Source organism: Manihot esculenta, chromosome 9 (assembly GCF_001659605.2).
Source record: "Manihot esculenta cultivar AM560-2 chromosome 9, M.esculenta_v8, whole genome shotgun sequence".
Lineage (NCBI taxonomy): Eukaryota > Viridiplantae > Streptophyta > Magnoliopsida > Malpighiales > Euphorbiaceae > Manihot > Manihot esculenta.
Genome location: NC_035169.2, coordinates 11356087 through 11408262, shown reverse-complemented (window position 1 = coordinate 11408262; position 52176 = coordinate 11356087). Strand labels below are relative to the sequence as shown.

General features: G+C 33.1%; 4 protein-coding genes and 1 pseudogene across 5 annotated transcripts; 3 read left to right on the top strand and 2 right to left on the bottom strand.

Annotated features, from left to right (window-relative positions):
- Positions 1 to 3936: 3936 nt before the first annotated feature.
- On the bottom strand, positions 3937 to 6662 carry LOC110622105 (CASP-like protein 5A1). Its single transcript, XM_021766492.2, has 3 exons — positions 6250 to 6662; positions 6013 to 6145; positions 3937 to 4885 (listed from the first exon to the last, which is right to left on the bottom strand). The coding sequence occupies exons 1-3, from the start codon at positions 6462 to 6464 to the stop codon at positions 4694 to 4696; spliced, it is 540 nt and encodes a 179-aa protein (XP_021622184.2). The 5' UTR covers positions 6465 to 6662; the 3' UTR covers positions 3937 to 4693.
- A 1107-nt stretch (positions 6663 to 7769) lies between these two features.
- Positions 7770 to 10188, top strand: LOC110623717 (ubiquitin-like protein 5). The gene is made up of 2 exons (XM_043959457.1): positions 7770 to 8104; positions 9913 to 10188. The coding sequence occupies exon 1, from the start codon at positions 7880 to 7882 to the stop codon at positions 8099 to 8101; it is 222 nt and encodes a 73-aa protein (XP_043815392.1). The 5' UTR covers positions 7770 to 7879; the 3' UTR covers positions 8102 to 8104; positions 9913 to 10188.
- A 1023-nt stretch (positions 10189 to 11211) lies between these two features.
- LOC110622311 lies at positions 11212 to 15717 on the top strand (annotated as a pseudogene).
- Positions 15718 to 16776: 1059 nt separating this feature from the next.
- LOC110622326 (cytokinin riboside 5'-monophosphate phosphoribohydrolase LOG3) lies at positions 16777 to 21435 on the bottom strand. 2 transcript variants are annotated; one of them, XM_021766794.2, is made up of 7 exons: positions 21131 to 21435; positions 20509 to 20606; positions 20344 to 20374; positions 19491 to 19590; positions 17610 to 17680; positions 17340 to 17483; positions 16777 to 17104 (listed from the first exon to the last, which is right to left on the bottom strand). In XM_021766794.2, the coding sequence occupies exons 1-7, from the start codon at positions 21254 to 21256 to the stop codon at positions 17012 to 17014; spliced, it is 663 nt and encodes a 220-aa protein (XP_021622486.1). In that variant the 5' UTR covers positions 21257 to 21435; the 3' UTR covers positions 16777 to 17011. The 2 variants fall into 2 exon arrangements, with proteins under 2 accessions (XP_021622486.1, XP_043815441.1); XM_043959506.1 differs by lacking the exon at positions 21131 to 21435 and adding an exon at positions 20947 to 21092.
- Positions 21436 to 41260: 19825 nt separating this feature from the next.
- Positions 41261 to 43747, top strand: LOC110623213. Its single transcript, XM_021768141.2, has 2 exons — positions 41261 to 42047; positions 43581 to 43747. The coding sequence occupies exons 1-2, from the start codon at positions 41261 to 41263 to the stop codon at positions 43745 to 43747; spliced, it is 954 nt and encodes a 317-aa protein (XP_021623833.2).
- Positions 43748 to 52176: the final 8429 nt, after the last annotated feature.

Here is a 52176-nt window from a genome sequence, read left to right as displayed (position 1 = left end):
ATTATATAGCATATTAAATATTTATTTAAAAAATAGTAATATTGACTATAATCATAATAAAAATAATTGTTTATGAAGAATAACTCTCATCTTTAATGGTTAAAAATAAAAGAGAAAAGCTATAATGAAATTATAAAGTTTTGCTTTCTTTAGGAGATTGTTTAATTCAAACAAATGTTAATCAAAGAATAAATGCATTTATGTAATTAATTTATTTACCTACTGTAAAGGGGATTCAATTTAAATGGCTCTAGATATTTTTTAAATATTGTTCAAGGAGAGAGATAGAATTCTCCTTAATTCCTTCTCCTTAATGTTTGCCCTTTCCCTTGTAAAGACTTTTAAAAAATTATATATAGGGATGACAACGGATCAAATATTTTTAAGTATTTAATTCGATTGAGCTCTAAATAAATTTGGATAGTTATAATCAGATTTGAGATAATTTAAATTTAACAAAATAATACTCATTCCGATCGAGTTGATCTGGTATCATTGTCTTCACCATCTTCTTCTTCTTCTTCTTTATCACATCTCACATTTGACTCTTTGACCAAACGGTTTAAATGGACGGAAGGACTATGAATTTGGACGGAAGAGAAAGTGAGGGACTTAAGTGTTGGATCGCCAAAATAGAGGGACAGTCGCCAAAATAGAGGGACAGAAGTATTAATTACGTTAAACCTCTAGGACTAAAAAATAATTTTTCCATATAAAAATGTTAAAGAAAAAAAAATCTCCCATATAATCAACTTATTATAGTTTTCATTTTAATTATATTTTTCATAATTCTTAAAAAAATCATTAAAACTTAAATCTTGAATAGTATATCCTATTATATAAGCATTTTTTTTATTATAGTAATAATATCTATTTAATATTCTTATCCTCCAATTATTTTTGTTTATTCTTTTAATTAGTTTAAAAATATTTTTATTTTTATTTTTATATTATAATCACATATAAATTAATTATTATAACTCTATTTTATTTTATTTTTAAAATATTTATTAATATTTAATAAATTTAATATTTTTAAGATTTATATAATTTAAAATTAATAAAAAATTACTATAAAAAAATAAAATGAATAAAAATAGTGATTTATCTTGTATATATTTGGTAAATTTATGAATAGTTAATAGATAATTAATCTAATCCCAGTCAACTATTGATTTCATTAATTTTCTTTAGTTGTATTTTTTATTTAAATAATACTTCCATTTTAAATTTTATCACTAATAAACATTTTATATCTATATATCAATAAATTATTTATAAGTATAAAAATAATAAATGAATATAAAAATATATAAATAATAATGAAAACATACACACGTAGAAATAACTATATTTTATCAATTATTAATTATATTAAATATGTCAGGTACTAATTAAAAAAATTAAAGCATAATTTAGTCTTGAAGATTTGGTCAAACATATAACTTACTCATTAAAATTATAATAATCCAACAAACTAGATACTACCCATAGTAATGAAGTTGCCATTAATGAAAGATATATAAAAAATTAAAATACCTTTTTATTATATGCTCTCTTTTCATTGTTTTATATTATTTAAAAAAATTTATAATACAACTATTATATACGCAAGAACAAAACCTTTTGAATAGAAAGAGAACTAATCCGGATATGTGGTGCTTGTAGAGAAATCAACATCTGTTTTGGCTCTCAAGTCATGGAGAAATTTTGTTATAGTATGCACAAACACTTCTTTGTTTTCAGCTTCAATTGGAGATGCAGGCCTTGGGGCTTTCCAGCTCCCTTTAGAACTCTGTATTCAAAAAAAACTATTAATAGTTGGAATCCAGTGAACCTATGGCCATAGAATTTTAACTTGAAAAGCAACTTAGGACATGAAGCATGCATATCTCCATTAGAAGGAAGTGAAAATGCATATATAGTGAAGAGAACTCACAGAAGATGGTCGTCTTCGTCGCTTTAGTGGTCTGCTTCTATCATTCATTATCTCCATTAGCTCATCAAACTGTTATAACAATATCCACATTTCAAAATTAGTTACTTCTCCACCAATGCAAACACATCGTTGAAATACATTGCTGTTGTATTTGGCATGATTTAAAATTCAAAATTATTTTAATCCGTTCGATTTAAATCAGTTTGTGGCTTTGATATGGAATTAATAAACTAGCTTAACCCTAAATGATACATTTTGAGTGTTTAGACATAAAATTAAATACCTGTTTTACAATTTTTTCATACTTCTTGGCACATTGATACAGCCTCTTCTCATCTTCGTCTTCTTGCTTTGACATAACTAAACCCTCTCCCTCTCTCTCTCTCTCAGTCTCACACAAGTTTACAGGTATGGTGAATAGATAGATGTAATAGGAATCATGTTCAACATGAGAGAAGAAGACTTGGCACTAAGAAATCTAAGATTGGCCGTTAACAATAAAAAAGAGAAAAAAGCTGTTATTTTGCTTCCTTCTATATCTCTTCTCTTCTCTTTTCTCTTTTACGCGTAGAAACACAATTCTTGTGATTTCAAACTAATTTATAGACTGCAGCTGGGGGCTAGCCTAATGGTAACTGCATGCTATTAAACCTGCTATTCATATCAGCCTACCCCTATAATATAGAAAAAAGAAACCCTAATCCATAAGCTCTCTAGTCTTTCTTTCTTTAAAAATAAATGTATAAATTATTAAAAAAAAAAAAAACCCCAATGAGAATAGAGTAAAACTATTTCCAAATAAAGCCACAAAATAGTTTTTAACGGCCGTAACTACTAATTGCCAAAAGAAGAAGAAATAGCTGATTGCCATATATGCATGCAAACAATCAACAGAAATATCAACTTTATATCCCATTTGCTGGGGTAAGGGAGTTGGATTATAGAAATCCAAAGTAGATATGAAATTTTTTTAATTCATCCATCAATTCAATTAGAGTTTGTTTAATTTAAAATGACTCTTAATCAATTTTAACATGAAAGAATTATTGATAGTAATATGACACAATATGCACCTAAAGTATATCATGCATTGACACCATACGACTGAGTCATGTGACAAAATTTTAATAACTCGTGATACTTAATCATTCAAGTCTCACCCATAAAAAAGAAAACCGGCCATCATAATAATCAGTACTCGGGACAGTAAAAAACTCGTCCCATGTGTTTGGTCAAGCCTCTCATGACATTATAATATCTAAGATACCGTTAAATGATATTATATTATAGGTCCTCATTATGACTATAATCACAAGATCTCTTGTCAACTAGCTGGTACTAGTTGGACTTCCATAAAAGTCACTAACTAGTCTTATCTCCTTACAGTATAAAAATAAAACATGCACAGAGTTCAAGATACACATTCTTATATACTCTTGACACTTTTCTTAAACTCAAGCAATCTATTTACACTCACAGCGTCAGAGTGGCGGCCCATAGACACTAATCACCTTACTTTCTCTTTTTGCAGAGTGATAGGTTATTTTCAGCTCTTTTTCAGCCACATCAAATAGCATGCAACTCATCCAATGAGGCAAAAGAAGAAAATCATTACCTTTCTTCTGGGTCTGTAATTTGTAGGCTTTGAAGTTTCCCTACGATTTTTACCATTAATATAGCTCCACTAAATTGGCTATGTTCACTATCAATGGCAATGGATGTCTAGCAAGTAAGAACCTTAAATCAAGCAAAATCTAGCAAACTCCGATTAAGATAGTATTGAAGTCGAGCAGAATTAAATGCCCAACAATGGTGAATATTTGAGGGATCGATTTCTGTAAAGAACTCTATGAGCACACATCATGTTCTCTGGTGAATCAATGTCAAGTCATCAGTATTCAAAAGACAAACAACTCCAAAGATAAGAGATGCTTTGTCAAGAATGCTCCAACAATCAGATTTCTAAAACATGCAACCAAGCAACCAACACAGTCATTGCTTATATAGGAAAATTTGCAATGATAAGTTTTTGTTATTATAGAATAATAACATGTCTGAATTCCCTTGAAAAAGAGACAAAAAATTATTTACAACTGACCGTGAAAAATTATACAACATACAATTGTATACGACTCAGTGTCCACTATCATGAAACTGCAACTGATAACAGAATTGCATCTCAGTTTTATCACAGAATGTATTATGCAATCTCATGCCTGTTGACCCTGGAATTCCTAGTCTATGTAATGCATGTAAACTTTGCTCGAAGCCTCGGATGCAATGACATTCTCAAAGCCACAGTTGACTGCGCTGGCAAGGCTCAAGTGAAAAGCAATTTTGTATTCTCCCAAATACTCCAAGCTCTAAGCTCCAAGCTTATGTATTCAATTCTCCATTATATACCAATTGGGAAGGGTAAGAAACCTCACCAAAGCACTCACCCCCCCTCCCATTTGATCGTCATGGCACACTCATGGTGTGGGTTTTCACAGTATAACAAAAGCATTGGGAGTGAGGCCATGGTGAAGTGTCGCAAAAGGGGGAAAATGGTGTCATGGTAATTGCTAACCAAATTCTACATATTTCTCGCAATTAGAAACACCAAAGTTTAATTGCTGAACTCAAAATTGAAACTCCGCTAACCAAACTGTAAGAAAACTTATCCATATACTAGTTACAAACAGATCTCCATGGAAGACCATTGATAAGAAAGATAAAAATAAAATATAGTCTTCTACGACTAAAGATTCTATCTTACTGGGAAGCCAGTGACCAGAAATTCATGAGAAAGGATGGTGTCATGGCAAACCAGCTGATAAAAGCCATGGCTGTAGCAGTTTCAAACCTAGTGCAGTGGTTCATAGAACACTTGTTGAGATCATTGCCAATTAGGACAGTGATGCCAGCAGACGCACTGGCAGCTGCAAATATAAGGGATGATGTAATCTGTACAAAGGCAAACGAGCATTTCAATAACCTTGGGATGAATGTAAATCTTAAACTCATGCAGATTAGATGCCCGTGATTGCATGGTCAAAACACAGCAAAGATTATATTAGCAGATGGGCACAGATACATTTGCAAAATCAACATCAAGGCAGCTTGTTTCCTATTCAAAGAAAAGCTTATAGTCAATAAAATTCCATGGTGGAAATTTTCTGTCATTCAGCACAACGACAGAGATTTTATGACAGCACTGGAATAGAAGATAAATCTTGAAAAACCAGACAGAAGAAACAAATATATTCAGCGCACAAAGAAAATTGCAAGATATTTAGACAAACTTTGTAATTAGATACAATTTGTCAATGGCTACGTGTTAAATACCAGAGAGATTTTTTTTTTCACCAAGTAAAAAATCTAAATCCCAGATGATTTGTGTCAAACTTTTTTCTCAAAATAATCTATTAAGTTTGTCCTTTTGTTAGAACATAAACCATTCAAACGCTAAGATGCCTATTCTTCCAAAAAAAATCATTCCAGACAGAAAAAGGCATGGAATATTGGTTATGAAATGTAAAAAAATATCATGACAAATGCACTTCTTCCTCTTATATTAAAACTCTCAACTTTGGTTCAGGCAATCAAGAAAAAGTATTAACAATGAGAGGTTTGACTTCCTGTAAACATTCAGTTGTATAAATATCATTTTGAAATATTGATCATACATGTCAAAAATATCTGCAACCCATTCCCCCCTCAAGTTTTATGATAAACTGGGACTTGACTTCATTAAACAAAACAAAAAAAAAAAACTGAAAATCATAACAAAACAATTGAAGCAAGAGCTACAATTAAAATTTCACCTGAATAACATGCCCTTAGAGACGATGAGGAATGATAACAACAATTCTTAGCATATGACTCGGTTTCTTTGGCATTGAATTTGGTATTTGGTTGCATAACATATTCTAATATCAAATTACACAAAACACCAGGTCTAATCATAACATAAGTTGAGAAAATTCATATATCTAAGCTGAACCTGAAGAGCGACAGGAATATGAATTTAGTACTGAATTATCAACTCTTGATCATTCATTAAAGAAAAGGAATTAAAAGAAGACAATTACCCCATCACCGATGGCAAAAAGGCGAATAATTACTCGTTTCCTGAGACTTCTTCTCACCAAAAGGGCATATGCATCCACAATAGCCAAAGACAAGCTCCACAATATTTGCAAGCTAACAGCAATGACCAGGTAGCTGAAGATACAGTATAAATAGAAAAGCACAACCCATTTCAATAAAATTAAAAAGCATCAAACTTTAATCTAAAATCTCAATTCTTAGCTCCAATTCCAACATACCAAAAAGCTGAGACAGAGCGGAAGTCACTGGTGGTGGCCATGACGCAGACAGACACGAGACCGAACGAGAACTGAAGAAGACGAAGAATGAGGCCACCATGAGTCCCTGGCATGCCTTGAACGTCCTTCATACTCATTCTCGGCCTGTTCAGAGGCCCATCGGTCAAAGGCGGCGCCTCAACCGGATGCACCGTTGGCCTACTCCCATTCATCATCTACGATTACCGGTATTTATACAAACGATCATAGACATAAAACAAGAAGAAATACAAAAGCGTGGGAATTGGGTTTCTTGAGAAGGGAAAGCGAATTGGATTAAATTCTCATCCTGAGCTTTTTATGAAATGATGATCGATCAATGCATTTAGGATTTTTTTTTTCCCCTTCTTTAGTGGAGTGAGGAGTATAGTGTACTGTTCCTCTTTTTTTCCTTTTAATCTTCAATGCCTTTGCCGCGTCACTTGTGATTAGGATGCGTCAGCCAATTAAAATTAAACACATAAATAAAATATATTTTTTATAAATAAATAAACAACTGTATTTAAAAAATATCATTTTTTTTTAAAAAAATATAAAGTAAATTATATTTTACACGTTTTTCTTTATCCTATTGCCACTTTATTATGCCTTTTGCCTCCCAGAAATATTTGCTTACTTTCTATTAAAAAAAAAAACAAATGCGTAGTCTATTTTCTCATTCACACTAAATTATAATTACTTTCTCTTTTAAATAATAATTTATTTATTATTTTTTATATATTTTAATTAACATTTATAATAAAATTTAAAAATTCTAAAAATGATATAATAATAAAATAATATATAAAAAATAGAATTTTCAATTATGTTTTTTTAATTCATATAAAATAAACATGATATAAGTTATGTTTTCATATGAAGAAAATTGAGAATGACTATTTTTATATAACTAAAAAATTAGGGGAGAGCATATATGGGTTTGAACTGGAAAATTAAACTCAACTGATCAATTTCAATTTAATGGTTCGGTTAATTGAAATATTCAGTTTGATTTGATTAGTATTTTTTAATTTATTTAATTTTTAATTCTGTTCGATTTAAATATGTTAAATAATTAAAAAATTAAATAATTAATTTTATATATATTTTTATTATTTAAAAAATAGATATTTTTAAATTTTATATGTATTTATATGAATTTTTTAAAATATTATCATTATATATTCACATAATATTTATTAATAAATTTATGTGAAATGTTTATTAAATTATTCTACTGAAATTAAAAATAAAAAATTAAAAAAATTTACAAATTTCGATATAAAATAATCAAATCAAATTAAATTAATTTTTATCAATTCAATTTAAGTCGGTTATATTTTCATAATTAAATTTTACAGTTTTTAATATTTTTATAATTTAAATTTTAATTTTTCAATTCAGCCTATTCAAAATCAAATCGACCGATTTCACGGTCTTACTAAAAAATACAATATGGCCAATTAATTTTAAGAATAAAGTTAGAGGATTAGTTTGAACTTTTGCTCATGAACGCGGGTCGGTCAAACGCTCCCTTATATGCCAGAAACCCAAAAAGGCAAGATATATCGGTGGATTTGGGATTAGGGTTTCCTGATTTTTTGATCGCAAGATGTTGGAAGTGGTGTTGAATGATAGGCTAGGGAAGAAGGTGAGAGTGAAGTGTAATGACGACGACACCATCGGAGACCTGAAGAAGCTGGTGGCGGCGCAGACCGGCACTAGAGCCGAGAAGATAAGGATACAGAAGTGGTACACCGTATACAAGGATCATATCACTCTTAAGGATTATGAGATTCACGATGGCATGGGCCTCGAGCTCTATTACAACTAAAAGGTTCTTCCTTTATTGTTTTTCTCTATCTATATATTCTATGACTATCAGGACCTTAAATTTAGCTGAATTGATTGGTGGCTCTGTAATTAGTTCGATGTGGAGTCTTTGATTGACTCAGTTATGTGAATTGTTATAATTTTGATTACTTCCTTTGTTTGTAAGTACTAAGTTGGTCATTGGCAGAATTGATTGTGGTCTCCTTATCTTTTTCGGGTCAAAATTCATTTTGGTTCAACTGTTGGCGGTTGCTAGAGTAATCTTCTGAATGAAATCCTTTGGATTTCTATTGGGCAGGTTGTTTTTGTCCTTAGTTTTTTGATGTTGAAGAGTTGGATGTTTAAAGTAACATCTGAATGACATATCAGATTTATAACTGGAGATTACCAGTCTATAGAGAGATAGAGAGTGGTGATTATCTTATTTAGTGCTTTGTGAAGTATTTGCCAAATTTAGTGCTTGTAACGATGATAGAAAGTCTTTTTTTAATTAAATAATAATGAGGAATATGATGTTTGTCGCTTCATGCTGCTGAGTTTTGTTGAGGTTTTTTGGATCTCTTCTAAAGTTTCAATGCCTATGTTTGCTTCTAATAGCATCTATGCCTGATTGTTTTTTCGCTTGTTTCTTCCACTAGATGTGACATGGAGGTCCATTCCATTTACTTGTTTTGCTTTAAGATGTAAATTGATATCTAAATATGCATGTTTACAAATTACAATTTTATTTGTTGCATTGCCTATTCATGAATGTCCATTAATATAGTGGTTAATTATGGAAGAACTGTTTTCTCTTTTTTTCTTTAATTAAAAAAAATAAAAGTGAATAGTCCACGTTAAGCTGTTCCTTGATTTGATTCAAACGCACAAGCTCTCATTGCAGTCAGCAACCTATTCTGGTGTCCCTGTGCCAGAGTTTGGAATTCATGGTCCTCCAAGGAGCTAAGCTTTTCTCTAGCTCATATAGCATAACTTCATTTTCTTAATTAGAAAGTTATGGGATACAGAATATCCATATTCAGGTAAAAAAGTAAAAAGGTTAAAGGAGCTACAAGATATTTCATTTTGTTTTAGATGCTACCTTCTCTATGTCTTGTCAATACTCATGTCCTACGGATATTATGAGGACAATAAAGGTAACCTTGGGAATGCATGAGGGTAAGGGGTTGGCTATTGAATTTGGGATCTTGCTGAGACAAAAGTGCAAATTTTTAATAACGTTTAGGTTACTGTTATTTTTATAGGAATTAAGTTGAAGATGGACAAAAAATCTCTTGCAATTTAAATCTTTATTACAGATGGTCAAATATCATCTTTTTTAGTTTTTCTCCCAAAAACAGAAAAAAAAGGTGTTAGTGTTGAGTTTAAGAAGATTTCGCCTATTGGATTCTCAGATCTGGACAAGTTTTGAGTTAGAGATTATGTTGAAGTGCTCAACGGTGAGCATGGGATCTCATTGTTTTTTTTTTGGGGGGGGTGGGGGGGGGGTACATCTTTAACCTCTTTGTCAGTCTTAAGGAATTGGAACAGGGGCAATCAAGTAGGAGCTTAGAATGTGTCTGTACTCTATCGTCATTATTTTTATGCATATTTTCAGTAGCTTTAGGAGTAACGCATCTTGTACAGAGCTATATAGTATTGCTCTTTATCTCCAAGTCATTAATGCTTTGTTTTATGGTGTGAATCCTTTTTATTTTTCCTGAAAAAAAAAAAAGAAAAGGAATAGAAGAGACGGGTATTTCAGATTGTGCCTGCACAGATGCACCCGAGTATTTGAGATTGTGTGGCTTAACAATAATGCTTTGTGTGCAGGTGCAGTAGCCATGTAAATCCATTGGAACCAAGATGACTTGGGATCTTGGAGGGATGCTGTTGTTTCATTTTACTTTTCACAGTTGGCTTGTGAATCCAATGTGGTGTGAAAACATAATGTTTTATCCATAAGAACTGTTATGACTTTGTTGAATTGGCAGTAGTACTACTTGTTTTATGCTGGCATGTAGCCAGTTACTCCTTCCTTTTAGCAGTTGAAATGCTGGTATACTATTATATGATTATGAATTGAAATGTTCTGTAAATTTAGTTCAACTCCCTGAAAACTTTCGACGATGCAATAGGATATTTGGTTTATATTCCAAACTAGCGAATGATCGTAGCCAGTGTATTCTAAAATTTTTCCCTGTCTCATTGATTATGATTATGATAGGATTTACATAAAATGCAACATGATCCATATCAGTAATTTCTTGTGCATTACTATTCTAATTTTTTTCCCAAATGGTGTTCTTAAAACATGTAGGGCATGTGATAACTATTCATTGGTCAAGTATAAAACTCAGCTAAGTCCTTTTCCTTTAACTGAAAGAAAAGGCGAAGAAAATTTCAAGAAATTTGTACCGAGTCTGCACCCATAATTTTGGTTTCAAAGCAAAACTAAGGGATTCGTTGTATGAAATTGTAAGCCCTAAATCATAGTAGTAGAGTTTGATTGATGCTGCATCTAATTTTAGTTTTGATTGTTCATTTATTTTTTAAATTTTAATCATTTTTTTCAAAAACACAATTTGAATCATTTTAATAATTAAGTGTTGTCTTTTTAAGATTATTTTAAAGAAAAGTGTTAATCCAAATCCAATTGAATTGAATTGTTTTATCCAATTTTAATGAGGATCAAATCTTTCAAGTCTTTGATCTGAATCATGACACATAAGAAGTTGGACTTTTTTTATTTAAATTAAATTATTTGATTAAATAATAATAAAAAATAACTAAAAAAATAGATAAAATTTATGAGAAAGAGTGGTTATAATAAAAGATAATTTTAATAAATTTATTTTAAAAATAATAAATCTTTTACTTAATAAATAAACTATTTGAATTTAAAATCTCTTTTCAGATTATTTATAATTATAATAATTAATTAAAAATACAAACAAAATTCTTTTACTGCTAAGTATAGTAAAAATTATGATAAATTAATGGTGAAATAAAAAATATTATGCAAATATGTAATTTAATAAACAAATGTTTTAAATTTTAGAATATTTTAAACATTTAAATATTAAATAACAAATTATATTTTGCCAACTTCGACAAAAAAATAACTATAAATATTTTGCATTGATTTGTTTATGATATTTATTTATTTTCCTCTATTATTATTGTTATTATTATAAAAAACAACATGACAGTAACTGAACCAAAGACGGAGAAAAAAAGGAGGAGATTACGGTCTAAAACTCCACAGAGCCAAAAGAGCCGCTTCTTTCTCTCCACTCACTTCTTGCTTCAGATTCGCTACCTCTCTCTCTCTCTCTCTCTCACACACACACACACACACACACACACACACACACAATAACTGCTACAATGGAAGCCCATGCCTGGTTCTGTGTTACTTCTATTTTCACAATCTCTCCTCCGTCTCCATTCCTGCTCTTTTTACTCCATGTTTTTAAGCTGCCCCATTTCACTATTACACTCATTACATGGCGCTTAAGAGGTTGGGCTCTAAATCTGAGGCCTTTCATCGTCAAGGCCACACCTGGTAACCATTGCTTTTACCTTTTTAACTCTTTTTTCAGTTTTTAACAATAAATGATATATGGGTCATGGCTGTTGCATGCATTTATTTGCCATTTAATGTGATCGGTTTGCTTCCTTGGCAATCTGTTTAATTTCTTGGTGATGCTTTCAATATTTCCAAGAACAATGTTCTGTGGTATAATTGATCTTTTCTTTTGCTATATCTAATTTCAGATCCTGTATTTGGTAAGATTGAAAGCATTTTAATAGAGGACAATGCAGTGATCAAATTGTTTTTTCATTTTGTATATTTTGGTTGCTGTTAAGACATGGTGAAATCTTAACCTATGACATACCTTTTAAAGCAGTGTTATGAAGATCAGTTTTGAATTGGCTAGTGCATTTGTTCAAAGTCCTGAGTATCTAATCTCCTCTTCAATAACTCCACTGAGTTTTTATCTATGATTTTCTGAACCATTTGGGATAAGCTGATGAGATTTCTAAACGTGTCTTTGATGCATAATCAAGAGCACTCAAAAGGGATAAAATTCTCAAAGTTCTTTTCGTTGTCAACAATAATTACAATAAGCTCTCTTGAAAAATACCTAAGAACATTTTACCCCTTGTTTTGAATCAAAGATTTCACAAGAATTTAATTCAATTCTTTTCTATCAATTTTTCTCTTTTGGAATGAAAAAATTCATTTCTTTTTAACTTACAAATTTATCATTTTCAAATTTCAAAGGAAATGAGATCATGCATGATTTTGAAAGAATCCATTTGAATTCTTTTCTTACAAAATGAATAATGCCAAATGGAGGGTTATGGATTAATATTAATCATCCTCCTCCTCCTGCCACTACTAGGATTAGCAATCCAAGTTAGAAAAACACTAGACTAATACTAACTAGAAATATACTAAACCTAATAGCACTCTTAAATCATTCCTAAATAGAAATACTACTTCCTACTTAAGAACTCAATGAAAAATTAAATGAAAATAAATTCGTAAATGTATTTTTTCCTTCATTGCACGAGTCTTTTGGCCAGATTTCCTTTTTAACTTGGAGTATTTTAATCATTCTTTATCTGCAGGCTTCGCACAACTGGGCTTCAAAGTGATGTTACCATTGAGATCGGAGAAATGTCTTTCAATCTCCACAAGGTGCATTTATTTGGTTCTGCTCAACCTCTAAATAGTTAGTATATGAACTTTTCTGTTGAATGTTTATGTCCCTTTCCCACCAATCTATCCCAAAACCAAAATGAAAAGGAAAGCTGCTAATTATGTGGTGGATGCAGTTTCCACAGCTTTCAAAAAGTGGGCTATTGGAGAAGCTTATCGAAGAAATTTCTAGTGAGAATGGTTCAATTTGTGCCTTGAGACTTGATGACATACCTGGTGGTGCTAAAGCATTTGAACTCATAAGCAAATTCTGCTATGGTGTGAAATTAGAACTCACTGCTTTGAATGTAGTCTCCCTTAGATGTGCAGCAGAGTACCTGCGCATGACTGAAGAATACGGAGAAGGAAATCTTATTGCTCAGACAGAGGCCTTTTTTAATGAAGTCTTCAGCAATTGGGAAGACTCACTAAAAGCTCTAGAAACTTGTGAAGAAGTTTTACCTTCTGCAGAAGAACTTCACATTGTCTCAAGGTGCATTGATTCTTTGGCAATGAAAGCTTGTATGGATCCAAAAGTATTTAATTTGCCTTTGTCAGGACAAACAAAATCTCAGAATGAGGGAAGTGTAATAGTATGTAATGGTATATCTGTTGCAACTAAACCAGAGCCTATGGGTGATAATTGGTGGTTTCCAGATGTCTCATTCCTCAACTTACCCTTTTACAGACGATTGATTATAGCTATTGAATCAAGGGGAATGAAGCCTGAGACTATTGCTGCATCTCTTATACACTATGCTAAGAAGTATCTTCCCTTGATGAATAAGCAATCAAGCTTCAACAACATCAATCATGTCAACCCTGGAACAACTGCTTCATTTTCTCCTGAGGCAGACCAAAGAATTATTCTTGAAGAGATTGTGACCTTACTCCCTATTAACAAGGGAGTCACTTCCACCAAGTTTCTGCTCAGGCTGCTTCGCACAGCTATGGTGTTGCATGCTAGTCCATGATGCCAAGAAAATTTGGAGAAAAGGGTGGGAGCACAATTGGACCAAGCTGTACTTGTAGATCTCATACCAAATATGGGTTACTCAGTGGAGACCCTTTATGATGTAGATTGTTTTCAGAGGATTCTTGATCATTTTGTCTCATTACATCAAGAAAAAGCCTTATCAACTTCCCCTTGCATAGTTGTGGAGGGCCAGGTTCGTGATGGCGATGATGTGCTGACACCAATAACAATGGTGGCCAATCTGGTGGATGATTTACTTGCTGAGGTAGCAGCAGATGTTAATTTGAAACTCCCAAAATTTGAGGTGCTTGCTGCTACCATCCCTGATTATGCCAGGCCACTTGATGATGGAGTTTATCATGCTATTGATGTATTTCTGAAGGTAATAGACCTAAAGTAACTCTCTTCTCTTGTCCACAGAAACATGGTGAAGTGCTAACCTTTGGAATATGTATATATTTATCCATTAATTGTATGCAAGGGGATGTTTGTACCCTTCCCCATGCCTGCAATATGGAATGCTTCATAGACTGAGGCAATGAGCAATTCAATGAGAGATCTCGGATTGAATCAATATTTTCTAATTATTTCTTCAATTAATTATCCTATTCATTGGTTATATATTATCAATATTGAAGTGCCAGTGATATTTTACTTGAGCAATTTTATTTTTCACTACCCCAGGCACATCCTTGGCTTACAGATACAGAGAGGGAGCAACTTTGTAGACTGATGAACTGCCAGAAGCTCTCAATAGAAGCAAGCACCCATGCAGCACAGAATGAGAGGTTACCTCTTAGAGCTCCGTACATCAGTTTCTGGCTTGTTCTTTGTCTCAGAGAATTTGTAGAACTCGCAAAATCCTAGTGGAAAGCTTGGGATCCCCAAAAAGGATGGCTCCTGTCCAATAGACGCTGCACAAGACCATGATGTGAATCTTGATTTGAGGGATCGTGTTTCTGAACTTGAAAAAGATTGTTCAAACATGAAGGAGGAGCTTCAGAAGCTTGTAAATATGAAGAGAAAATGGAAAATATTTTCTAAGAAATTTAGTTTTGTACAGAGACTACATCCCTGCAATTCCAAAGAATCATGTGATTTAAGGGAACCAGAGTCAGCTACAAATGGGCAACCAAATCATGAGAAAGGTTATATGGCGCAATAACTTTTTCAAATTCAAACTAACTAGACAATACAACAGTCTCACTCTAAATTTGTTTTTGTTTATTTGAAAGCCTAATAGATGTGATTCTTTTCCTGTGGATTATAGAAAGATCATATTCCTGTATTGTTTTAGGAGTTAGGATTTAGTTCAACTCTTTTGTTAGTTCATTAACTTGCAAAGAAGTGCATACTTTTGAGGTTGAATTTGTTTCCTCTGTAGCTGGTGCTCGTGAAAGGAATAAACACTTGGATTCATCTTTCTGTAGAAGCATGGTATGCTATCTATGTTCCTGGCTCTTTGGATCATTTTTAGCCTTTTATTTTCCTGCAATAGGTACACAATGAAAGTCTTTTTCTTTATTCTAAATTATAACTTGATATGGTCCAAAATGCCAATTTTTCTAATGATGCCTTGAATATGGTCTACATTTAAGGATCCTTCAAAAGGAGAATTAGTCATTGTCTTTCTTAATTAGTAAAGCAAATAAATAAAAGAAATTGATGAGGGCCTTATGATGGGAAGGCAATGGACCAGGAGCCAGGGTGGCCTGGGTATAGTGTCTTAGCCCATTAGTTTTGTGGCTTAATATGTCTCCAGTTCCTCAAATTGGGTCACAAATGACAAGGCTCCAAGACCACATAACACTGGGCCAGCTTCTAATCTAAGGGCCCACCAACTGGGAGTTTCATCTATGGCCATTCAAGGCTGGCAATGGCATTGGCAAGAAGAATATGTGATCCAGAAATAGCTTTTCTTGCTTTATTAATGGAAAGGCTCCTTCTTACCAATTATGTCACTTTAAAATAATATAAAAATGGACTATAAAATACAAGAAATAATTTGAATTTGAATCCACAAAAAAATGGAGAAAAGAAGTTAAATTTGTTGATGGGTTCAGCCAAAAAAAATCTATTTTTGTGGGGACCCAAGGGAAAGACATAGTAGCCTACATCACATGCATGAGGATGTGTTGAAAGAGATGCTTTGGACTTTAAATATACGAATTTTTAAAATTTAATAAAATGAATATTTTTAAATTTAAATTTAATTCATTTATTAAAAGAAAACAAAAAGGGGAAAGAAAAAAAAAAAAAAAGGAGAAAAGGGTTGAATGATTTTGACAAGATTAGTCTAATCGATTCATTTTATTTCAATATCATTTCATGTTTTACAAATTCCTTTTTTTAATGTTTAGCTTTTACATTAAACCCTAAAGAGGACCACTCCAACCACCACCACCAAATGCTTTTGATCTGCAAACTGCATATTGATGAAGACCAGATGTTATAAATCAGTCCTATCAACCACAGACATTTGTTATTCAATTGAACTTGGTCGACCAACTTATCTGGAGCCATTACCATACTGTCTTAAAGCTTCTATGGCATCTCCCATGTTGTCTTCCTCATGTTTTCTGGGACCCATGACCACATGTCATTGTCTCATTGGATTGACGGCATGTGGGTACCTGACTTTATTTTTATTCATTACATTCTTCACAGTTTCAGACACAATTCCATTCCAACAAACACCAACTGTCCCCACCACCTTCGGTTATTTACCGTTGGTTGAGTTAGGCCTCCACAAAACCTTCATAACAGCAAACAAGAATTTGCACTGCGTGGTCCCATTTCTCTTCTTTCAATTAATGACACTTAGCTACTTCTCATTGGATTCTTAATGCTGTTTTATTGGATGATTTTGCTGCTTCCACTAGTGTCACATTGACCTTTATGTTCTTGCTTTGATTTTGTAATTAAGCAATTAAAAAGAAGATGAACAGAGGAAATAAGAAATGGGAAGTGAAAGATTGTCAATGTATAAATTAGTTATGTAAAATGGGGATGTTCATAACACTCTACTACTTACAACTTAAAAGGAAAATCCAGATTTTTAACTGGAAGTGAATGTTGAGAAGCTTAACATATTGAGGTTAATTGCAATAATTTACAAAAAAAAAAAAAAAAAAAAAAAAAAAAAAAAAAAAATCCCCACAAATGGATATGTCAAGACAAATCAAAATTAGCTCCTTCCACTTCCAAATTCCAACTATTCAATCCTTTAGTGCAGTCATCTCTTGTCATCTTGAGATATCATAGCTCTGAGAGTATTCAAGTTGATTGATTTCCCAGCTCAGTTTTGAAGCAACCCTCTCATGACAGGGAACATACTCCTATGATTTTTTTAGCCAGTGGACAAAACAAACAAAATATCAGTACCATCACTTTTTCCTATGAATGGACTTAAGAAACAGGGCAACCACAAATTTCTTTCATTTTTACACATAATAGAAAGCTCCCATTATGAAAGTAAACTTAGCTTTAATTTTTCCTACAAATCTTGGCTTTAATCTTGGCTTTATGCATTTAATGCAAATGAAAGTAAATGCCATGCAGTTTCCAGCTTACCTCCAATTTCATTACCAACTCCTTAGCTGTTGGAGCGGATACTATGATGTTGCGAGCGCTGGGGTTTATAAATCCCTCTTCCACAGCTTTGTCAATAAATGAGAGCAAGGAATTGTAGTATCCATCAACATTCAACAATCCCACCTTCAAAATGTGGAAATAGAATGCATCATTAGTTCTATGAATGCACCCATGGTTAAACAAAACCTCTTGCAGACACTAAGTAAGCATTCAACCACAAGGTATCAGAAAAGAAAACATGACAGTTACCGGTTTGTCGTGAATTCCAAGCTGAGCCCAGGTTATCACTTCAAGTAACTCCTCAAGAGTCCCATAACCACCTACATTTATTCAAATTCCCAAGTTTAAAAACAAGTGATAATACAAGTGCCAGCTATCTTTGCCTGGAGATGCACAGAGCATGTGAGAATAGTATCCACCATTAACTTCTCATCAGAGAAGAATTGGTCAGTTTGCTTAGTCAGTAGCACAAATCAGCAAGAAACTTAGGTATAACAAGTGTCTTTTCAATCTGCATACTAGATGGTTGCAATTTAAGTATGGAATTTTTTTCCCACTTATAATAAGTTCAAAGATCATGTAGATACTGTTCCACAACTTCATGTTTGGTGGTCATGGTTCCTTTGACTCGCATCTTCGGTTCCTTATCGACTCCTATTGGTTCCCTCAACCTTTACCCATTTTATTATTGATATGCTACAAAAAATATGTTTACCAAAAAAGTCCTAAACTAGGGGAAAAGACAAAATACCATGTTGCCCTACTCCTATAAATAAATAGTAACATCAACGTATGAATCTTTTTATGTCCTCTCTAGCTCTCTTATACTCTGAAACAGTCATTGGCTATACTGTTGGAGTGGACACTCTGGGACCATCTCAGAATTGAGCTACCAGATGGGATCGGATATTATATGTATATATATTTATCAATTATTATTATCTTATGGAGAAAAGGAAGAAAGGTTGGATGGATTTTTCCTTGACATAAACATGGTCTTCCTTTGTCAAAATAAAGGCATAATCCTCTGCCAACCCGTTCAGGTCATAATAGCTCTCATCTTATCATGTTACAGTAAGGATGTCTTTCCTCTTTTTTTTTTCTTTTTTTTTTTCTTTACTGTGGATGTGGGGATTCGATGACAAGATGAGGAGTTCACATGAAGTGAAATTTGGCACTTTTGTCCATGCATGTCCTCCTGTTCCCCAAGCTTTTAAACTCCATGATGATTAGTGGCTTGTGAAAGAGGTGGGCATCATTACCTGTTAGGTGCAGGTACTAGTTGGCAAAACAATTTTCTTAAAAGTGTGTCTCTGTGTCTCTTGCCCTTACTATACAAAAGAAATAAATGAATTTGCTGATATACAAAGCTAACAACTACATATAAAGAAAAAGAGCATATATTAACCACACAAGCTCATCTCCTTAGCAGCTCTAATTTTCAGTGTAAGATGTTGACGGGTCAAGAACTAGGATCTGAGTTGTTTCACTGTAACATGTTATGTAATAGGTATTGTTGGGCTGATGAGAGAAGGCTCAAAAGTTTGTCTTCATTTAAACTTCATATGTTCTTGTCATACATTATCAGATGCCACTTATGTCATTAAAGTCTAAACCAAACAGCTATAATAGCTAAATATGGAGATATATTTTTGTAAAAATTGTCATCCTACACTTTATCACTGCTCTTCTTAAGCTGAAGCTTATTGTGGCTATACAGCAACCAGAGTATAAGAAAAATATATATGTATAAATTGAAAATTGAAAAGTAGAAACAGACACTTCTTCTTTCGTAGCACTACTTCCAGTAACCACTAAATAAAGCAAAGAAGTCAAAACTTCAAATCCTTTTTTTTTATGGTTTATCTCAAGGAACTTTTACCTCTCAGCATTATTTTATTTTCTCTTTCAAGGTGGGGCTGGGGGGATTAGTTTGAGTGGTAATCAGTAAATGAGATCAATCAAAACAAAGAAAAGTAGTCAGCCATCCTCAGAAAAATCAAAATATGAGATATGGCCAATCTCGGATGCTGTGCTTGGTAAAATAAAAGCATCTGATGATCTACATGATTCCTTCATTTGGCATTGGAATTTTTGTATGGGTGAGAATTTTTCAGGGATTATACTAACCCGGTAAAGCAATAAAAGCATCTGAATGCTTAGCCATCTCTGCCTTCCTTTGATGCATATCTGCTACTGCCTTCACTTCCCCCACTGTTACACCAGTTAACTGCAAAGAGGTACCACAGGCACAGAAAAACAAAAAATGAAGGATTGAATAGAGAGAGAAGTTTGGAGGGTTGTGCAGTGAAGCAATGATGAGTGCTGCAGGAGTAGTGGGCTTTAATCCAATGAGTTTAACTCCGCAACTTCCTAGCCAGTAATTTATTTATCTCACACAAGGGAAAAGGGAGGAAAAACAAAAAAGAAAAGAGAAGAAATTCGAATCTTGAAAGAAGCCAAGAAAGAAAAACGCAGAACAAAACAATGGTATAGAACTAAACAGAGAAGACAGCAGAAGGTAGAAACCCATAAATATGTATGGAAAAGGTGTAGCGCCCAGTTGCCAACTACTCAACTAGCATTGTGGATAAGGCTATCTAGTATTTGCCACAGGAGTAGAGATCTTGAGTAACAGCTTATTTCTTATTCTGATTTTCTTATATAGTAAATGAGTTATTTATCCCAATGACAGATAGAAATCTTGAGAAACAAACAGAAAATGGCAGAACCGAGAGAGAGAGAGAGAGGAGTAATCAAAGTAAATAAAGAAAAGGAGAAAAAAAGTATAAGAAAGTAGCCAAAAGCAGAGAAATAATCAATATATTTGAAAGAAATAGAGGTAGAAATTGACAAACAAAAATCTGTACCCAATCCATTCTTATAGAAGGATAATAGAAGTTATAGCCTTTCTATGCAAAAAGAAAGAGAAAAAGAACTATTGTAAAAGATATAAGACTTTTTCTGGTTCTTGCAGACATACCTCTCGAGGCATGAGCGTCTTGGGAATAACTCTGCAGGGAGACAATAACATGACAAAAATAAGTTGTAATGGAGAAGAAAAACAACAATCACAAGCACAACTCATCTCACTTATATTTCTTTATTTCATTTGGATGATTACAAATTCTTAAAAAAATGAACTTGCCCAATAACATGGCGACCGCCATCATGAACAGCTTGAGAAACCAAACCCATCAAACCAATGCTACCCCCTCCGTAGACCAGATCAATGTTTCTTGAGACCTGCAAGAAACCCACATTCGTATCAGTTGGTAGAAACCATATGAGCCTTTCAGAAGGCAGAGAATGGAAGTTTCCGATGTGGGTATGGGCTCAATAAAACTCTCTTCCTCATGGTATATTTAACCATTGTGAAATGACTCAATTGGCAAACCAAGCAGTACTTGTCCGTTCTCAAAAAGGTCTCAGCTTTTCAGGTTTCACATGAATGGGGGGAGCAAGTTTAAATAACAGAGAGAAAACCAAGAAAAAAGATCATTTTGAAGAAACCATTCAAGATTATAAAAATGCTAGAGCCCATGTGAGCCAAGTTACAAACAGGTTATAAACAGACACAGCTTACCCAAAGCTCAACATAAAGAATTGAACTTGGAGCAACTTGAAATATAGATTTCTATCAAAATCCCTTCTCATGCTCCCACAAAGGAAAAGAACTTGTAGCAACCAAAGTCTTGCAAATGCAGCCGGACACCAAAAGAAACAAATAAAAGCAAAAGTGAGAATCATTAAAATAGTAAAAACAATACCAATTCCTTGCCAAGCTCAATAGCAGCATCTTGATAGCTACTCTTCCTGCCTTGACTACTCCCACAGAAGACACAAATCCTCTTGAACTTTGATGCCTGCCTCATTTCAGTGCCATTAAATTCCATTTTCACTTTCTTTGATATAGCCACTCCACTTGAAATTCTTTTTTTTCAAGAAAAAAAAATACAAAATACAATAAGAATCTCTTTCCCTTCTCAGTTGGCCCTGTCTCTACTATACTACATGTGTCAAAGAAGAGCACAAGTATCAGCTTGACTCTTTCTCTTTTCTTTTCCTTGCTTGACCACTGTATTTTTATTTAGTGCATTTCTCTCTATGCGTATATATAAACCTCAACGCACGTGAGTACCCTCCATAGCACGCTTTGCTCCACCCTTCCCACACATACAGCTAATCTTGGCACGCGTGGACCACTTATTTATATATATTTTTTTTAAAAAAATTAATTATAATTAAGAATTTTATATTTCATAAATCTAGAAATGATTTTAAAATTTGATAAAAATGGCAACCAAGATATCATAAAATTGATTAAATAAATTTCCTATACTTAGTTTTATCTTTGCAGGATAAAACAAGCATGCATCCTTTTTTTCTTTTTTTTTTTCCTTTCTGAGGCAGAAATAATGCTATCTATGGACAATATGATATGGGTATAATGCAAAATATATATAATTTTTATTTTATTTTAAAAAAAATATATAAATAAATTATCTGAGAGGAAGTATGGGTAGCAATTCAGGAGCATCAGAAAATGGTGATATATAGCATTGTGCATTGATGATTGAAATAAGAACATAAGTGGAGTGGTGGAATATCACCTTGTAGCCTCATCCGCACTCCCCCTCCTACACACTCTTGGTCTATGTTTACCAAACATTTCACTTTTATTTATTTACGGTTTGAATATAAACTTAGATGGAGAGTAGAAGAGGAAGACGTTACTTTCTTTTTATTCCTTTTCTTTTTATTTAATAATGACATCTAATAGTGTCTCTGTTATAATATTATGTCTTTATCACTTAAATTTATAGCGTCAGACCTCTCTCCATGTCATGTACCCATTTAATTCTCTCGGCGTGCATACTGATTTGCACGCTGATAAAGCTGCAAAATGATTGGATCCACTATTTTTTCTCATATCATATCATCGGGCTAAATTACCTTCTGCTGAATTTCGCTCGCGGTAGATCCGATTTGCCTCAAGTGTTTGGGTCGAAACTTGAGATATTAGATGGGTTCCATGGGTCAGTGCTGTTTTCTTGAATCCAATTTTATCCAGAGCAATGAGGTCCGGCATTCATCAGTCTATTATAATATCTCCCCATTAGGAGATTATTTTAAAATTGTAAATGTATCATGTTTATGTGAAAGAGAATGTGATTAAGGAAAAATTTCAAAATAAGCAAGTAAATAAAAAATCAAAATTTAAAGCATTTGCTCAGTAACCCACTTGCTAATTTGTAATGAGATAGTTAATTAATGTTGCCAGGATTACAGGAACATGGTATTAAACAAATGTGTTGTAAGAAGAGTATCACTAATCCCCTGTACAACTCTTGCTTGGCATACTTAATATTTCTTAATAGTGCATAAATCAGCTGCCCACTCCCTAAGTATAGAGATTATAAACTCATAATTACAATTCTTAATAGGGGACTCAGTATTTAAGTAATTGTGTAGCTTCTGCATGCGCACAATTGACCCATTTCTTTTTGTGTGTTTGCTTGCTGATGTCGCTTCTTGTTTACATATGTGACTGTCCTCTATGCTCCATCGTATTCGTACGTACATTTATATAATATTTTTAAATTTTCTTATATTATATGTATAGAGAGAAATTATAATTAATTATAAGAATTTGTGGGTTTTGCAGGAGGCTAGCTGGTGAGCAGATGAAGACTGCATGTAAGAGCTGTCATGACCACCTTGTAGTCCTACCACCACCCGACCTATCCTTCATTTCCCAATGTATAGTCCCATAACTTGTTAGATTTTATGTGTTGCAAATTTTGAATTATACTTTTGTCAAAAACTCAATTATATTGCAAATTTGTCATGTGATTTTCAATAAAATTTTTGAGGAAATAAGGAATTGCAAAAGAGAGATAGCAGAAATGTTTGTCCCAAGTGGGGAAGTGATGCATATACATACATAATCCATTGATAAGAAATGGGAGAGAAAGCAAGCATAATCAGATGCACTCATGTCTGAGCCAAACAGAGCCTGGCAAATTCATTCAATATTTGTTCTCCGGTACCATTTTGTCCAGTGATATAATTTGCATCACATCCCTCTCATGACACGTGGCTCCAAGACAGTGGATGCTGCAGTAGCATTCACTAATTATTGGTGGGCTTTTCTTGGCTTTCCTCTGCATACCAACAACATAAAAGACACATATATTTCACATTATGTACATACTCACTTGGGCTATCTTCTCCAATTTTCCAAAATTCCTAATTCCTAATTCCTTACCCTTTCTCTTTCATGTGCTCTTCCAAAGTTGCTGCACACTAATGAATGCAAACCCTCTTTCATTTCTTTCTCCATGTATATTATTAATTAAAAAAAATCAACGTGAATTTATTAATTTTTCATTTCAAAATCTATAATTTAATTTATATTAAAATAATATTTATATATTAAAATAATAAATTTATTGACTTTTTATTTTAAAATTTATAATTTAATTTATATTAAAATAATATTTATAGTATTATGTGGTTTGCGTTTAACTGCATAAATATTAATATGAAAATTATATAAAATTTTAAAATGAAAATAAGTAAAATCTCGTTACATATTGTTATATTTTTTTAATTATCAATTATATTTTATTTCTTACATTAATATTTTTTTATAGTATTAAAAAATTATCGTTATTTACTAATGGCACGATACTGCAGATATTATTTTAACACAAATTAAACTATAAATTTTAAGATAAAAATGAGTAAAATTATATAATATTTATTTACAATTTTTTATTAATAAACAAAGTTATCGTTTACTTTGTAATGAATATATAGTTCGACATCCTTCTATCTTAAATAAAATTAAAAATTTAATTATTATAAATGAAAAATTATTCGCAAAAAATATTAAAAGGATCAGATTTAGTACAAACATAAATTAATCACAGTATACTTATAGTTATAAAAACAAAATTAATTATATCTAGTAAACGAATAGATTTTCAATGAGTGGACTTGCATATTTTATCCTAGTTATTTTCTCTTATGATTTTAAAATTTAACGATGGCTATGAGAAGCTCTTGTTAAATTGTGATATTAGTTGAATAATTAAATTGGATTTATATTATTAAGATGATATAAAAATCTTCTTCCTTGCATAAATATTATATGATCTAGTGTTTGACACGTGGAGTGAGATATATATACAGGGGTATAGGTAGCCATTAATGTTATAGCCTACGAAACAAATGGAAGACAAAAATGGAAAAGAGTCATATCCTTGATCAATTATTGTAAGAAAAAAAAACTAAAATTATACATTCCCCCATTAGCAAATGTTCCCCATGTGTATAGCAACCATGTTTTGACATTTTTCATCTACGTAATTTATCTATTTATACTTGTAAATATATGTATATTAAAGGTGAAGAAAAAATAATAATAATTCTAAACTTGGAAAATAAAACAGGCTCTTGGATGGATGCGAATTGTCGTTTTGTTGTGTTTGATTCCTTACCATCACCAGAGAGATCAGTTACAGTTAGTCCAAAACTAAAATGGAATAAAACTGCCAACACAAATTAGTACTATCTGTCTGTGAAAAGGAAGAAATTTATACATTATAATTTAAAAATTATTATATTTTCTATTTAAAATTTGATGATCATGTATACTCTCATTTTCACGCTTCTTGATGGTGGCATTATGGACTAGTACGAGGACACTTACCATGTTTTGTCCCCTTACACCTTATTAGCTATATATATTTATTATTAACATTATTTTTTATATGTGTATTTAAAATACCAAATCTTTCAATTTTAGAGATTATTGTAATATTGATGAGTTAAAATAAATTAATTACTTAGTGATGACCGCTGGATTTCTTCACTCCGGTCTAAGGCCAGACCCATGAAAACAGTCCATAATCTGAAGACTTCTAAGTCTCCTACAAGAATCAGGTCCAGCCCGCTCAGCTGTAGGACCGGACTCCACCTAGATTCCTTAAAACGGTCGGCCCAGCCTTTTTGGTCCAATGATTAGGCCTACTCTAGACTCAGCCTTAACCCATCTTCCAGCCCGGCCCGGAAGAAGGAAAGTGGACAGCCCGTCCGACTGATAGGTCCACCCGCATGCGTACCAGAGGAGAATTAAGTGGTCGTTTTGCATGTAGCAGGAATATGATATTCTCGTACGTCCAGATCTGTATGGCAGAGACACGTGGTCCAATGACGGGAACTTCGTTATACGTCACTAGCAGACAAAAGGAAAGGAATAAAAGGAGAAACACTCTCCTCACGGAATAAGCTTTTTCTAAGTTCATAAAAAACCATTGTAAAACCCTACTTTCTGGATCTCAGATCATCACTTAGCATTTTGGTGTATACTTTAGAGAAGCTCTCCTTCTCTTCATTTGTTTTTACAATGGAGACTCACTCCCTTCTTTTATAATTTTATTTGCTCCTCTCTGTTCCCTCACATTTGAGCAGAGGAGAGTCTCTTTTTTATTCTATTGAAAGTGGGTTTCCTCTCTCGTTACTGTGCAGTTCTTTTTTTTCTTTAGTCTTTTCCTTTTTGATTCTTGACAAATAGATCCAGTAAATTATTTAGAGGATTTCTTGTAAATATGCTTTCGTCGTCTGTTGACTTTTTTATTAAGTATTTTGATTTTATATATAGGTTGGAAGAGCTTAAAAGAGTGCTTAATTTTATGGGTTCCACCTACTTGTGAAGAAGGAATAAGGCGGCTCTCCCCGTGGATGCACGCACATCTTTTATTCACCGTGTGGAGGGTTGAAAGTTTTAGTTTTGAAGTTGCTCATTTATTGGTTTGTATGCCTATTTTTAAATAGGATGGTTGATACATAAGTCAGAATAAACATATAATTAAAAACGTCACACAACTTAATAAAAAATTAAATAAAAATATATTTCAAAAAATTATTATATTACACTTCTAATCGATCAATATGATTAGAAAAGTGATAAATGCATTAAAAACGCCATAAAAAAAATTTTGATAAATTTGCTAAACATGGTAATACACAAAAAAATATTCATTTTTATATTAATCAAACCAAAATATTATTCATAATATCATCTCTATTCATTATCCAATCGTGACTGCCACCTTAAAGGATATTTTTATAGTCTCCAAATCTTAATTATAATGTAGGAAAATGTAATTATAATATAAGAAAGGTATCTGGTCAAATAGTCAAATTAAAATTACATTAAAAATTATTTTTCTAAATTGTCTTGAAGAAATTTTCTTTTTAAATGGACTCCATGAATCTGCCTTATAATATAAACTAAATTAATTTAAAATTGTTATAAGTTATAGAAAGTAAATATGTTAATATAGGAAGTAAATATTGATAGATGAGTTAGTTGCTTAATCTTAGGGATTGTATAATCATAGACTTGATTTTCCTTCCTATTTAAATACCCTCTCTGATGTATAAATAGATTGTAATATCTATTGTGAAATATAACAAATATTATCCTTCTACATGGTATCAGAGCCTTTCTCGTAGAGATTTAATTTTTCTCTCCCGTCAAAGTTTTTTTTAAGAAAAAAAAAAAAAAAATTTTTTTGGAGACTTAGGTCTCTGTTTATTTGGGTTACCCATAACGGGTAATATTTGGATCTCACCATCGCTGGAGTCGCCACATCATTCCCTTGTCAGATCTGAGGTTTATTTGCCGTTCGGGTTTTGGGGGAGGTGTTTTTATCGGTACTGTTCATCGGACTGTTCATGGGTACTGTTCACGAGTACTGTTCATCGACACTGTTCACGAGTACTGTTCACGTGGTACTGTTCATCGGTACTGTTTACGTGGTACTGTTCACGCCGGGTACTGTTTTCTGATTCTGTGTTTCTTTTGTTGCTGTCGTTTTGGGTTTGTTGTCATGGTTGAAGTGAAAACCACCACCGTAACTGATGTGATTCCTATGATGACTAAAATCACGGAACACAAATTGAATGAATCTTCCAATCAAAGAATTTTGATTTCTGCAGATGAGTATGCACAATTCGTCCAATACCAGGCATCTCTAAAATCCTCTAATTCCTCCTCTATCACTGCAATTGCCGAGTCAGGTAACTCTACTACATGTCTTGTGTCTTCATCCTCAAAATGGGTTATTGATTCTGGTGCTACCGATCATATGTCAGGTAATTCTACCCTTTTGTCCAATCTTGAGTCTCGTACATCGCCTTCTTATGTTACTCTTGCTGATGGCACTAAATCTTCTGTCATTGGTTCTGGTCATGTCAACTTAACCCCTTCTCTTTCTGTATCCTCTGTGTTATGTCTCCCTAAGTTCGCATTTAATTTGCTTTCCGTTAGTAAACTCACTCGTGCATTGAATTGTTGTGTCTCATTCTTTCCTGATCACTGTGTTTTTCAGGATCTTTCGACGAAGCAGATTATTGGTAGAGGGAGTGAGTCAGAGGGTCTTTACGTCTTGGATCAGCAACTACCTCGATCTCCTCGATCTCTGGTATGCTCCACGCGTTTAACACCTTTTGATGTTCATTGTCGTTTGGGGCATCCTTCTCTCTCAGTTTTAAAGAAGTTATATCCACAGTTTCATTCTTTGTCTACTCTAGATTGTGAGTCTTGTCAATTTTCCAAACATCATCGTTTACCTACACTGCCTCAAGTCAATAAACGGGCTTCGTCCCCCTTTGAGTTAGTACATTCAGATGTTTGGGGTCCTTGTCCTGTTGTGTCTAAGTCTGGCTTTAAGTATTTTGTTACTTTTGTTGATGATTTCTCTCGTACTACTTGGTTATTTTTAATGAAGAGTCGTTCAGAATTATTTTCTGTTTTTTGTGCATTTTATGCTGAAATCCAAACCCAATTCAATACTTCCATCCGTATATTGCAAAGTGATAATGCTAAAGAGTATCTCTCTGGGGAATTTCAATCTTATTTGTTACAAAAAGGGATTCTTCATCAGTCATCTTGTGTTGCCACTCCTTCACAAAATGGAGTTGCTGAAAGAAAAAATCGACATCTTCTTGAAGTAGCCAGAGCTCTCTTATTCCAAATGAAGGTACCTAAATGTTTTTGGGCTGATGCTGTATCCACTGCTTGTTTTTTGATCAATCGCATGCCTTCCTCCATCCTTCATGGTGATATCCCTTATAACATTTTGTTTCCCACTAAATCTTTGTTTCCTATTGAGCCACGTATGTTTGGTTGTACATGTTTTGTTCGTGATGTTCGTCCACAGGTTACTAAATTGGATCCTAAATCACTCAAATGTGTCTTCCTTGGCTACTCTCGACGTCAGAAAGGGTATCGTTGTTTTTCTCCTGATCTGAATCGGTATCTTGTGTCTACGGATGTAACATTCTTTGAGTCCACTCCATTTTTTCCGCCATCATCTGTTTATAACACCGAGGGGGAGGAAGATGACCTCTTGTTATACACTGTTCGCTCTTTGTCTCCTCAAACTACTCCTACACCTTTCGCTCATGTGCCAGGTCGCCCTCCCATCTTTCATGTGTATTCCAGACGCTTAGAGGACTCTGACTCCGTTCCGCTACCTGCTTCTTCGTCGACAGATCCTGCTCCCACTGATCCTTCACCGTCTGATTTGGATTTGCCCATTGCTCTTCGCAAAGGTAAACGTACTTGCACTTATCCTATTTCATCTTGTGTCTCTTATGATCAATTATCCTCCTCTTCTCGTTGTTTTGTCACTGCTTTAGATTCTATTTCAATTCCCAAAACTGTTATTGAGGCTTTGTCCCATCCTGGTTGGCGTGCTGCAATGGAAGAGGAAATGATGGCCCTTGACACTAATGGTACTTGGGAGTTGATGTCCTTGCCCCCAGGAAAGCGGGCTATTGGGTGCAAATGGGTGTTTGCAGTAAAAGTAAACCCTGATGGATCTATTGCTCGCCTCAAGGCCCGTTTAGTGGCCAAAGGTTATGCACAAACTTATGGAGTTGACTATTCTGATACATTCTCTCCAGTTGCCAAGCTCGCATCTGTCCGATTGTTTATTTCCTTGGCGGCTACTCATGATTGGCCCTTGCATCAACTGGATATTAAAAATGCTTTTCTTCATGGTGATCTTCAGGAGGAGGTTTATATTGAGCAACCACCTGGTTTTGTTGCTCAGGGGGAGTCAGGTAAGGTTTGTAGACTTCGAAAATTCCTTTATGGCTTGAAACAGAGTCCTCGAGCATGGTTTGGCAGGTTTAGTGAGGTGGTCCAACAGTTTGGAATGAAGATGAGTAAGTGTGATCACTCAGTGTTTTATAGAAATTCTGATAGTGGAGTAATTCTGCTTGTAGTATATGTGGATGATATCGTTATTACAGGAAGTGATATTGCTGGCATCACATCCCTAAAAGAATTTCTTAAAACACAGTTTCATACAAAGGATTTGGGTTCCTTGAAATATTTCTTGGGAATTGAAGTTATGCGGTGTAAGAAAGGCATCTTCTTATCTCAAAGAAAATATGTTCTTGATTTGTTGGCAGAAACAGGAAAATTGGGTGCTAAGCCTTGTAGTACCCCAATGACCCCTAACCTTCAACTTACCACAGAAGACAGTGAGCCATTTGCATATCCTGGAAGGTACAGAAGATTAGTTGGTAAGCTGAATTATTTGACTGTGACTCGTCCTGATATTGCATATTCAGTGAGTGTGGTAAGTCAGTTTATGTCCTCTCCTACTGTTGCCCAGTGGGATGCTCTGGGACAGATTCTTTGTTACCTTAAAGGGGCCCCAGGACGAGGCCTATTCTATGGTAACCATGGGCACTCAAATATTGAATGCTTTTCTGATGCTGATTGGGCAGGCTCGAAAGTTGATAGGAGGTCAACTACTGGGTATTGTGTTTTTGTGGGAGGTAACTTGGTCTCATGGAAAAGTAAGAAGCAAAATGTGGTCTCCCGTTCTAGTGCTGAATCTGAATATCGAGCCATGGCACAAGCCGTTTGTGAAATCTTGTGGGTACGTCAACTGTTGGAAGAAGTTGGGTTTTCAAATTCGGTGCCTGCTAAGTTGTGGTGTGATAATCAAGCAGCTATCCACATTGCCTCCAATCCAGTATTTCACGAGAGAACCAAACACATCGAGATTGATTGTCATTTTGTTCATGAAAAGGTTCAACAAAAGATAATATCAACAGAACATATCCGAACTGGAGAACAATTAGGAGATATTTTCACTAAAGCTCTAAATGGGACTCGAGTCGATTATATATGTAACAAGTTGGGCATGATTAACATTTATGATCCAACTTGAGGGGGAGTGTTATAAGTTATAGAAAGTAAATATGTTAATATAGGAAGTAAATATTGATAGATGGGTTAGTTGCTTAATCTTAGGGATTGTATAATCATAGACTTGATTTTCCTTCCTATTTAAATACCCTCTCTGATGTATAAATAGATTGTAATCTCTATTGTGAAATATAACAAATATTATCCTTCTACAAAAATAAATCCCACAAAATACTAAAATACCAAAATAACAAAATTGGTCTAAATGCAATATAGCCATATATACATTACGCGATCTGAAATTGTATTATGCATCCATATATGTTGAAAATAGTATTGATTATTTTTTTATTCTCGCATACTTTTCAAATATAATTTTTATCTCATACATCTTGAATTAAGTGATGATAATTTAACTTGTCATGATTAAAAATTTTCTATATTAAATTTTTAAAAAATATAAATATTTAAATTTATAACTTATTATTAAAAATCGTGTCATTTCCATGCGCGTATCAATAGTTGAATCTCATGGTATTCCATTTTCACTGCTGAGCTCTAGCCAGCATTCCTTCTAGCGATTCATAAGTTGTCTTGATTGCTCTCAATGTTCTTTGACTCCATATTTCAAATATGTTTTGTGTTTTGATGATTTCTTAATTAGTTGCTTGTACTTACATTTGACTTTGATTTCTAAGTCCAACAACCACTAGGTTTCCATCTCAAGTGACGCTAACAAAATTTATCACAATGAACTATCAAAATTAACTTATTATTATGTTTACAACATATATTCACCTGAACGAGTTATCAAATTAGACATTCAAAACATCGTGGAAATTCAAAACTCGAAATCTAAAGCATAACATATCTCGATCTTTAAGACATAGCAAAAACATCGTGGAAATTCAAAACTCGAAATCTAAAGCATAACATATCTCGATCTTTAAGAATATGCTATGTCTTTTTAATTTTAGATATCTAGCATATTCTTTTATTTTAACTTTTTCCTTTGCTCTTCGTCAGAAACTATTATTAACTTAAATATTAAAGATTTTACTCACACACTCATCTAATACTCTTTTTCTAATTTAAAAACTCATACCTTGAAAGCACATCAAGCATTCTCTAAATAGCTTGGACTCTAATTAATAATTAAAGTTGAGTACTGCATTCCCAAAATCCAAAAACATTCTATAAGTGATGGGCGTCGAAACAATCAAAAATAAATTCCTACTTTAAAATAAAACTTGTAATAATAGTAAGTATGGTCGATCCGACAGAGACTAGTAAATAGATTAATTCTATTTAATGAACTAAAATAAAATATAATATAATGGAGAGATTTTGAACGTAGAGAAATAAATAAAATCAATCTAAAAGAAGAAACAATTTAAATTTAAGAGAGAGAATCAAGATGAGACACCTTCAGTTAAAACAATAATTTTAGTTTCAGTTTTTGTGGATTGACAACAGATACAAAATAATCTCAATTTAATTATTGATAAATCAGTTATAGATATCGAAAACGTTTCAGGTATTCAATCCTCTCTTAGATTTTAAAATAATCAAGAGACGCTCATTAACTAACTCTAACTCTTGGATAACCGTAGGAGACACTCTTAGAATTTAATCTAATTATTGCATTAAAAAATAAAAGGACATGATTCTAACTAACAAACGCGAAACGCTCAGTTTATTTAAGTTAGATTATATTATTTCTTAGAAAGGTCTTACGTAATCTAATTCACTACTTATTTCAGTTTAATTAAATAATTACAGATTTAATTAATCTAAATAGCAATATTTCATTCTATCAATTAAGCAATGGCGCTTTAATGCAACAATACACAAATGATATTAAGCAATGAACACATGAATAATATAAATATCAAGAATAATTGAAAAAATAATAGAATCACATAAATCTCACAACCAATTGAATTGAAACTTTAATTATCCTTTAACTAAAAAAAAAGAAATTTAGTCACACATGTTCATGACTAAGAATAGGAGATGAAAGATGAGATAAGATATCAGATACATCAGAATGTCCCTTTTTATAGTGCTAAGAGTCCTAAATACAAGTAACTAAAATCAAAATCGAGTACAGTTTGACAGATGAGAGCTATCTGTTTGATTCCTGAATTTAAAACTGGGCTCTGTTCATTAAGTATGTTTATACTCATAACATAATTTATAACACAGCTTGTCTGGAAATTAAAGTTCAAATATGACTTTGTTTCTTATCGTTCTATAAATTTAATTGTGACCACGTTTAATCTTAAAATATGGAATTCAAATTGAATTTTTCTATTATTATTCTCTAATCTTACCAAGATAATAAAATTTAAACAAATCAATCTGTTTTGAACGAAATCAAACTGAATATCTAAATATTTTGTAATACTAAAAATGCATAATTGTGCATATTATCAATAAGTTTTGCTATTAATTTCATGAAGTTGTCTCTTAAGCTTCTTTTGACTTGATGGCATTGGCAATCATGCGTCTAGTTTCCATGAACGTAAAGAAAATATGTATGTGTGCATGCACCAAATTTAAAAATCATGTTAGGGCTATAATCTAGTCCTAACCCTAGCTACCAATATATACTTATAAATAATAAACCTTCGACGTAATCACTTCCTTTCATTTTTTTATCAAAAAAAAAAAAAATATCCCTTTTCGGTGCAAAAGGGAAGTATAGCTAGATTAAGACAAATCTACATTACTATTGAAAAGTTATTTTTAATTACATATTTTAATAATATTAATAACTTTTGTTCTCCTTGATTGTAACTGCAAAACCAGTACTCAGAATAATTGAATAAAGCCAATTATTTAGAAGAAGAAAAATGGTAGGATTGGAGGACAATAGAGAAAACAATGTGGTTTCCTTAAATCCCAGTGTCTCCTGTTCTTGGGACACATTTATGACTCCAAAGGACTACTACCCATAATCAACTACCCTACAGGTTCCCTTCTCACATCATCATACCCTCAATTCATTGAAATCTATTACTGTATAATTTTTCAAAGTCTCGTCTTAATTCACTTGGTGGTATGAATTATCCGATGGGTTTGTAGTTGGCTTTGCAAAGAAGCAAATAAAAGAAAAGAAAAGAATATTAATGGTGTATAAGAATCAATTTGTCTCTATTCATAGATTTGCAGTGTCTAAATCATCAACATGTTCTTCCCATTTTCCAAAACTACTGCGGTATGGCTGTGGTCCCTCGCCATGTAAAACTTTTAATATTGATAAATTAAAATCTTAAGAGGGAAAAGGGAATAGAGCTAGAAAGGAAATGGACATTAGTTAAGGTGGGGCCAATTTCTGCTGACTAATTGAGAAGGTCCACAAAAGGCATGCTTCAAATATGACATGGTCAGTAAGACCATAACTTAGACTAGTAATAACTTTATTATAAAAATATAAAATTATAATTAATAATAATAATAATAATAATAAAAAGAAATTGGGAATTGCAGAGAGCGTGGAAGTCTTAGGCCAAGGTATAATAAATCTTCCAAAGCAAAGAAAAGAAACATTGCATAGACCAATTAAATCTGCCAAAGAGTGATGAATGGCCTACAACCCAACAACAAAGAGAGACTCAGTAAAGACAAAAGAAATATTATCCAATTTATTAATATAATACTTAATTATTATTAATCAAACAACACTATTTAATACAAAAATAAATAAAAATTACTTCTGTTTGGCTTCAAGTCAAAGGTTATGAACTTCAAAAGTTGAAGCAGAATCATTGAGTATACATAAAATTTATTTTTTTTTTTTTCATTCAGCTACTTTCCAAAAAGCTTGATGCTCCATTACTAAATCACCTTTAAAATTGTTAGAGAATGCAACAATATCAACATGAGCTGCTGAAGTTTCCTTCGCTTCATTAAAAACATGAAGAAAAAGGGGTGTTTGCTTGGCCCCTGCCAAGAATCTTGTCTATTTGGTCTTGACTTGGACCTGAGTGGATGAGCCCAATTTTGAATCCAGATTCCTAAAATTGGTGATGTGGGTTTGGCCTGAGGAAATAGTTAAGATATTTTGGTTAAGTTGTTTTCTTTTTTCAATTCAAATTAATTAGTCTTTAAAACAATTCTAGTTCCATTAAGCTAGGAGTAATGTAATATATATATAGACAAATGACTCAGTGAGAGCAAAGAATAACTAGTCAGGTAAGAATAAATCTGATTTATGTAATTAAAATTGATCTCTAGCACAGTTGAAAAAATAGAATAAAATAATAAAATCTGAGTCGAGTTGGATATTGTTTTTAAAAATTTATTTTATAATCTCTTGTGTTAGAAAAATAGGATAAAATAATAAAATCTGAGTGGAGTTGGACATTATTTTTAAAAATTTATTTTGTAATCTCTTAGAATTAAACAGGTCTTTTTAGAATTTAAATTTTAGGATAAGAATAATAAAAATTTATCTCTAATTCATAATTCTGCAGAAAATATAGAAAAGAGAAAGAATAAAATAAAAAAATAAAGGCTATTTATAATGGAATTTATAAAAATGGAAGCTATTTATAATGAAAAAAAATTACTATTGTAAGCTGTTATAAAAATCTTGAGATAATATAATAAAATCATAATGATTAAATTTAATATTAAATTTAAATATCAAACCTACAACAGCCAAGAAACCTCATAAATAAAATCTTTAATGACCATAAAATTTTCAATAACCATAAAATCTTCAACGACCATAAAATCTTCAACGACCACAAAATTTTTGAAATCTAAACTAATTTTACAACAATCTCCCACATATTTCAAAAGATTTTTCATTGCTGGGTTTAAAATTTTAGTGTATATGTTTCGAATCTAGTGTTTTTTGGACTATGAACTAGACCTAGATTAATAAGATTTAACATAATGAACCAAAAACTCTTTTTTGTATGCTAATATCCCATCAATCTCATAACACTCTATAGACCTTATTTTCAATGCTGTTTTGCTCTAATAGGTCATGTGCATGCCTGATAGTTCATAAGTGCTCTAGAGATTATGTCACAATCTCATAGAAACGGCTCCACTCCATACTTATATAGATGATATCATCAAGTGTAACTGTAATTTATACACCTCCTATAAGGGATATGAATATCACTAAGAGCTTTCATATCATCATCTTATTAATGCAGTCTAGCACTTCTCTCACCATAGGAAGAGACAACGACAACGACAAATAGTGCTAGCAGAACTAACAAGTGACTTGTTATTACCCATATGAACCTTTTTCATGGGATCTTCAATCACAAAGATTGAGTTTCTATCACTGTTAATTTCAAATTGGCTCAAGTCCCATCCCCTCAATGTTTCATCTATTAGTTTTCTCCCTAAAGGTTTAGTAAGAGGATCGGCCAAATTCACTTCTGACTTCATATAATCAATGGAAATAGTTCCATCTTTCAACAGATACTTAATAACATTATGTCTCAGACGAATATGTCTATTCTTACTATTGAAAGTTTTATTCTTTGCAATGGTCGTTGCTGCTTGGCAATCACAACGCATGGCTACAGATGGTGTTGGTTTTATTCCTAACAGAATATTTGCTAAGAGGTTTCTTAGCCACTCAGCTTCAGTTCCAGCTAATTTCAGAGCAATAAACTCTGACTCCATAGTGGATTTAGCAATGATATTTTGTTTGGTTGATTTCCATGTAATTGCACCACCTTCTAGAGTGAATACATAATCACTAGTGGATTTTATCTCATCTGAATCTGAAATCCAGTTAGCATCACTGTATCCTTCTAATTCAGTGGAAATCCACTATATAAAATACCATAGTTCATGGTACCTCTCAAATATTTTATTAGTCTAAATAATGCAGCCCAATAATTATCATTTGAATTATGTGTATACCTACTCAATCTATATACAACATAAGTTATATCAGGTCGTGAAAAAATTATTAAATGTAACGGACTCTCAATAATCTGTGCATATTCAAATTGAGCAACAGAGTTTCCTCTATTTTTCTTTAATTGACAGTTAGGATCATAAGGGGTACTCACTAGTTTGACATTGCAATGTCCAAACTTCCTTAGAAACTTCTCAACATAATGCTCTTGTGATAGCATTAGACTATCATTCTTCCTTATAATTCTAACTCCCAAAATCACATTTGCCTCTCCCATATTTTTCATATCAAATTTAGAGTCAAGAAAAGTTTTTGATTTACAAACTATATCGTAACTCGTACAAAAAAATAAGCATATCATCCACATATAAACAAATAATCACATATTCATCATTTATACGTTTTGTATACACACACCTATCAACTTCAAACAGAGGTAATAAAACCATCATTCAATAAAACTTGATCAAATTTGTTATGTCACTGTTAGGGCTTGCTTTAAACCATATAATGATTTAAGAAATTTACAAACTTTGTTTTCTTAACTAGAAATAATATAACCATTAGGTTGTATCATATAAATTTCTTCTTCCAAGTATCCATTTAAAAAGGCTATTTTAACATCCATTTGATGAATAACAAGTTTATGTATAAAAGCTAAAGCAATCAATACTCTAATAGAAGAAATTCTAGCTACAGGAGCAAAGGTGTCAAATAATCTATATTTTATTTTTGAGAAATACCTTTTGCTACTAGTCTCACTTTATATTTTTCAATTGACCCATATGAGTTATATTTCCTTTTGAAAATCTATTAACAACCAATAGGTTTAGCTCCCAGAGACAAGTCTACTAAAATTCAGGTACCATTTTAAGTAATAGAATTAATTTCAGCTTTAATTGATTCTTTCCAAAAAGGAGTTTCGTAAGACTTAATAGTTTCAGAAAAATTTAAAAGTTTATTTTCAACAGGATAAGTGTATAAGTCATTTCTAAAAGAAGTCTCTTTTCTTTGTCTTTTACTTCTTCTTAAATTTTCATTATTATTTCCAAAATCATTTTTATAAATATCTTCATTGGGTGCATGGGAAATTTTCTCAACTTTTAAAGGAAAAATATGTTCAAAAAACTTAGCATTTTTTGTCTTAATTATAGTATTACAATCAAACACATCACTTTTCAAAACAAGAAATCTATATGTAGCACTATATTCAGCATAACCTATAAACATGCAATCAGAAGAACTCAGCATTTTTTGTCTCAATTATAGTGTTACAATCAAGCACATCACTTTTCAAAACAAGAAATCTATATGCAACACTATGTTCAGCATAACCTATAAACATACAATCAGAAGTTTTTGAACCTATTTTTCGTTTCTTAGGATCAGCAAGAATTACTTTAGCAAGACACCCCCACACTTTTAAATATTTTAAGTTAAGTGTATAACATTTCCAAAGTTCATAGGGCATTTTATCAGTTTTCTTATAGGGTATCCTATTTTGTAGATGACAAGCAGATAATAAAATTTTCCCCCCAAAGGTTATTAGGTGAAGAAGAACTTATTAATAAAACATTCATCATTTTTTTTAATGTTCTATTTTTTCTTTTCGCCACTCCATTAGATTCAGGTGAATAAGGTGGAGTAAATTCATGAATTATTCCTTCTTTTTCACAAAAGTCATTAAATAAGATATATTCGCCACCTCTATCTGATCTAATCCTTATTATTTTTCTATTTAATTGATTTTCTACTTCAGCTTTATATAATTGAAACGTATCAAATGCTTCATCTTTGTTTCTAAGCAAATATATTTTAGTATATCTACAATAGTCATCAATAAAATTTAATATTTTTTACCACCTCTAGTCATAGTTTGTTTTAAATCCCTTAAGTCTATGTGTATTAAACTAAGTAATTCAGATTCTCTATGTGTAGTTGAACATGATTTTTTGGTTGACTTAGATTCTACACAAATCTTACATTTATTTAAATATGTATTACCAGTGCCAGATATTATACCAAGATATTGCATTTTTTTAATATAAGAAGCACTAACATGTCCTAATCTAGCATGTCATAAATCAAAAGAATCAAGCAAGTAAGTAGAAGAAGATGCATTTTCATTTGTTATTGCAGAAATATTGAGAATAAAGAGTCCCTAATTACAATAACTTTTTCCAATAAAAATGTCATTTTTAGTCAGTACAATTTTGTCTAACTCAAGAGACACTTTAATTCCAACTTTTTCCAATAAAGCTACAGAAATTAAATTAGCTTTTATATTAGGTACATAAAGTACTTCATTAAGTGCTAAGGTCTTGCTAGATGTGAGTTTGAGAAGAACTTTCCCTTTACCAAGGACACTTGCAGTCCTAGAATCACCTAAATACACATATTCTTCTCCTTCTCTAATTGTAGTGTAGGAGGTAAATGCATTTCTGTTTGTATAGATATGCCTAATAACACCAGAGTCTACTACCCATTCTTGCACATTAGCTACAAGAAATGTTTGAGAAATGACCGCAGCAATAATGTCATCTCTTTCGACTAAATTCACTTTTAGTTTAGGAGGATTGTCATTTATCACTCTTTTCCTGCACTGGGGTGCATGATGACCCGGCCTACCACATACAAAATAATGTCCTTTCTTTTTAAAGGTGGGATTATTAAACATATATTTGTAATCAGGTTTCTTATTTCATATCTGTTATTTGATTTGTGCACTTTTCATTGTACAAGATTTGCTCTTATAGTCCGCTCTTTACCTTTTGCAGCTTTAAGTTTCCTCCTGTTTGTATCTTCTATCTTTGAGATGTCAAGAAAAGGTTTGGTGTAAGGAACAGCAGGCAGAAGAGGCCCACCATTTGCAGCAATAGAAAGTGTGGTGATAGGAAGCATAGGAAGCAGAGACAGTGATAATGTCATTGGAAGCAGGCAGTGCAGAAGTAGAGACAATGACAACATTTGGTTCCATTTGTGTAAAGTTTCTTAAATTCTTAAGATTGTTGGAAAAATATGATAAAATAATAAAACCTGAGTCGCGTTGGACACTGTCCTTAAAGATTTATTTTGTAATCCCTCAAGATTAAACAGGTTTTTTTGAAATTTAATTTTCAAGATCAGAACAATAAGAATTTATCTCTAATTTATCTTTAATTTATAACCTAACAGGAAACATAAAGAAGAGAGAATAAAGTAGAAAAATAAGAGTGTTTTTCTTTATAAAAATGGAGACTATTTATAATGGAAAAAATGGCCATTGTAAGCGATTATAAAAATCTTGAGATAATATAATAAAATCATAACGGTCAGATTTAATATTAGATTTAAATATCAAACTTGTAACAGCAAAAAAATCTCATAAATAAAATTTTCAACGACCATAAAATTTTCAAATAAATTTTAACTGAGATCACAACCCAATTTAACATATAAAGAAGAAAATATATATTTTCTCTTTTTAATTTGATCAAAACGAGAAAAAAAAATTTTTTTTTAATTTTTTCTTCTGAGGAACCAATTCTCTTTTTATTATCGACAAGCAGCTTCTCCTGTTCTTTTCAGGAAAATAAGCTCTCTTTCTCTCGTTTAGTTTGTTATTTTCATTTGGTTAATTTGTTATTTTCATTTGGTTAATCTCTTATTTTAATTTCAAAAAATACTTTATCGAAAAGGGATAAATTTTAACTGAGATCACAACCCAATTCAACATATAAAGAAGAAAATATATATTTTCTCTTTTTAATTTGATCAAAGCGAGAAAAAAGATTTTTTTTTTAAAATTTTTTCTTTTGAGGAGCCAATTCTCTTTTTATTATCGACAAGCAGCTTCTCATGTTCTTTTCAGGAAAATAAGCTCTCTTTCTCTCCTTTAGTTTGTTATTTTCATTTGGTTAATCTCTTATTTTAATTTCAAAAAATACTTTATCGTGAAGGGTCGCTGAAACTCCCATGTGATTTTATTAAAAAGGAGTGGGAGGGCTTAATTTTTGGAAGTAGGCACCTCCTAAAGTCGATATCAAGTGTGATACTTCATTAGTTTTTTGCTTTTGTTACTTTAAACTCACGTGCTTGTCATGTGTTTTTTTAATTTATTTTTCCTAATTATTTTAATTTTAGTCTAAATAATATTGGATTGAGTCTTTAGGAATCTGCAGATTTTTCTTTCGTGCTATCAAACACTACTTCAGTTGTTGATATTGTGGCGTTGTTTTTGCGTCAATTTCTGCTTTCAGTTCAGTTCATCACTATAAATGTAAAGGATTCTCATGAATGAAAAATAGTGCCTTTACAGCAATTTTCTCTTCTTTCACTTTCAGTATTCTCTATTTATATAAAATTTTAGCCTTTGTTCTGTGTTTTCCATTATTAAACCTTCAACTGGTATCAGAGCCCTTTTCTTAAGGGACTTGTGAGATGGAATCTGAGGGAAATTTTTCTCCAAATGCTCCAATCATCTTTGATGGAGAAAATTATGAAATTTGGGCAATCAGAATGGAAGCCAACTTGGATGTCCATGACCTTTGGGAAGCCGTGGAGGAGGATTATGAAGTTGTTCCGCTGCCTGCAAATCTCACCATGGCCTAAATAAAAAACCATAAGGAGAGGAAAACTAGAAAATCAAAGGCAAAAAATTATTTATTTTCTGATGTTTCAAACACTATTTTCACCAGAATTATGTCTCTCAAAACAGCTAAGCAAGTCTAGGATTATCTAAAGGAGGAGTACGCTGGCAATGATAGGATTCGAGGCATGAAAGCTCTCAATTACATAAGAGAGTTTGAGCTGCAAAGGATGAAGGAATTAGAGACAGTCAAAGAATACTCTGAAAGGCTGCTTGATATTGTCAATAAAATAAGGTTACTTGGCACTTCCTTTGACGATTCTAGAATTGTCCAAAAAATGTTAGTGACTGCTCCTGAAAAATATGAAGCATCAATCACCACTTTGGAGAATACAAGGGATTTGTCCACAATCACCTTGGCAAAATTATTAAACTCTTTTCAGGCTCAAGAACAGAGAAGGTCTATGAGACAGAATGGTTTTGTCGAAGGAGCTCTTCCCTTCAGGCATCATGAAGATAACGAGTTTCAAAAGAAACAAGCTGTTTCAAGTGATGAGCACATTACTATTGACCACAATCGTAGCAAAGGTGGAAACTCAAAAGAATATCCTCCTTGCAAGCATTATAACAAATCAGGTGATTCACCATTCAAATGTTGGAGGAGGCTAGATGCAAAATGTAAGAAGTGCAATCAACTTGGACGTGAAGCTATAATTTGCAAAAACAAGAAGCAAGTGGCAGATGCACAAGTTGCTGATCAAGATGAAGAAGATCATATTTTTGTGGCAACATGTTTTTCTTCTAAGTGCAGTTCAGAATGTTGGTTGATCGATATCGGTTGTACAAACCACATGACTTATGACATAACTCTCTTTAAATACTTGAATCCTACTGAGATCACTAAAGTTAAAGTTGGTAATGGTGTCTACATCCCAACAAAAGGAAAGGGGACTGTTGCAATTACAACAACGTCAAGTATAAAAACAATGTCTGATGTTCTTTTTCTGCCTGACATCGATCAAAATTTTTTAAGTGCAGGATAGTTAGTTGAAAAAGGATTCAAATTAGTTTGTGAAGATCGGAATTGCGACATTTATCATGCAAATAAAGAGCATGTTCTGCGAGTTAAAATGAGAGGTAAAAGCTTCTTATCTGATCCAATAGAGGAGGAGCAAGCTACATTTTTTATGGAAACCAACATCACTAAAATATGGCACAAGAGACTTGGCCATTGGCATATTCAACGTATGCTGGAGATGAAGAAAAAATATATAATAAGAGACTTGCCAAAACTTACTGAACAATTGCCAAACTATGATGCTTGTCAATTTGGTAAACAAACCAGATTACCCTTTCCAAAGTCATCTTAAAGAACTTCACAGAAGTTACAGTTAATTCATACAGATGTTGCTGGACCATAAAGAACTCCATCTCTCCAAGGTAGCCTCTACTTTATTCTATTTATTGATGATTTTACAAGAATGAATTGGATTTTCTTCTTGAGATACAAGTTAGAAGTGGCTGAAGTTTTTTGAAAGTTCAAAAATATGGTGGAGAACCAGAGTGGCTGCAGAATTCAAGCTATGAGGTCTGATAATGGGACCGAATACACCTCATCTCGATTCAACTCCTTGTGTGAAGAAGTTGGCATTGAACATCAATTCACAACTCCTTACATGCATAACAAAACGAAGTCAGTGAGAGGAGGAACATATATATTTGATGGAGATAGTGAGATATATATTGCATGAGAAGAATTTACCTAAAGGTTTTTGGGCAAAGGCTGCCAACACTGTTGTATTTCTTCAAAATCAACTTCAAGCAAGGCATTGAAGGATCAAACACCATTTGAGGCCTAATATGATTTTAAGCCTTCGTTGAAATTTCTTAAAGTGTTTGGAAGTATTTGTTTTGTTCATGTTCCACAGAATAAACATGATAAGCTAGACAAGAAAGTCATTCCTGGTATTTTTTTCGGTTACAGCTTAGTTTCCAAAGCTTACAAAGTCTATCATCCACAAACTGGAAAGATGACTATTACCAAAGATGTTCACTTTAATGAAGAGGAGCAATGGGATTGGAATGACTCACCAAAACTTTTACAAGAGCTTAGTCTTCCCGAAGAGCAATCGAAAGACAAATAGCTGGAAGAAATATTGAAGATTCACCAGTTAGAGGAGCCAGATCACTTTCTGAAATCTATCAAAGGTGTAATATGGTAGTCTATGAACCAGCTGGACATGAAGAAACTCTTAGAGATCCAAAATGGAAAAAAGTAATAGAGGAGGAGATGTCGATGATTCAAAAGAACAAAACATGGGAGTTAGTCGACAAACTTGCTCATAGAAAAATCATAGGGGTGAAATGGGTGTTCAGAACAAAATTAAATGTTGATAGCTCCATCAACAAACATAAGGCTAGACTTGTTAAGGGTTATGCCTAGATTTTTGGTGTTGATTACTCAGACACATTTGTTGCGGAAAAAAAAAATCTTTATTTCCTTTTCAGGATCCGAGTGCTTCGTTTATTTTGAAAGGACGGATAAGAGATTAACCTTTAGACTTGATAAGAAGATACAGTTCCGGACTGATGGTGCTGCTTCTGAAACGAACACCATCAATGGTATCCAACGAATGTTTCCGTCTGGAGTGCTAGCTCTTTCAACAGATGGATAAGTTATGTGCTCTTTCAACAGATGGATAAGCTATGTGCTCCCCAATCTGCAACCCAGAAAAACGATCACTCCAAAAAACTCTTGCTCCTGAGATTCAAAGAAGGTCTTTTATTCGTTTTTCAGCCTTTTCATTTTTCCACACTTCTTTTCGAAAAAGAGTTGTGTTCATAACCAATTATCACAATCTCACAAATACTCAAATATATATGTGATAAGTCCTTTTTGAAAAGAAAAATTGAAAAATCCTTTATCTATAACAATTACAAATAGACTGTAAATTTTTTAAATATTATTATCTTATAATAATAAATAATTAATATTAATAATAATAATAATATTATTATTATTATTAATTATACTAACGGATTTTTAGTCCATTAATATGATATAGCACATCAACGACGTTCTTTTATGTGTGATCCAATAGGTTCACATTAATTGACAATGGGCTCAATCCCACAAGGCCCATAAATCATAAGTGGCTTCTAGCAAGACATTATGACTCCCCAATTAATACGATGATCAATAGTCTAATAAAGTCTAATAAACAGAATATGTACTAATCCATTTGTCACACGATATCTAGTTTGAACATAAGCCATGGTTAATGTCAAACTTATAACATTCAAACTTATGATTTCTCGATCTCTAAGTAGACTGATAAAATCAAATGATATTGATCACACTATTAATTTATTTGCGCACGGCCATGCATTTATCAGTCTCACTTATCGAGGGGCCCAAAAGATTTCTCTCTCAAAGAAATGAATAAATTCTATCTTGATTGTTCAATACCCTCTACACAATTTCTATTATGTTCAATTATAACCTTTATGATTTTTCGATTAAAGACAATGTTTGGTTATGTCAAAACATAACAGTCCTTATGTTGGAAACTATGACAGTCTCAAGTCAAAGGATTAAAGCATAACTATCTTGAGATTCACTTATGACATTAACCCATATAATGATCTCAATGTGGATCCATCCAATACTTTATTCTCTAACAAGTATCTATGATTATTGAATTATATCAATATACACATAATCATCTCATGATTATCAATCAATAATCATACTAGTCATATTTTATTATTATCACCATAATAATAAGTAATCAGGGATATTAATCATTATTATGTAACATGCAAATAAATAATAATGATAATAAAATCTCTTTTATTAATAAACAAAATGACATATAAAAAGGTCCAAGATAATGGCCTAGGGCAATATACTAACAGCTACTATGGCTCGATTGGATACAATCAGAATGCTTCTAGCCATTACTGCTCAAAAAGGCTGGAAAGTGTTTCAATTAGATATTAAATCTACATTTTTGAATGGTGTTCTGCAGGAAGAAATATATGTGGAGCAACCTGCTGGTTTTGTTGTGCAAGGTGAAGAAGATAAAGTCTACTTACTCAAAAAGGTTCTTTATGGCTTGAAACAGGCACCCAGGGCTTGGTACAGCAAGATAGATGATTATCTGCAAAGCTTAGGCTTCAAAAAAAGCTTATCAAAGGCAACTCTTTATGTTAAACATAAGGACAAAAATGTTCTTATAGTCTCTCTTTACGTTGATGATATCTTAGTGACAGGAAATAATGCCTTGCTGTTTGAAAAATTCAAACAAGAAATGAAGCAGGTTTTCGAAATGACAGATCTTGGGGTCATGAACTATTTTCTTGGAATGAAAATTACACAAAGCTAGAATGAAGTATTCATTTGTCAAAAGAAATATGCCAAAGAAATTTTGAAGAAATTCCAAATGGAGGAATGCAAATCAGTTGCTACACTTATGAATCAAAAAGAGAAGCTGAGCAAAGGAGATGGAACCGAGAAAGTTGATGAAGGCTACTATAGAAGCTTGGTTGGATACCTTATGTACCTTAGTGTCACCAGACCTGACATTTTATTTACTGTAAATCTCTTATTTTGCTTTATGCATAGTGCTAGTGTTGGGAAATCCCGAGATTATTGCAACCCAATTGCGCAGCGGAATAATAAAATCTCTTGCTTGATTTCCTTTCCCAGAATCCGAGTGCTTCGTTTAATTCAAGAAAGTATAGAGACTAACCTGTTAATCTCGTTAAGAAGATATAATGGCGGACTGAAGGTGCTGCCTTTTCAAACGAACACCCTCTATGGTATCCACACGAACGTCTTCTATCCTTCTAGAGTGCTAGCTCTCTCAAGGATGGATAGATTATGTGCTCCACAATCTGCAGCATTTTAGACTGAATTTTCTCAAAAATCATCATCACTCCTAAATTCGTAGTAGGAGTATTTATAGGTTTCAGTCTTTTTGTTTTTCCACAATTCTTTTCCTAAAAGAATTGTACAACTCTTTTCCTAAAAGAGTTGTGTTCAGAACCCACTATCACAATCTCACAGATACTCAAATATCTTTATGTGATAGAGTTCTTTATCTGTAACAGTTACAGATAGACTGCAGATCTTTTAAATATTATTATCTCATAATAATAAATAATTAATAATAATAATATTTTATTATTATTAATTAATATTAATATTAATAATAATAACACTTTATTATTATTAATTATACTGATGGGCTTTTAGCCCATTAATATAGCACATCAACAACGTTCTTGTGTGTGACCCAATAGGCTCATATTAATTGGCAATAGGCCTAGTCCAACAAGGCCTATAAATCATAAGTGGCCTCTAGCAAGACATTATAACTACCCAACTAATATGAGGATCAATAGTCCGATAAAGCCTATTAAATAGAACATGTATTAATCCCTTTGTCTCACGATATCTAGTTTGAACATAAGTCATGATCAATGCCAAACTTATAATGTTCAAACTTATGATTTCTCGATCTCTAAGTAGACTGATAAATTCAAATGATATTGATCACACTATCAATTCATTTGAGCACGGCCATGCATTTCTCAGTCTCACTTATCGAGGGGCCCAGAAGATATCTCTCTCAAAGAGAGGGACAAATCCTATCTTGATTGTTCACTTTCCTCTACATAATTTCTATTATGCCCAATCATAACCTTTATGATTGTCCGATTAAAGACAACGTTTGGTTATGTCAAAACATAACAGTCCTTATGTTGGAAACTATGACAATCTCAAGTCAAAGGATTAAGACATAACTATTTTGAGATTCACTTATGACATTAACCCATGTAGTGATCTCAGTGCGGGTCCATCCAATACTTTGTTCTCTAACAAGTATCTATGATTATTGATTATATCAACATATACATAATCATCTCATGATTATCAATCAATAATCATACTAGTTATATATTTATTATTATCAACATAATAATAAGTAATCAGGGATGATAATCATTATTATGTAACATGCAAACAAATAATAATGATAAAAATCTCTTTTATTTATAACAAAAATGACATACAAAAAGGTCCAAGATAATGGCCTAGGGCATATACACTAACAATCTCCCACTTGCACTAGGCCTAATCATATAAGTATCTAATACCCATAGACCTAGTGTGCTGATTATACTTGACCTGTGAAAGAGGCTTGGTCAGTGGATTTGCAATGTTGTCATTTGTGTCTACTTTGCATATTTTGATATCTCCTCTATCAATGATCTTTTGAATAAGGTGATATCGCCTGAGTATATGTTTAGATCTCTGGTGAGATCTGGGCTCCTTTGCCTGTGCTATGGCACCGTTATTACCATAATAAAGGTCCATAGGATTTGCAATGCTGGGAACCATTCCCAACTCTGAGATGAATTCCTTCAACCAGACTGCCCTTTTAGCTGCATCTGATGCTGCTATATACTCAGCTTCTATTGTAGAATCTGCTATAGTGCTCTGCTTGGAACTCTTTCAACTAACAATTCCACCATTTAAAATGAATACGAATCCTGACTGCGATCTGAAGTCATCTATGTCGGTTTGAAAACTAGCATCTGTGTAACCACTTACAACTAGCTCGTCTTCCAATCCTCCATAAACTAGGAATGCATCCTTAGTCCTCCTAAGGTACTTTAGGATATTATTAACAGTTGTCCAGTGACTTTCATCGGGATCTGCTTGATATCTGCTTATTGTGCTCAAGACATATGAGACGTCTGGTCTAGTACATAACATGGCATACATGATAGATCCAATAGCAGAAGCATAAGGGATCTTATTCATCCGTTCTCGCTCATCAGATGTCATAGGACATTGATTCTTGCTGAGATGAATACCATGAGACATGTGCAAGAATCCTCTTTTGGAATCTTGCATGCTGAACCTTTTCAGCACCTTATCAATATAAGTACTTTGACTCAGACCTATTATCCTCTTGGATCTATCCCTATAGATCTTAATACCAAGGATATATGTGGCCTCACCTAAGTCCTTCATTGAAAAAGAGTTCCCAAACCAAGTCTTAACCTTTTGCAAGGTAGGGATATCATTTCCAATGATTAATATGTTATCCACATATAGGACTAGAAACACAACTGCACTCCCACTAACCATCTTGTAAACACAAGGTTCATCTTCATCAATGAACAAAGGTTCACGATTATCAGTCATGAGAAATCCATATCTCTCAGGCTGATGACATGTCCTATCAGATCTGCGTGGGACTTGTGTCACCCTTTCAGTTTCCACAACTGTTTGTGGTTTTGAAAGTGGTTCTATCGGCGGTTCAATGCTCTCTTGTGGTGCTTGAGTTTTCTCAAGTCGCACTGTACTCCCACTGAATCTCTGAGAGATAAATTCCTTTTCCAAAAAGGTACCATTTCGAGCAACAAACACTTTGTTCTCTGAGGGAATATAGAAATAGTATCCTTTAGTTTCCTTAGGATACCCCACAAAATTGCACTTGATAGATTTTGGAGCTAGCTTATCTGAAATCGGGCGTTTCACATAAGCCTCACAACCCCAAATCTTAAGGAAAGACAAACTGGGCATTTTCCCAGTCCATAACTCATATGGTGTCTTTTCAACCGCTTTCAATGGTACTTGGTTTAGAATGAATGCAGCTATTTCCAAGGCATAACCCCAAAATGATAAAGGGATATTTGTTTGATTCATCATAGATCGAACCATATCTAATAAAGTTCGATTTTTCGTTTCAGAAACACCATTCCATTGTGGAGTTTCTGGAGGAGTTAATTGTGAAACAATTCCACAGTTTCTAAGATGTTCATTAAACTCTTGGCTCAAATATTAACCACCTCGATCAGATCGAAGCATTTTAATAGTTCTACCAAGTTGATTTTGTACTTCATTTTGAAAAGTTCTAAACATTTCAAAAGATTCATGCTTGTGTTTCATTAGGTAGACATAGCCATACCTACTGAAATCATCAGTGAATGTAATGAAGTACTGATAACCTCCCCTAGCACTAATACTTAGTGGGACACATACATCTGTATGCATTAAACCCAATAAGTCTGAAGCCCTTTGACCTTGTCCAGTAAAAGGGTCCTTTGTCATCTTACCAAGCAAATAAGATTCACAATTTTCAAATGATTCAAAATCAAATGAATCTAATAAACCATCTTTATGGAGCTTAGATATGCGATTCTCATTTATATGGCTAAGACGACAGTGCCATAAATATGTTGGGATTAACTCATTTGGCTTAGTTTTCTTAGAAGTTATGTTATAGATATTGTTGTCTCTAGAATCATCTAGATCAAGGACATAAAGGCCATCATATGAATTTGCAATGCAATAAAGCAAATCATCTTTATTAATGGAGCATTTCTTATTCTTAATGAGAAATGAAAAATCTTCATCGTCCAAAATAGAAACTGAAATAATATTTCTACTCAAAATAGGAACATAAAGGCAATTATTCAAAACTAACAAAAGCCCATCGGGCAAAATAAGTTCATAAGTCCCTACAGCTATGGCAGCAACTCTTGCTCCATTGCCTACACGTAGGTCCACTTTGCCCTTTTCAGTTTTCTACTCCTTTTGAGACCCTTCACATTTGTACAAATGTGAGAGCCACATCCGGTATCTAATACCCATGAAGTAAAAATTGATAAATTAATATCTATAACATAAATACCTGAAGTTGTAGTCTCACTACTCTTCTTCTTCTTGCACTCATCCAAATAGAGTTTGCAATTTCTCTTCCAATGCCCTGGTTCCTTGCAATGGAAGCAAATTCCTTCCTTAGGAACTATTTCCTTAGGAACTTTTGCCTTGGATTGCCATTTCGACTTGCCTCGTCCCTTAGGCCCATTACCACCTTTAGACTTGGGCTTCCCCTTATTTTTCATGGGCTTACCCTTATTGACATTTAAAATTTGGGTAGGCCTTTTCTTGATATTTACCTCAGCTGTTTTTAGCATCCCATGCAGCTCAGGAATAAATTTCTCCATATTGTTCATGTTATAGTTCATGACAAATTGAGAAAAACTGTCAGGTAAAGAATGTAGGATCAAATCCGTGGAGAGTTCTAAACTCAAAGGATAGCCAAGCCTAGCAAGGTGATCAATGTAGCCTTTCATCTTTAAAACATGAGCACTAACTGAATCACCTTCAGCCATTTTGCAATCATGCAATGCGATGGTGGTTTCATACCTATCCTGCCTAGCTTGTTGTTGGAAAGCCTGTTTGAGATGGACACTCATCTCATAGGCCTCAAGGTGCTCCAGATCCTTCTAAAGTTCTGGGCACATAGTTGCCAACATAAGACATCCAATGTCATTAGAATCATCCATATGCTTCTTATGCTTGTTCTTAACAGCATTAGTAGCATCAGCAGGAGGTGGTTCAGGAACAGCTTCATAAAGCACGTAGGACTTTTTCTCTTGCTTGAGAACAATTCTCAAGTTTCTAAACCAGTCAACAAAATTAGTCCTATTTTCTTTCAGTTTATCCTTCTTAAGGATAGATCGCAGTGATAAGGTGGAATTGTTATTAGCCGTCATAATTATCTACAAAAATATGCAAACATAATTAATTTAGTAAACAAATTAATATTGAGGTGATAATAATCTCCCACTAAAATATAACCCTCAAAATAATAATAATATTTTAGTGGGTTAAGATCCATATTTCACCTAATTCTAAGTCAGCTTTGGCATAACGCTTAGAATTAGGTTATTTAGGTAGGTAACCCCTTACCAATTACATCTAATGTAACTCTTAAATTATGAGGTATTGACATCATATGTCAAATGCATGTTATACCCCATCTAATGCCTTAGGCCCAAAACCGTTTTGATAACCTAATTAAGCTCAACCAAAATTAAATAAATGAGTAACAATTATTCATCCTATCTTACTAGGATAACCTAATGCACTTTGCTTTGGCAAAACCTGCATTTTTGTGATCTTAGTCTTGATAGGTTTTTAATATATGGGTGGCATTAAAACTTAAAATTTTAGAGTGAGGGTTTAATTTTAATTTTAATTATTTTGTCTTGCATATATATCATAACATCCAATATGCATACATATATATATATATATATATACAATGATGCATAGTATCTCGTACTAATAAAATATAGTCATTTAAATCTAACTTAAAGACTAAAAATAATAATAATATATAGTCATTTAAATCTAATTTAAAGACTAAAAGAAAAAATTTTAAAAAATTAATTTATTATTATTATTATTATTATTATTTTAAATTATTTTCAGGGGCAAAATCGTAATTTTGGGGCATCATCTTCTTCCCCAGCTTCTGCCCGAAGGTCCAGAAGCCCGCCGGACCTCCGGCCGCTGCCCCCACCGTCTCGCGACTCACCGGCGGGCGAACCACCGGTGCGCGGCCCACCGGCGCTCGAGGCACTGGTCGCCCGACCCACAGGGAGGCGCGACCCACCGGTCGCGCGACCCACGGGGAGGCGCGACCCTCCAGTCGCGCTACCCCCCGGGTTGCGCGACCCACCGGTCGCGCGGCCAACGGGGAGGCGCGACCCTCCGGTCGCGCGATCCTCCGGGGCCGGCCTTCTCAGTCACTGCGTTCCAGGCAGCGACGCCGGCCAGGCTATCGACGGCCGAAGAACCAGTCGTTCCTCGCCGGCGGCGGCAAAGACACTCTCTGCAGGTGGTCGCGAGCGTCACACGCCCTCCACGTCCGCCCATCAGCCTCGCCAATTTCTGGGTTCACGATGACTGCTCATCGTGAATCCAGTTGCAAATATTTTTATTTAATTAATTTAATTTTTCTAACAAAATTAAAATTATTTAAATGATCTAATCATTTATCTATAATTATCATGTCATTCTAATAAACATATATCACATATATAATATCAATCATGGCATAATTAATTTAAACGAAAAATACAACCAGACTCTGATACTACTGTTGGGAAATCCCGAGATTATTGCAATCCAATTGCGCAGCGGAATAATAAAATCTCTTGCTTGATTTCCTTTTCCAGAATCCGAGTGCTTCGTTTAATTCAAGAAAGTATAGAGACTAACCTGTTAATC

What these genes read in the sequence shown, in the direction of transcription:
- LOC110623213 (XM_021768141.2), top strand. Translation starts at nt 41,261, where the DNA reads ATGAAAGCTCTCAATTACATAAGAGAGTTTGAGCTGCAAAGGATGAAG. An exon ending in TGCAATTACAACAACGTCAA is followed by an intron (nt 42,048 to 43,580) that starts GTATAAAAACAA and finishes TTTCCTTTTCAG; the next exon opens with GATCCGAGTGCTTCGTTTAT.
- LOC110622326 (XM_021766794.2), bottom strand. Translation starts at nt 21,256, where the DNA reads ATGGAATTTAATGGCACTGAAATGAGGCAGGCATCAAAGTTCAAGAGG. An exon ending in AGACGCTCATGCCTCGAGAG is followed by an intron (nt 19,591 to 20,343) that starts GTATGTCTGCAA and finishes ACCTCTTTGCAG; the next exon opens with TTAACTGGTGTAACAGTGGG. An exon ending in TTGGAATTCACGACAAACCG is followed by an intron (nt 17,484 to 17,609) that starts GTAACTGTCATG and finishes CACATTTTGAAG; the next exon opens with GTGGGATTGTTGAATGTTGA.
- LOC110622105 (XM_021766492.2), bottom strand. Translation starts at nt 6,464, where the DNA reads ATGATGAATGGGAGTAGGCCAACGGTGCATCCGGTTGAGGCGCCGCCT. An exon ending in CGCTCTGTCTCAGCTTTTTG is followed by an intron (nt 6,146 to 6,249) that starts GTATGTTGGAAT and finishes CTGTATCTTCAG; the next exon opens with CTACCTGGTCATTGCTGTTA. An exon ending in TTTTTGCCATCGGTGATGGG is followed by an intron (nt 4,886 to 6,012) that starts GTAATTGTCTTC and finishes GCCTTTGTACAG; the next exon opens with ATTACATCATCCCTTATATT.
- LOC110623717 (XM_043959457.1), top strand. Translation starts at nt 7,880, where the DNA reads ATGTTGGAAGTGGTGTTGAATGATAGGCTAGGGAAGAAGGTGAGAGTG.